The sequence below is a fragment of the Strigops habroptila genome, chromosome 3 (assembly GCF_004027225.2).
Source record: "Strigops habroptila isolate Jane chromosome 3, bStrHab1.2.pri, whole genome shotgun sequence".
Taxonomy (NCBI): Eukaryota; Metazoa; Chordata; class Aves; order Psittaciformes; family Psittacidae; genus Strigops; species Strigops habroptila.
This window is the reverse complement of record NC_044279.2, coordinates 54821389-54884658: the sequence shown is the minus strand read 5'-3', so window position 1 is coordinate 54884658 and position 63270 is coordinate 54821389. Positions and strand designations below refer to the sequence as shown.

The window sequence follows — 63270 nt, the reverse complement described above, 5'->3', positions numbered from 1 at the left end:
ATTCGAGGCTCTGGTCCCATAAGCACTCACCTGCCCTTTCTATGGGCCTCAAAAGCGGTCAGGCCTTCTTTTAACTCTAAGCCATCTTTGAGTCCAAGGGTTAAATGTCTGGCTGCAGGGGCTAGTTACTGATCAGTCCTTTGAGGGCTCTCTTTGCGATGAAGTTCATGCTCTTTGTCACTGCTTTTGTTGTTGTTTTTTGATTCATTAGGTAATGCAAAGTAAACAGAAGTCTTGAAGATCTGAGAGACTCATAGGTTCCTGGAAACAGACTGGTTGGCAACTCTTGTCCAAGTGCCGGCATAGTCACCTTTCTCTGGGATGTCGCTGCCGTACTTGTGAAGACAGTGGCTTTTGCTGATCAGAGAGTTATTTAGGAAGCTGTGAGGATGGAAACATTTTTTCTCAGTCCCTTTAGCCCGCACTTGCCTCATCCGGGGCAATCCGATGATTCTGGACCAGCTCTCGGGAAGAAAGGTTGGCTGAATGTCATTGTGGACCAAAAGCAAGAACACGTCTTTCACCCACACATAGATATCTTCTAGCTTATCTGCACTGGAAAGTTGTGGAGAGAATTGGTGATGGATGAAGCGGTTGTAGTAGAAACTGTTGGCTTTCTCAGCGGAATAGGCAAAATTTAATAGCAGTGTTAAAAAAACAAGGTGAGTGATGAAACCTGTGGTGAAAATAAATGCCTTGACTTTAATTTTTGCTCTTTTCTGCATTTTTGCAATATCATCGGCTTCTAAAGGCCTATAGTGCTTGGTGCCTCTGACTTCAGCGAGTTTCAAGTGCGCCTCTCTCATCTCATCAGCACTCATTGTGCCTCTAGCCAACATAAACTCACAACCCTTGCCCTGAGTTAACCATGGGATGTTTTCGCAGTGTTTTGGGCGAATTGTACTCACAGCTGAGAAAAAACTGATTTTTAGAATTGAAAGGAGAAACACGTTCTCGATAAAGGAGGCCGCAGATGCTATAAGCCACTCTAGTGAAGTCTGATAGCTGTAAGACAAACCATATAGCACAATGCAAAATGACGATAGCCCAGTTACAGCTATAACAAGTGCCCACGAGACATAGACACACCACCAAGAAAAAACGATGGGCATTCTCTTGCGAAGGAGCGTGGAGGCAGTGCCTGGTGGTTTCCTTTCTTCCTGAGAGTTGCCCCCTGCTTCTGCGTAGTTCTTACTAAAATTGGAATGTGATGGTGCCCTTCTCTGGCAGGCTTCAGCCGCTGGAGGGGAACACACAGTTTTCGCCTGCTCTTCTGTTCCAATTACCTTTGCATCTCTTTCAGGAACCATGCAATTCCTCCAGTTTTGGGCAGCTCCCTTGCTTCCCATTCTCTTGGAACGTGGTGGGCTCTGTGAGTTGCTGGGACCAGGAAGGGTCTCTGGGGGACTAATACTCCTCGATTGTGCTGAGAGGTACAATTTTTGCAAGCGGTCCTTTGAGTTCTTACGATTTCCAGACAGGAGGTGTGAGCTTCCCTTTGGGACCCTCTGAACCACACCATGAGGTTCCTTCTGGGTTCCCAGGTTCCTTCTGGGAATACTTAAAAAAGGCAATTATCATCATTTCCACAGGTATGGTAAGCAAAGCACATTCAATTCCTAGTGTTATTGATCTCAGATACCTCAGGTGTACTGGAGATTCTTCGTTCTTCGTAGCGTTAAAGAACATGATGTTAACAAGCAGGTTTAATAACAATATTGCTAAACACGAAGACAACCTTTGGAGCCTGCTGAAAGTGCCAGTGAGATCGTTAACAAAAATGGAGAGCCACAGATGGCCCTCTGTCAGGCTGTTGGCAAGTTTAATCAGAAAATAGTCCATTCTGGGGAGCAGTGTGTTGGGGCTTGTGACGGAAAATGTCCTTTCTATTAAGCGATTGCCCTTGTCGAGTGAAAGCCATTTCCTGCACATAAAGAACCAGGTCTTCCTAGTGGACATGTTCTCAACTTTGGCTCTGCTTAAGAACCAGCCTGGAGATGGGCCCTTGTTATTGTGCCAGACTCTGAGGGAACAAACATCTCCCAAGTCTTCCTTAGCAGTTAACAGAAAGCAGTCCATGCTTCCTTTTTGGAACGGTGGAAAACATGGCTGCCGTAAACAATGGACGTCGCTCATGCCGCTCTGGCCAATGAGCTGAAGAAAGACATCGGCTGTGGTTCCAGCTCCCCAGCGACTGCCTGTGTATAAAGTGACCAAAAAGCTCACTTTGTCAAAGGGGTCATTGTCCGGCAGAACTACAATCTTGTTTTTGCTGGCCCTGTCAGCTTTGTCCTTTCTCATGGCCCAGAGGGACAAAAGAAAGTAGGCGGCAAAAATAAAGAGCACTGTTAAGAGAGTCACTGGGTTTTTATGGATGTCTGCTATCAGGATTTTCCCCAGATCTACTGTGTTGGGGGTAACTATTACTTTGGCTGCCAGGAACCTGATGTCGAATGTGGATGCGTTTGATGCAGCGCGGACTGACAGGCTTCTGCGACTCCGCTTCATATTGCAGACACAGTGTATCTTCTGCCAGTCGGTCATGGAGCCAAGCCTGCACGTGTCTTCTCTCCACAGACTTAGGACCCCCTCCAGAAACAAGCACTGGTCACTAAAAACGTATATGCTCACCAGTCTCTGGCTTTGATACCTTACAAAATAGGGTGTCATCAAGACAATGGAGATGTTCTGAGTGTCAGTTCCGCTTCCTTGAGCTGTGGCTGTCAGCAGTGACTCTGGGAGACAGATAATATAGGGAGCCTTGATGTTACAGTCAGCGCTGGCTGTCTCGGTTTTGCTTTCAACCGTTGGCATGTTGTGAGAAGCAGCAAACGAAGCTATGGGATGAGCATCAGTGGCATTGGAGCCTGTAAATACCAGCACTTTGAAAATAACTTCTAATTTTGTCAGGATCTGGATGTATATGCTCTTGGTGTTTCCGTTGACTTCTAAAGTAAATCCTCCAGTTGTGTAAGCTTCTGTTTTATCAGGTCCCATTGTTAACTGAAAAGTTGAAGATTCCTTATCCTTTTTATTGCTGTCAGAATATGCACTGGCCGGATGACATCTCTTTCCCTGGCCGACTTTCACCTTTTTAAAGGTGAAAGACTTGACACCTCTTTAGTGCAAGACCAAGTAAATGTGATTCCCTTTGGTCCTTCCTGTGAATCCATATCATAGTATGCAGACCTATTGAGAGTCCAGTTATTAAGAGGGAGGTGGGAAGAGGAGACCCCTAAGCCTTGAGCCCTGCAGCAGAGCAGGAGCAGGAGAAGGTGGAGCGCTGCCATCGCAGTGCGCGTGCAGGACACTGAGCTGAGGGATCATAGGGGCTGTGATTACAATGGCTCCTGCATCATCTCCCCTAGAGTGCATTGTGACGTTGACAGTCGGGTAGTTCCCATTTGGAACCAGAACCTGCTCCCCACCCTCCTCCCTGGCACAGCTGATAAGAAAGGTGTTTCATGGTAGAAACAGCAGATCGCCTGTGGGTATATCCAGTGCCACAAGAAACAAGTGTTTGGGGGCCAATAATCTCCATGAAGCACATCTGTCGACAGCACCAAGGCCCACCTCGGTGACATGGGGCTCAGGACCTGTGTGGTAAGAGACCCTTGCCCACAGAGACCCCTACTCACGGAACACGCATAGTGAAATAAATCTACAGTGTGTCTTGAAACAGAGACGAGAGAACGTAGGAGCCACTGAGTGTAGATTGCTGACCAATCACTGCAAAAGCGGGAGTCTACTGCCTCATAACTTTTGTGTATAAATGTGAGGAAGAAGCCAGCAACAGGTGTACTTGCTTTGTGGAAATGCACCACTGAGCACCCTGCACAGAATAAAGAGTGTCTCCTCTCTAAACAGCCTTGGAGCGTGCCTCGAGAGTTCTCTTCCAAACAGGCAACATTCCCGGTTGACTTGGGCAGTCTGCCCTTAGTTACAGGGGGTCCAGGGTGACCTGCGTGCAGGTACAGTTTTAAAGGACAGAAGTCTACTTCCCCCCCACCCTGGAACAGGATTTTATGGTCCACTGTTGGTGTCTTCCAAAGGGACACCGTAACAAAGTCATCTGCATATAAATGCAATGCAGTTTTGTGAAGCTCTATTTTTAATTGCCGGGTGGCACCTTGCGAACTCGTGCTGTCTTTTTCTATTCCTTGTGCGCTGAGTGGGAGGGATTTATCCGCATTTCAGATGTCAGGCCACTTCTGCTCTTACGTTAGCCTGTGCTCAGCCAGAGGCGAGGTCTATTTCCGCGCCAATAAGCTGCAGGAAACACATCCGTCAGCAGCACCGCGGCCCCCCACAGACACGGGGGCTCGGGATGAGCCGCTGCCAAGGGGCCGGGCGGCGTCCAGCCCTCCCCGCTGCCGCGCCGGGCCCCGCCCCGCCTCCGCCTCCTCCTCCTCGTTCCAGAGTGCGAGGCGCGGAGCTGCCGGGCTCTGGCTGCGGGGGTCATGGCGCCGCTGAGGGACTGCAAGGTGACGGCAGGTCTGAGAGGAGCGGGACGGGAGCCGCCCGCTCGGCCGGGCCCTGCCGCAGCGGCCGCTCTGCCCGTGGCCCGTGCTTCTGCCGGGGTAGCGCCCTTGGGGCGAGCGGTGTCCTCCCGTGTGGGCCTTGGGAAAGCCCCGGGCCCGGCCGAGAGCCGGGCGGGGAGGCGACGGCAGGGCAGGGCAGCGCAGGGCAGCGCAGGGCGGGAGAGCCGCTGGGTCTGGGGCGCTGGGTCTGGGGCGGGAGAGCCGCGGAGCCGGCTGGGGCTGACGGGAGGGCGCGGAGAGGCAGTCCCGGGCTGGAGAGGGCGCTGCTGGAGAGAGCCCGTCTGCCTCAACCCGCGGAGCCTGACACTCGGGGTGGATTCAGGTGGGGTGAGGCTGCTGTTGGGATCGAAAATGGGGACGAGTCACTGCAGCCTCGCCTGCCGCCGGGGAAGCAACCCTGTGTGTGAACATGTCTGGGTCTCGTTCATAGCGCAGACCAGTGGCACCCGCCCTTTCTGTGGGCCTCAAAAGCAGGTCAGGCCACTCTAAGCCATCTTTGAGTCCAAGGGTTCAAAATCTGCCTGCAGGGGCTAGTTACTGATTAGTTATTTGAGTGCTTTCTTCCCGATGAAGTTCATGCTCTGTCAGTCCTTTTGTTGATGTTTTTGCTTAATTAGGCAAGGGGAAGTAAAGAGAAGTCTTGAAGATCTTCTGACAGAGTCATAGGTTCGTGAGCAGCAGAGCCCTGGAGAACTGCCACTCGAGTAATAGACGATGTGCTAACAGCAGCCTGCAGAGAGCATATTTCTCAGATCCATCTGGGATTCTAGCAGGGAAAAAAGTGCAAATAAACAGTCACCAGGTCTCATGACTAAACTCTTATACTAAAGCAGGAGAAAGGGCAGGGCTTTGGTCTCACCAAGGAGCAGTAAGGAGAGCCAAGGCTATGGCACTCTCCTCCAACAGGCATCACAGAGTCTTTTCTGGAATCAGAGAGAAAGACTGTGGGCAATTTGTGTGACACAACTCGAAGGCAGCATCTGTGGGAAGGGGAGCTGATAATTGTTTTCCAAAGTCTTCTGGCTGATTATTACCTACTTCCTTTCCCTCTCTCGTGGATTTCTTCAGTCACAGTCTGATATATGAGTACAGACAAGCCCCAAGGCATGATTGTCCCAGGTGGTCTGGGCAGGACCATTTGTGTATGATGCAGAGGACAAGGGCTGCCAGCTCTTCTGTGCTCTTTGGTTCTTGGTGACAACAGCTGATTAGGTTTGGAGTAGATCTTTTCTTTTTCTTAGGAGTCAGCAGCTGTTACAGGATGGTTCTTCCCTGCAGCTAATTGTCCTGGCGTGCCAACAGGAAGAGCCTTGCTGCCATCCTCCTGTTGCCGAGTGGGAGTCTTCCAGTGAGGAATGAGTTATGTGGGCTGTAGCCTTGGCAGAGCAGAGGCTTGCTAGAGTGGGTAGAAATAGGACGTGTGAGAGAAACAGTGTTGTTTTCACATATTGGGGATGGGGCTTTGCAGTGTTAAGGCTTTGCAGTATTAAGACTTTGCAATGTTGGGGCTGGGGTAAGTTACTAAGGGAACGAACAAAGGGTTTGAAATACCATGACTTAAACCAGACACGCTCTGTAGTTAAAGACAGTGTCATCTTTGGGTGACAGACACACAGTGGTTAAAAGGAATGCTATCTTTGTACAACCTATGAAACTAAGCTGGCGCATACTGGTTCTGTAGTTAAACAGTAAATTGGGTTACCCCATGTATGCCAGAGAGTTACGAAATTGAACCATAAAAGGAGATAAATAAGAGAAAGTGGCATACGAAATCGAGTAAGGGGAGATGTAAACAGCGGCACGACAGTTAGCATGTAGATTATATGCGTTGGGGAGGCTGTAAACCTCGGAGTACCCAAGCAATGGGGAAACAAGGGAGGGAACTTGCGGACGGGATAGGATATATAAAAGTTCTGGCTTTGCTGTGTGTGCCTACTTGCTAGGACACCCGTTTTTGCAAAAATGTTAATAAATAGCTGCTTCACTGCTGTGTCTACCCTGAGCTTTTACAAGTTCTTATCTAGAGACCATTTCTCGCAGCGTGTACCTCAACTAGATCAGCAGTGTCCTTAATGATGGATGCAGGCCTTGTTTTACTAACCCTTGTTCCGCTGTTTTTTCTGATGATACACAGACGTTTTCATACCTAATAATTGTAGCATTAACAAATCTCAAAAACGGATGACATTTTCTACCTGGCAAGTACCTTGAGCTGTTGTGCAAAACGGGCAGTGGCAGAGAGCTGCTTCAAGGGGACCATCTTCAAATGGAGCATGAGTGGTGATGAAAGTGGTGAAAGGTAGCCTGTGATGAAAGGCACTGTGAAAGGTAGCCTTTAAGTAGCAGGCCTAACCTTGCTACCCTCTTGACTTTTCTCTCTACACTGTTTCTGGATATAGTATGAATTGTAAAGAAAATCAGTAATTTTATATTCAGGTCTAGTCTTTCAGGCTTGTAATTTGAACACTCAAGTGCTTGAGCTGCTGGAATGTGAGCCTTTAATCCAGTCAGAGTGGGAAAGCTTTAGAATATATTAACAAAGATGTCATTGCCTGGGTACTTAACATTTGTGAAGGTTGGGTCGTTAGAACCAGGAATTACGTTAAAGTGTAAAATGAGATGAGCTGAATTTTCGTAGCATCTGCAAGGACTAATCTCCGTTAGGAGGACTCTAAATTGGTTTGCCCCAGGTCTTTCTTTTTTTAAATGTCTATCCTGTATGTTCTGTGTACTGGAGTAGAAGTGATGCTGAAGTGATTGGGGCAGCTTCTCAAATGTGCTTTTGCTTTAACACGAATGTATATGGTGTGCTGAATATAAATCTGTGCTTGAGAAACAGTTGTAGAGGTAATGATGGGTGCAGTATCAGGATGCTGAATGGCGAGTGATTAGCAGAAATAAACCCAAATATTATTACAAATATCTGAATAGATTGCTAAGAGAGGCACCTCAGCTCGTGAGATGACAGGCTTTGTGGTTGTATGGCCATCCTGTGTAGGGGAAAAGGCCTGCAAACAACTGGAGTTTACATGCCTGTTTGCTGAAACAGGCATTGGATTTTTCATTTTGTTGCCTGAGTTACTTAATAGAGCAGTCACAGAGACAATCATGAAACAGGGTGCTGCAGCTCAGTTCCACCATTCTGCCTAATGAGCCGTTTTCATTTTTCAGCAGCTAACCAGGAGATGTAGCACCTCAGTCAGTGTTGCATAGCTTCTTAAGAAACTGTGGCTGCCTGATTTCTGTTGTTGGTGAGACACTGGCACAGGTTGCCCAGAGAAGCTGTGGCTGCCCCATTCCTGGCAGTGTTCAAGGCCAGGCTGGACGGGGCTTGGAGCGACCTGGTCTAGTGGAAGGTGTCCCTGCCCATGGCAGGGGCTTGGAACTAGATGAGCTTTAAGGTCCCTTCCAACCCAAAGCATTCTGTATGACGCCTTTTTGTAAGGCTTGTGTACAAATCTGTGGCCCAAATTCTTTGTTGGGTTAACTCCATCGACTTGGTGGATTTGCTCTGCCAAGCTGTTTGGCCTGCGAGATACCTAAAGTATTGATTTCAGTTCTGAAAGAACGGGGCTTTGTTTTCCCATGTCTCTACTCCAGATGAGGTGTGTCTGCAGCAGAGGGACCAGCCAAAAGTTGAGTTGTAATGAATGAAGAATGAGCCTCTCATAATGAGATGCGTAATCCATCAAGAGCTATTACATGTTAACTTTTTGTTGCTTTATTTCCACTGCTAGCCCCAACTAATTGAGTCCTTAAATGTAACTACAACAAAATAAATGTGTCTGCTCACACTGTCCTTCCAGCTTTTATTTGTTTTTTTTAAAAGCGGAGTTGACAAAAATATTGGTACATTATAAATTTGAAAATCTGTTGGAGTTGTCTGGAAAACAATACGTAAAATGAGCGTGTTTGTATCCGTTTGTTGTGCAGGCCTGGCAAGATGCTGGACTTGTCCTGTCCACGGCTAGCAATGAAGCCTGTAAGCTGTTTGATGCTGTGCTGACACAGGTATGACCAAACCGTGTAAGAAAACGTGTTTTGAAGGAATTTGTGCATGAAATAGTCTTTGCTGTAGTTCGCCTTCAGATTTCTTACCAACTGTGAGAGCCTCAAAATCAGGCTGCCAGAGGAGTTCAGCCATTAGCGGGCAGCAGAAAACTCTCGTAGCATAGGGCTATGCCAGATGCTGCAGCTGTGGGGAAGGCCTCAGCCAGCATGCTTGTGCTGCTGGAGAATCAACCCATTAAGATAAACCCCATCGAAATCCAGGGTATTAGTTCTGCTGGTGGCCAGACTATCTTAAAGAAAATAGTTTTTCTGGTTTGCTACTATGCTAACCCTATCTGAATGCAATGTTTGTGTTTTAGTCATTTGCCTTGCTTGCATTTGAATTTTAAATGCCCAGGAGAACGAAATGAAGAGCAATATCATTGGGCATTCCTTGACTGCCTCTCTCTCTGTCTCTCTTCCAGTATGCAACCTGGGCCAATGATGAGAGCCTTGGCGGTATTGAGGCATGTCTCTCCAAGTTAAAAGCAGCAGATCCAAATTTTAGTGAGTATAGCCTTTAATTCATAGCATGGAAAGTGTTGGATAATACCTGGTGTCTTGGTGTGATGGCATACGTGATGGCTTAGAGAATTCTGTAAAGTTTGTTCAGAATCTAGAGCAGGCTGGGATGGTTTTGTGTGTTTGGGTTTGGTTTTTTTTTTTCTTTTAATTTCAAGCCTTTTAAATGGCTTTCATGAAAAGCCTCTAAGAACTTTAGGCTTATAAGACTTTCTGGCCCCCTATGACTACAAGTCAGTCTTGTTCAAAATAAACAACTCCTGTGTTTATGTAGGGATAAATGTAGTGCTGTACAGCTCAATTTGTAGTGTGTTGTTTTCCGTAGCAATGGGACATGTCATTGCTAATGGTTTGGAGCTGATTGGCACTGGAAATTCGGTGCGGCTCAACAAAGAGCTGGACAGTGCAATGAGAACGATGATGATGCTTTCAAAATCACAGCCACTGACTGAGCGAGAGAAGCTTCATGTATCAGCGTTGGACATGTTTGCAAGTGGGTAAGTCCACTGCCGACCCATTTAAAGGGCTGTGAAGAGTTTTAGCTGCCCCATGTGGACGCGATAGTTGGTAGTAGTGTTGCCGCACGTGCACTGACATCTAGCAAAGTGTGAGATGTCAGTGGTTGTCCTTCAGTTTCTCTCTCCAAACTGTAAGCACCGTGACTAGTTAGTGAGCAGCGCTGTAGGAGGGGGCGTGCTCTTTTGCCACCGCTTCGTATCATTAAGCACTCCATGTTTTAAATGTCATAGATCCACCAGTGGAATATATGGTTTAGAACTAGGAAGCTAAATTTTTGACTACAGTAAGGTCCAATATAATATAACACAGACTTGTATGCACAAAAGCAAAGCTACAAACAAACTTTTTGCCTCTCTGTTGTCTCCTTGTGTCAAAAACTATTTCCCCTGTAAAACAGGAAGATGGCAGAGGGTCAGAAGTGCTGTAAAGGCTCATTGTTCTGTTCAATATAAGGAATTTATGTGCACTGCAGAAAGTATGGGCTAATGCTTCACTTTCATTATTTGTCAAACAAGCAGGTGAGCATGGATGTACCTCACATTCTCCTTAGCAAAGGTAAAGAGGAAGCTACTAAAACCCTGTTACTGTGGGTTTGATTCTCAGTAGGAGGGAAGGTGTCTGTGCGTGTGAAGTTAGGCAAATTATGGTAGGTCTCTGTAGAAGCTGTTCAACCCTGTAGGAAAATCATTAGATTTATGGTTTAAGGTTTTTTAATTTTCCTTGTGTGTTACAGTGACTTGTAACCCACGGACATTTCTTTCAGAAGGTTTCCCAGAAGGTGCTCAGTGAAGATAATGCCATTATTACTTTAAAAAGACTAAGAAATTCCATCAAAATAAAAAACCCCAACATAATTTGATGTTGAATTTTCTATTTTTCAGAATAGCATGAGTTTAGAACTAAGAGTAGAGGCATGTATATGTGCCTTCTCACAGCAATTAAAAGACTTTTTTATTTCTAGCCGGCTTCCAAAAGCTTGTGATTTATGGGAGCAGATTCTGCAGAGCCACCCAACCGACCTGCTAGCCCTCAAATTTTCCCAGGACACTTACTTCTACCTGGGATATCATATACAGATGCGAGATTCTGTTGCCCGGGTTTATCCTTTCTGGACACCTGATATTCCACTAAGTAGGTGGGTCATGCTTCCTTTTGAACACTGCTCTTTCCGTGGTCTGCACATACTTAGTGCTTTCTGAGTTCAGACACATCTAAATAACAGGATCCATTGGGAAATGGACAAGTAGACAAAAACAAGGGCTTATAAGCGAATCAGACCTGACCACAGCTAGAACATCTTTCCTGTATCCCTGTTGACACAGGTTTTTTTCTTAAGCGAGCTCTGGCTCAATTAGTAAATTTTGCTGTCAAATGCAGCACATGACGTGTATCACACAGGATAAAATCACGTCCTCATTGAGGGCAGTGGCAAAACTCTTTTGAGCTTTTATGGGTCCAGTTTTTTGCTTGGGGCTCACATTGTGAGTGATAGAGGACAACAGTGGAAAGAAGAAAGGGGCTGTAACTTGGAATGCCCAAGTGTAGTTCTGAAATAAAACTTTGGGATATACTTTAACAGCTGGTGCAGCAAAGACTGACAGGAAGGCAGAACTTTTTTAAATTTCTTTAGTTCAGACCTGAACGTTTCAGTTTCCCAGAGTTAATTCAGGATAATCTGAATCTATCAACAATTGAATTGTGAATAAAAACTAATTTGGGATGATTTTTTTTAAATTATGTTTAAGACCTGTTAAATTATTTGAAAGCTTTTACCTTTATATAAAAGTTAACATTAAATTGTAAGTCAAGACATGCATTTAATATTATGAGATAAATGAATCCACAATCCACAGGCAACCATAACTTTTTGAATATTTAATGAATGTGGCTGTGCACCAATGAGCTGTACCTCTATATCAGACACAACCTTGTCTCTTTTTTTTCTTCCACAAACAGTGCAGAGAATACATGCAGACTGAATGCTAACATAATAGTTGTTGTGGTTTAAGCCCAGCCAGTAACTTAGAACCACGCAGCTGCTCACTCACTCCCCCGTTCTTCCTCCCCGCTCCCGGAGGGATGGGGAGGAGAATCAGAAGAATGTAAATCCCACAGGTTGAGATAAGAACAGTCCAGTAACTAAGGTATAATACAAAACCACTACTGCTACCATCAATAATAATAACGATGAGGGAAATAACAAGGGGAGAGAATATAAAACTAAAAGGAGAAAAGGAAAAGAAAACAATAAACACAAGTGATGCACAATACAACTGCTCACCACCTGCCAACCGATACCCAGCCCGACGCGAGCAGCGATCTGGGCCTTCCGGGTAACTCCCCCCAGTTTATATACTGAGCATGACGTGCTGTGGTGTGGAATACCCCTTTGGCCAGTTTGGGTCAGGTGTCCTGTCTCTGCTCCGTCCCGGCTTCCCGTGCCCCTCCTCGCTGGCAGAGCATGAGAGACTGAAAAGTCCTTGATTGGAGTAAACATTACTTAGCAACAGCTAAAGGCATTGGTGTGTTATCAGCGTTGTTCTCAGACTGAAGTTGAAAACACCGCACTGCACCAGCTACTAAGAAGGAGAAAAGTAACTGTTACAGCTGAACCCAGGACAATAATGAAGCTCCCTGAGGTACCCCACAATCTCATGGCACAGAGGGTATTATCAGGAGTTTCATTTTTCCAACTGTATTACCTCAACTCTGAAAAATTTAAACCCCTTAGTTCTTTTTTAACTACAATATGGTGGTTTCATTTGCTGGGGAAGACAGACAACTTAGAAGTTTTGGCTGCATTTTTGTAAACTTTTCTAGACACAATGCTAAAGTACAGGTTGTTGTCCACTTAGTGGGCACAATTGTCAATCAATAGGAAACACCATACGCCAAGCTTTTCTTGAAGTACCCCTTGTACTTGGCAAGTACCCTTATCCTCAAGCTTACAGGCATGTAGAGTTACACATGAATTGATATGTGAGCAAAAAAATGAATAAATAAATCAACTTTTATTCATCTCAATCCATGAAATAAATCTTTTGCAACATACCCCACGTTTTAATAGTTCCTTTGCCTTAGGAGTTTGAAACCAAAACCCCAAAAGATCTTTTGAAAAGCAGAAACATAACCTGTGGGATTTTGCAATCTACGAATCTGCAGAAAAAGCATTTCAATATTTCTTGAAATGATTGCATCAGGTATGTGCATAACAGCCTTTGAGATGCTCAGATAGCTTTGGTGATAGCACTGTCTCGCTTCCAGCCTTCTAATTCTGCATCTTGCAAGTGTTCTGTGCAACTCTTAATTCCAGTTTATCCAAAGATGTAAATGTCAGCTGTCAGAACACTGGTGATGTGCATCATTTTACTCTTTCCTGCGCTGGTGTCTCTGGGCCTTTCATTTCCTCTGAGAAATACCTGGTTGTTCTGTATTCTGCAAACTTGAACTCTCATTGTAACTTGTATTGAAATGTTTTGAGTTAAATGCTGTTTGAATATGGTTTTCAGTCCTAGATGATATCTAGTTCTAAATGGATGATGTGCTGTTTTTCCCCCTTTTGCTTAGCTACGTGAAGGGCTACTACTCTTTTGGACTAGTGGAAACAAACCTTTTTGATCGTGCTGAGGAGGTTGCCCGTGAGGTAAACTGCCTGCTATTGGTGCTGAAAGGTTTTAGAATTCTTAAACATGGTCCCTGTCTCTGGGTGGTGGTTTGCACAAATGCCGTGACCTGACTCTCTCCGTCACCCCAGTTGTTAGTAGAAGTAGCAAAGAGATAAAGCTCAACATGGAAATGCTTACAGAGTTTCATGAGAGACTATTAATAACTCTTCCTTAGAAAGATTCGCACACCACTGCCATACCATGGCAGTTTCATCTTGACTGTATTTCCTTCTCTTGCTTATGAGCATACCTTGTCAGATGGTGTGAGAACACCACTTTAAAATCCATATATCATCCTGTTTGCTGTTTCCCCCACGTATAATTGGCTGTATGCTCCCACTAAAGAATGTTGGATTGGTTTGATGTAATCTGCTCTTGACAATCCATCCTGTTTGGGTTCCCCCTCCCTTTTCTCCCAGATGCTTGTTCCTGGATTGTAGAACAATTAACTTTACAGTGTTCCTGGGGATCAATATTAGCTGGTCTGTTTTCTTTTTATGAAGATAGTAATTATGCTTGACTTTCTCCAGTCCCCAGGATTATCCGTGTCCTCCAGGAGTCTCAGATATAATTAATCTCTAATGGGCGTTTTTGCAAAACTTGTGTTACAGCAAATTGCTGAAAGTGACAACAAAGACTAAATATTAACATTTAACATTTACCAGGTTAATGGTTAACCTTGCAAAATGCCTAAAGCCTAGTGGGAGTTGCTGGAGCCAGAAAGAGGAATTTTCGGAATGTTCAGAGCTGGCCCTGTTCTTGAAGAAGACATGGTTACCTGCAAGGCACTATGTCATGGAATGTATTGTACCTGTACATGCAGTTCTTTCACGGCTGATACTGATGCATGTCTGTGAAATAAAATATCATTTGATAGTCTTCATCGAAGCCTGCATTTTGAAGTGTTTTGCAGGTGTTCATCTCTAGGCAGTAGAAGCTGGGAAGTGAAGTCAGCCAATAAACATTGTCTTCCTTTTCTGTCCAAACCAAACTTCCTGGCTGTGGTTAGTTGGAATGGTACAGGAATGCACCTAACATGCAGCAAGTAAAAAGTAGTCTCTTGTTTCTATATCAGCAATGTTAAATACTGTTAAATAAAGTTTGTAAGCTTTCCCTTTTTTCACTTGCAGGCTTTGGCTGTAAGTAAGACAGATGCATGGTCTGCTCATACTATAGCTCATGTACATGAGATGAAAGCAGAGCTGAAGAAAGGGTTAGAATTCATGAAGGAAACAGAAACCAACTGGAAGGTAAATATTCTTGTAGCATCTCTGAAAAACCTCCTTTTAGATCTCCTTTATCTCCTCCAGCCAAGTTCTCGATTCCTCTGCGTGCAGTTCCTTCCGTTTCTGCAGACACGTTACAAGCAATGCAAATGCAAAGTTTGCATATCAGAAGAAACCATCGCTTGAAAAGCTGTTCTTTACCCGTGTTACTTTTGAAGCAAGAGGCAAGAAAAAGTGTCATATTGTGAGGGACACATACCTTGCACCACTTTAAGTCATCATTCCTACAACTACCCAGATTACAAAAATGGCAAACATGTCAGTAGGCCACAAAGACTCACAAAGACACGGCTGTGGCAGTCAGGTGAAACATCAGATGTGAAAATAGAGATTTATTTGTGTGTGATTTATATATATGTAATTTATTGTGTGGTTATAAAATTAAAGTGACCACTGATATTTTCACAAGCTTTTTGCTTAGACTGAGATGAGCGCTGGGAGTCAGTTGAAGAACTGGGCTAAATTTCTTCGCAGGAGCCTAAGATGAGGTGTGAAATGACACAGCCAAATGTTCTAGAAGACTCACAAAGTATTTGTTTGCTTCTGAATGGGGATTTTTAAAGGTTAACTGTAAAGTAAAGAGAAATTATGCTTTTGTCTGTTTTCTAGTGTACCGAAGTTACTTTGTGTATCAAACATATTTTGCCTATCTCTCGGGGTATTGAACAGGTTATTTAGTCTGTCAAACAGTCAGTCCTTTGCTGTAAGTGAAGCTTAATTTTTATTTGTGTTGTTGGATATTATGTGTTTTCCCTGTGATGAAGCATGTTAGAGCAGAAAGCTGTGAGGTTTGAATTTGTTAGAACCTGCAGGAGTCTATTTTAGAGTCATCTGAGCTGGCTGTTCCACCTTACCCAAAGAGCAGGGCTGGATGATGGGACTAGAAGGAGTGTTTATTTTGCACTTGTGTTTTTTAAGTTAAGCAATCTGATAGCAGGCTTGGAAGCATAGGCAGAAAACCCTTGCTTGAGGTACATACCTGTGATTTCCCAGAAAGCATTTTATCCTCCTATATATTGGTTTTAAGGAAACAGTGATACATGGGACTGACAGTTTGAGGGATGCCTTAAAAACCCCCAGTTGATGACTTCTGCATTGATTTTGAACTTGTTTCTTAAACTAGTTGCATGCCTCTGAGATTTATACCCTTTATCCAAATAAAGTAAAGTGCAAGATCAGTAAATAGATTTGTCTAATGTATCTTCATGTCCGACCCAATATAGTTAAGATTTATAGCATTGTCATAATGATAATGTGCATAATCACCTCTTTTGTGCAATATTTTTCATCTTAAACATCATGAACACAGAGCATTAAACCGTAAGCACAGTTTTTGTTGTGAAAACAAGCAGGTCCCTTTAAAGGCTTTAATAAAGCTGCTGGTATTTGGCCTGATGACTTGAAATATTTATTTACGTTCTTTTAGTAAGCAAGATCATCTGTCTGTACTGCCACAGTATTTGGGCTCCTTCTGTTGCTTTTAATTCATCCTTCCCACTAAGAGGGGCAACGATTTTGTACAGGTTTTCTTTACAAAGTGCTTTATTTTGTTTGCTCCTCCATGCCCCCCCCCTCCCCCCAAAAATCAGATACCATTTATTTTAATGTATATTTCAGCCCAAATCAAAAGGGGCAAATTATCTTTCCAGAGAGGACTTCCCTGCCAGTGAGGCTTACTATTAAATGGCAGTGGGTCTTCTCCTGAGCTGTTGTGGTGAGTTCTCATAGCCCACTTTTATTTCTTTATTTTAGTTACCTAGGAGCCTAATTCTCCTTTAGCAGTTTAATCTCTTTCAGAACTCAGAATCAGCAGCAGTAAAAAGGGTTTTTTTTTTGTTTATGAGGTAATCACATGTTCTTGTTTGTATGACATTTGGAACGGTAGTATGATATTAAACTTGATATTTTCAGGTTTCTGCCAAACACTTCACTACTTCAGTTGCTCAGGTTTGGTTTGTGATTTAATATTAAACAAGTAAAGATTGCCAGAATGTTTATTTTAGCACCATAAAGCTCTGACATTTGCTGGGAATGTTTCAGATGTCACTATGAAAATGATGCTTTTTCCGCTTGTAAGAACGTTAAGTTTTACTGCAGCACTGGGAGAGAGAATGGGAGGAGGGGGATGAACATTTCTGGTATTTTAATTTTCACCAAAGGATTATGGAATTATATGCCTGTTTGTCTGTTCTCAATGCACTCACAAAAATGAACCGCAATGACATTGCCTTGAAGTGCAGGCTAGGGAAGAGTATTTGAAGTTGTGGTGCCAGCTGAAAAGGGCAGTGCAAAGTTGGTACAGTCCTGCAAATATTCATTTCATCTGGTGAACTGCCAATGTGTTTGTTACCTAGTGCAGCTTCTGTATCCTCTAGTTACGAAGTATTCTCTCACTTCGAACATGGTTACAAAGTGATTCTCTATGTCTGAGATAGGTGTCTAGACGGGTGGGATGAATGGCCCTCATAAGGTGGGTTTCTCTCTCCACTATCTATCTAGGTCACTTTAGACACCTAAATTTTAGATGGGATGTGTTTTTCCCATAAGGGGAAAAAGAAAAATGTGGCAGAAGAGTGAATTCTGAGGCATCCAAGTGAACTTGTTCTCCGGAAAATGATGTGGGCAGCACCTTGTTTTTGAGGTGTCTGCCTGAATAGCTGCAAGAACAAACGTATCCTGGCCAGCTGATTTAAAGTTCTTGTTTCTTCTGTCTCTTCCGTCTAATGAAATACTCATTTTTATTGAGGAAGGAAACAGAAATCTGACTAGATGTGTTTAAATGGAAAGTTATTTTGTAAATAATATTTTCCTTTTTTTTTTCTTTTTCCCCAGAACAGCGATGTGCTTGCTTGCCATAATTACTGGCACTGGGCTTTATACTTCATTGAAAAGGTATGAGATGAAAAATCCCTGAAAGGAACATTAGAATGAGAGGTAATACCCTGTCTTTCTCCTTCATGTGTAATTTACACCAGTGTTGGTACCTAGTATTAAATGAAACCTAATCATACTAATTATTTTGCCTAGTAAATCCCAGTTTATCTCAGACTCCAGTCTTTCTTTTAATACCTCAAGGTTTCTTTGACTTGGTTTGCTTTGATCAAGTCATGAGGAGGTTGTGAAGTAGTATTATGACATTATTAATTGCATGTATGTCTTTTGGTTATGACCAGTCACTTTTGGTTACTGTATCTGGCTGTTAATCATGCAGTGCTTGTTTGCTTTCACAGGGTGAATATGAGGCTGCTTTGACAATTTATGACAATCATGTGAGTAGGGCCTTTATTTCCTTTACTGAGAACTTGCTTAAGACCATGATACGTGTTTTTTTCCTTCTCTCTGAGATTGAAACCTATCACAGTGTGCCATACATGTGTGTATATTGTTTACATCTATTGTTACAGATTTTAATGGAAAGCATTTCTCGGTGGTTTTGGGTAAAGTGCCCAAAAGACTCTCATGTAGTTCCAATGTTTCTTTCACTTGTGCTTGAAAGAGCTACAGTGGCAATGTTGATACTATTTCCTATTCTGTCTGTTTCTTATTCATGCTTTTTAAAAGGATGTAGAATGATTTCCCCATAAAGTCTCAAAGTACCTTTACAAAGAACTGATTTTTGCCTGTACGGCACTAAGTCAGCAGAAGCGTATCTTTTCTTTCCTGGTTAATTTATTCCAGTCCTTCACTGTCTGGATTTCAAGGCAATCTTTGTAAATAAGCAATATCAAACTAGCTAGGATAACATATCTTTGTAAGGATTGTAAAATAGTGAAGCATTAAGAAAGCTGCTGGGCTATCCTATCTACTAACCTTGGTAAAGTGAAGTAATATTTACGGCATTATTCTGGAAAAAATGGAATGCCTTGGTGACTCTCCATACTTACTGAGTTTGACTTCGTAATAGGAAAACCAACACAAACGAAGCAACGTGTTTGTCACTGCGAATTGGTGTATTCAGGAAAGATTGCATAGGGCTACTGCAAAACGGGTATTTTTGAATGAGTAAAAAGATAAAATTAATACTGTACTGTGAAAATTAGTTTGATTATCTGGCTGAGTTCCCACTAGCGCATCAGTTGGGCAGCTTATGAATACCTGTGATTGCAGATTGCTCCTCGGTGTCTGTCAAGTGGAAGTATGCTGGATATAATAGATAACTCTTCAATGCTGTACAGGCTTCATCTGGAAGGTAGGATATCCACCTGCCATTCCTTTTTAGAGCTGTAAGGGGAACTCCCCCCTTTCCCTGCCTTGCATGTTGAAGAAGTATTGAAGTACACTTACAGAGTGAGCTTGGTCAATGTTACAAGGGAAATCTGATACAGAAGAAAATTCTGCTCTTGAGAAAAGCCTCAATGTGAAATTCATAATGTCCATAACCTTTGTTCTTCCCAAGAGCTTCTTTTTTTTTTTCCCAAGCCAGTATGGTATTTGATTCAGCTCAAGCTAGCATAGGTCACGTACTTCTTTGAAAAATTCACTTCAGTTGCCCCTAGAGATTGGAGGCTGAATGATCAAGTACATAATCCTCTAAAAATCTCTAGAGCTTCCTTGAAGTAAATGTCATGCTAGATACTTAACCTCCTGTTTTGATACTGATTGAAATTGCTAGTATGTATATATTAGCCCTCTGGCTTTTGGGTACTCGGCTAACTCAGTGGCATGTCTCCTTTACTTTTTTAAGCTAGTGTTTATACACCAGAGTTCATGAAGGGGGGGGATGACAGACAGATGGACATTCACAGTATTCTGGTAAAACACTAATGATGCATTGGCTTTGCTTATGAAATCCATGTTGTCACTCTGTTCTTTTGATCGCTACAGATGCTTCACTGGAACATCATCTCCAAGAAGACAGGAGCAGTGTCATAATAAAGCCAGAACCTCACATAATGCAGTCTAGAATATTTGTGATAAATTACCGATAGTCAGTAAACTCTGCCCAAATATGGCATGCTGCAGTGAGCATTACTGTATGCATTTTGCCATTTCAGCGAATGTGTTATATTTAGTAGCAATGCTGTTTATGCTGAGTGCCTAAAAGTGTGTTGCAAAGTCATGCTTTCGTATGTGGTATTTTTACTGAGAAAACTACTTTTTACTCTTAGGTGTAAAGCTTGGAGACAGGTGGAAAAATATTCTCCAGCTTACAAAGAAGCACAGCAGAGATCACATTCTTCTGTTCAATGACGTACATATATTGATGTCCTCACTTGGAGCCAAAGACCACAAAACTACTGATGAGCTTTTAACAACTCTTCAGGAACTTGCCAAGTAAGCAAGTGAATGGAAGTATTGTACTTAATAAATGTTATCTCTGATAATGTCTCTGGCTTGCCAGAGCATTACAGCCCGCTCTGCTCTGCTCTGGTGTGTCACTGGAACATGTCTGGTTCAAGTAGGTCAGTCTCCAGTTAGAAGATCCCTATAGTTATTTATTTTTTGAGTTAATGTCTAGAGGGGTTTCTTATCTTGTTAAGCAGAGATCTCTTATGTTTAAAGTCATGGACACTAATTGAACAGTTGCTGTCTATTTCCTTTCAATGGGTTCACGCTAAACTATGTTACATACAGTGAACAAAGTATTTCACCTCTGTATTAGTAAGGGCATTCTACAATGTACGTCAGCTATCTATGGTGGTTCTTTTTTATGGCTCTGGTTTCAAAGGTTCTTTAATAATGGAACATTGGTAGTGATATTCTGATAGCTAGTGTTTGATGTGTGGGAAGTACCTCTGCAGGAAACTGAATTTCAAGTACTGCTAAAGTAAAAATAGAGAATATTTTGCTTGCAGATTAAATTATTTGAAACATTTGAATATTTAAGTATTTCATCTAAATGATGTTTTTTTCATGTTCCCTTATGTATTAAGTAACTGTAAATTGCCTCAAGTTTCTGAAGGGGTTGATATATAGATGCTTTAAATGCAATTTCCCCCCGCCCCCATTTTACCTCTGTTTCAGCATCTATTGCTTCCCTTGCCTTAAAAAAGAAGGAAGGAGAACCTGAAATTGTCCCTATTTGTTCCTGACTATAATACCCGTGAATCAAAAGTAATAAAAAATAAACATAATTGTAAAGAATAGTTACAAAACCAAGTAACTGTAAAATCAATCTTAAGCGTACCTGATCTGACTAACGTAGGAAATGGTAAATATCTTTTATATAAGTATTTAAATAGATGTAAGTATATATAAAGTATTAAAACTGCACATGCACACCACTTCAGGGAAGCTTTAATGAACATGTTACTTATCCTTTCACCCAGTGCTTCCTTTTGCTTATGTGTTGAGCCTTTCTTAGTAATTCAGCTGTACATTTTTAGCTGTAGTTGGAAGTATTATGAAGTTTAGTTTTATTATTTGAGGAAACAGACTGTGAGATCATAGTAAAGATTGGATTAATGGATTAATTTAAGTGTATCACAAGAATGTAATAACTACATTATACCTAAGATGGGTTTTTTCGTATGTGTTAAAAAAGCAGTCATAAAACTTCGGCACAAACAACAGTCATGCTTGGCTTTTCATTACTATTTTTCCCTAGCCTTTGCAATTTGAAGTTGACAAGAATTTTTTTGTAAGGTATTCCCCAGCGCTCTCTGGTGGTTGCTATCACATGCTTACTTTTGGGGATGGAAATGTTATAGTTGATGCAGGGGGTATGTTGTTCTTCATGAATCGACACTTCAGATCAGTTGAAAGAGAAAAGAAAAAAAAAAAAGTCTTCCATCTCTGTGCATTTGATCAGAGAGCTGGAACAAATGTTTAAATGAAGAATTATTTCATCATTTTCTTCATTAACTATCTCAAACTACTTACTTGAAAGGCACATCCATTGTGCACTTCTAACTTTCCAGCATGCCATGTTTTGCTGAAGAAATGACAAACACATAGGGCAACACTGCATACCGAAAAGTCAACACTGACCTAGTGGAAGAAATGGGAAGTTTGTAATACTGACTCAAGAAGGAGGGCACAGAGCATCTCTGTGTTTGGTGAATTTAAGGTACTAGCATGGGAGTGTGACTCTTGGCTGTCATTGCAAGCACTCAAAACAGATGCCAGTGACTAAGGTTCCTCAATGTTAAAGATTTAATTGGAAAACTTACAGAAAAATCTGTACTAAACAACAGGTGGAATTTAGAGCATTGAACTGACTGAGCACTGTATTCTCAGGAATCACTTATACTGCTTGGGACGGAAAGCCCTCCTGTCCTCGTGTTGCCAGCTAACCTTTTGCCACTGAAATGGCACTACCTCCAAGGCCTGATCACTGTCAGCTGCTTCCGTAGCAGTGGAAAAACACAGTTCCACATTGTCCCAAGGCCAGCTCTTCAGCTACTGTGGTTACTTCAATTTTTACTCCTTTTTTTTTTTTTAATATTGGCAAAGATGCCTGCTGGAATGTCTGTGTCATTCTGCAGGCATATTGTCATGCTCTATGCCTCTTCCACTCTTAGGTGGGTTAGGATATAAGCAGTAAAAAAGGAAAGAAAACCCAATAACTTCAGAGCTAGCTAAAATCCATTGTTGTTCATGGGCCTAGAAGCAGTCTGTCATGGTTAGAATGAAAGAGCAGACTTTGAGAGCTGCCTTGAGGAATACAGTTTATATTAGAAAGACGGGGAGATGCTGCGTTGTGTGGCGAGCTCTTTGCAAGGACTGATGGCCACTTTTGGCAAGAGGAGAGCACAGTCGAAGAACTAGCAACAGGATGTTCTGGTCAGATCAATAGAAGAGAAACTGTGCAGTCTCCTCACTTTTCTAGCCAAAACTGTTCTTTGCAAAGGCAGGAGGGGTTGGGCCAGTGCCTTTTGCGGGTCTGTTCAGAAGAACGAAAACTGATTTACTGATGAGTAACAAAAGAGTGAAAGTAACATAGGCACACCAAAAGATATTATAGAATCATAGAATGGTTCGGCTTTGAAGGAACCTTAAAGCTCATCTAGTTCCAACCCCCCTGCCATGGGCAGGGACACCCTCCACTAGAACAAGTTGTTTAAATGAAGTACCTGAAACATTAGGGCTTTGTACAGTAAAAAAAGTTGTGATGGAGTGACACTGAAATGTGAGTATTCATAATTTGACTTACAGGAGTTAACCACTTTCTCATTCTGCAGAGCGCCTTGTGAAGACCATGAGCTTTCCCTCGCTCCTAGTTTGGGGTTGCCACTGTGCCAGGCATTTGTGGAGTTTGAAAATGGAAATTGTGACAAAGCTGTAGACCTACTGTACCCAATCCGTTATCAGCTGATCCAAATAGGAGGCAGTAATGCTCAGGTAAAGAAGGTCAATAAGTCTTTCTGATGTGACTTAATCCTCTTTCAGTAGCCTCCATTAGGCACTTGCATTATTAACAATCCTTTATTCTTAGAAAGTGAAAAGCTAAACTGTGCTTGTGACTGAATCCTGTTTGCAAATACCATCAGCAGTGTTGGCTATTTACATTTTCTTGTTGATACCTTTCCTTCCTCAGCGGTTGTAATAATTTGGTAAACAAGACACTGTAACCAGCAATACTTAAAATCATAGAATAGTTAGGGTTGGAAAGGACCTTAAGATCATCTAGTTCCAACCCCCCTGCCATGGGCAGGGACACCTCGCACTAAACCATGTGGGCCAAGGCTCTGTCCAACCTGGCCTTGAACGCTGCCAGGGATGGAGCATCCACAACTTCCTTTGGCAATCCATTCCAGTGCCTCGCCACCCTCACAGTAAAGAACTTCATCCTTATATCTAATCTAAACTTCCCCTGTTTCAGTTTGAAGACATTACCCCTTGTCCTACCATTACAGTCCCTAAGGAAGAGTTCCTCCCCAGCATCATTATTGGCCTCCTTCAGATACTGGAAGGCTGCTCTGAGGTCTCCACGCAGCCTTCTCTTCTCCAGGCTGAACAGCCCCAACTTTCTCAGCCTGTCTTCATACAGGAGGTGCTCCAGCACCCTTATCATCCTCGTGGCCCTCCTCTGGACTTGCTCCAACAGCTCCATGTCCTTTTTATGTTGAGGACACCAGAACTGTACACAGTACTCCAAGTGAGGTCTTACGAGAGCAGAGTAGAGGGGCAGGATCACCTCCTTTGACCTGCTGGTCACACTTCTTTCGATGCAGCCCAGGATACGGTTGGCTTTCTGGGCTGCAAGCGCACGCTGCCGGCTCATGTTAAGCTTCTCATCAACCAACACCCCCAAGTCTTTCTCTGCAGGGCTGCGCTGAATCTCTCCTCTGCCCAACCTGTAGCAGTGCCTGGGATTGCCCTGACCCAGGTGCAGGACCTTGCACTTTGCTTGGTTAAACTTCATAAGGTTGGCATCGGCCCACCTCACAAGCATGTCAAGGTCCCTCTGGATGGTATCCCTTCCCTCCAGCGTATCAACCGAACCACACAGCTTGGTGTCGTCGGCAAACTTGCCGAGGGTGCACTCAATCCCACTGTCCATGTCGCCGACAAAGATGTTGAACAGGACCGGTCCCAACACTGATCCCTGAGGGACATCACTCATTACAGGTTTCCAACTGGACATTGAGCCGTTTACCACAACTCTGCGTGTGGCCATCGAGCCAGTTCTTTATCCACTGAATGGTCCATCTATCAAATTGATGTCTCTCCAATTTAGAGACAAGGATGTCATGTGAGACAGCGTCAAACGGTTTGCACGAGTCCACATAGACAACGTCAACTGCTCTGCCCCTGTCCATCAGTTCCGTGGCTCCATCATAGAAGGCCACCAAATTGGTCAGGCAGGATTTCCCCTTAGTAAAACCATGTTGGCTGTCACCAACCACCTCGTTGTTTTTCATGTGCCTTAGCATGTTTTCCAGGAGAAACTGCTCCAAGATTTTGCCAGGCACAGAGGTGAGGCTGACTGGTCTCTAGTTCCCCGGGTCTTCCACCTTCCCCTTCTTGAAAATGGGGGTTATATTACCCTTCTTCTAGTCATCGGGAACTTCACCTGACTGCCAGGATTTTTCAAATATGATGGACAGTGTCTTAGCAACTTCATCCACCAGCTCCTTCAGGACCCGCAGATGGATTTCATCATGTCCCATGGACTTGTGCACGTTCAGGTTCTTAAGATGGTCTTGAACCTGATCCTCTCCTCCAGTGGGCCTAAGGTCTTCATTCTCACAGTCCCTGCATCTGCCTTCCAAGACCTGGGTGGTGTGGTCAGAGCATTTGCTGGTGAAGACTGAGGCAAAGAAGTCATTAAGAACTTCAGCCTTCTCCAAATCCATGGTAGCCAGTTCTCCCGATAGCTTCCGGAGAGGGCCCACGTTGTCCCTAGTCTGTCTTTTGTTTGCTACGTACCTATAGAATCCTTTCCTGTTATCTTTCACATTCCTTGCCAGATTTAATTCTAACTGGGCCTTAGCTTTCCTAACCTGGTCCCTAGCTTCCCGGACAACGTTCCTGTATTCTTCCCAGGCCTCCTGTCCTCGCTTCCACCTTCTGTAAGCTTCTTTTTTCCCCTCTAAGTTTCCTCAGCAGCTCCTTATCCATCCATGGAGGTCTCTTGGCCCTCCTGCCACACTTCCTTCTAGTTGGGACACAACACTCCTGAGCTTGGAGCAGGTGGTCCTTCAATATCAACCAGCAGTCTTGGGCTCCCCTGCCCTCTAGGACTATATCCCATGGAACCTTACTAAGCAGGTTCCTGAAGAGGCCAAAGTCTGCTCTCTTGAAGTCCAGGGCAGTGAGCTTGCTGCATGCTCTTCTCACTGTCCTGAGGATCTCGAGCTCGACCATCTCATGATCGCTACAGCCAAGGCTGCCCTGGAGCATCACATTTCCAACCAGTCCCTCCCTGTTGGTGAGCACAAGGTCCAGCATGGCACCTCTCCTTGTCGGCTCCTCTATTACTTGAAAGAGGACGTTGTCTTCCACACAATTGAGGAACCTCCTGGATTGCTTGTGCCGGGCCGTACCATCCCTCCAACAGATATCAGGATGGTTCAAGTCCCCCATGAGGACAAGGGCCTGCGGGCGTGAGGCTGTTCCTATCTGTCTGTAGAGTGCTTCATCCACAGAATCCTCTTGATCAGGCAGTCTGTAACAGATCCCCACAGTGATGTCCCCCATTGCTGTTCTCCCTTTGACCCTGACCCACAAGCTCTCTGTTGACTGATCACCTGTCCCCACACAAAGTTCCATGGTCTCCAGCTTATCACTGACATAAACAGCAACACCCCCTCCCTGTCTGCCTGGCCTGTCTTTTCTAAAGAGCCTGTAACCTTCCATTCCGACACTCCAGTCATAGGAGCCATCCCACCATGTTTCTATGATACCAATGACATCATATCCCTGTAGCCTTGCACACATCTCTAATTCCTCTTGTTTGTGCCCCATACTACGGGCGTTTGTATAGAGGCACCTTAGCCGAGCTCCAAATGCAGCCGACTCAATGGCTGGAGCACCTGAAATATCTCTACATCGCTCCAAGCACTTATTATAGGTGCTGGCAACTGACCGGGAGTGTTGGGATGGATCAAGGCCCCCCTCCCCCAACACATCTAGTTTAAAGCTTTCTTGACCAGCCTGGCAAGTCTCCTACCAAAGCAGCTCTTCCCCTTCGACAGACAACTCCACCAAGCTCCAGTAGACCTGGCCTCCCAAATCAAGTCCCATGTTCTAAATAGCCAAACCCCTGACTATGGCACCACCGTTCTAACCATTTATTAACCTGCCAAATGCGCCTAGCTTTCTTAAGGTCCTCCCCTTTGTCCTGGAGAATTGATGAAAAAACTATCTGAGCTCCAGAGCCCCTAACCACTTCTTCCAGGGCTCTGTAGTCCTTCTTAATGTTCTCCAGGCTACTGCTGTCTATATTGCTAGCACCCACATGGACCACTAGAAAGGGGTAATAGCAGGACTTACTTATTAGACCAGGCAGCCTCTCAGCAACATCCCTGATCCCTTGGCAGGCAACACACCTCCCTTGAGACTGGGTGAGGCCGGCACATGGGTGCCTCTGTGCCTTTCAAACTAGAGTAACCTACTGCTATGACCTGCTGCTTTTTCCTGGAGGCACCAGTAGTGATCCTCTTTACTAGTGCATCAGCAGCATGTTCATTAGGTGTGGTGGGTGCTTTCTTGTTAGTCCCCTGCAGAACTGCGGTTCTGGGTGGGGACATCGGATTTAGGAGGAAGCCCCTTGCTGTTAATTGTCCTCTTCCTCCTTTTTTTGTTTTTCTTTTTTGTTTTTTGTTTTTTTTTTTTTTTTTGTTGTTGTTGTTGTTACTAGTTCCCAGCTTCCTGGGTTAATGCCCTCCTTCTCTCCTGTATAAGCAATGATGGTCGCTTGCGGCCCCTGCACGGTTTCGGCCTTGGAGCAAGCAGCCCAGCTTCCTCTCAGCTTCCCTGGCAGCTTTTAGCTACTGACAGTGTCCCGCAGCTCAGCCCCTGCTGCAGGAGGACCTCCACCAGGGCGCAGCGAGTGCATTTTGTACCCTCGCCTCAAGAGACCAGTCGGGGCACTTCCTACACTCCGACCTACGCGCTGCAGCCTCCCCTCCCCTCGGCTCTGTCTGGTGCCGCCGCTGCCACCGCCAGGACGGTCAGAGCAGAGCTCCCAGAGCGGGCCCTGCCCTGAGGCGAGCGCTCCCCACCCCGCCCGCTGCCCGCTCGCCCTTGGCCGCGCCACCTGCCGCGCCACGCCCTGACTGACGTGCCACGCCCTGTTTGCCCGCCCTGGTCGCTCGCGCTCCCTGGGGTGGGTTTTTCCCCACTGAGGGCTGGTGCCTCCCTCCCGGCGCCGCCCCCGGTGAGTCCCTGCTCGCGTCAGCGGAGCTGCGGCTCCTGGGCAAGGCGTGTCGAGGGCTTGAGGCTCCCTCGGTGGCTCCCGCCGCTCCGAACGGAGGCTCCGGGGCGCTGTGCTTCCCCCCGCTCCGGTGGTGAAGGCGCCTCTCTGGAGATGCCTCGGCGATTGATACTTTGCAATATACAATTAATACTTTGTAAGTTAGTTACTACTTTGTATTTTTGCTGACTTCTTTTTTCAGAGAGATGTTTTCAGCCAGTTATTGATTCATGCTGCTCTAAATTCTAAATCACAAGCCAAACAAAACCTTGCAAGGTGAGTATTTTTCCTGCTACATATTTGGGGAAGTAGTAGTATTACAAAAGTATGAAGCAGCGAGTATTCTCAAACCAATAAATGAAGGCTAAAATTGTGTCATAGAATGGTTTGGGTTGGAAAGGACCTTAAGATTATCTAGTTCCAACCTTCCTGCCATGGGCAGGGACACCTCCCACTACACCAGGTTGCTCCAAGCCCTGTCCAGCCTGGCCTTGAACACTGCCAGGGATGGGGGAGCCACAGCTTCTCTGGGCACAGGAGCATGTATGTTAACTGTAGCAACGTTTAACTAGGATAAACAGTAACATAGCTTCCAATTCCAAAAGTACACTTCTGCAGTCTGGAGGAATGGTCTGTGTTTGTTCAAGGGCAGTTGATTTTCAAATGCCTCTGTCTTAAAATGTGGCCTCCTGCCTGTTTGTCAGTGTACTTAATGGGCTGCTAAACTTCTCTGTGAAATGCTGAAAATCAAATCTGTCCTAATGATGACAGCTGCTGTATTGGGAAATAAGATTTGCAGAGTCTGATGTGTGAGCTTGCCTTAGTATAAATCACAAGAGTCTCATTTGGTAGAAATCGTAGATGTTGCTTCTTCATCCACATGGAGGTCTCTTGTAAGGTATTGATTGGGTCTGCCTGTGCACTTAAAAGAATGGATCCTTGGGACAATATGGAGCCTTGCCTGTTCCCTTCCTGAGGTCTCTTTGAAACAAAAAAATTAGATACAACACTGAAGTGATTCCTCTCTGCACACTGGTCTCTGGGCGCTCATTTTCAATCTCTCCCAGTGCTGAAAACAATGCTGAGAATTCTGCTTAAACTTACTGCCAAGGCCAAATGTTTCCAATAGGGGAAACCTGCACCTCAAGAGCGTGTCTTTACATACTGTTTTCCTCCTCTTACAAGGATACTGCTGATGATCTTACAGGAAAACTGATGTACTCATGATCTTCCTGTTTCTCTCTTACCTCTTCTTTCTCAGGTGCCTCCTGAGAGAACGTGATGTGATGAGACCAAATTCACCGATGACAGAGCGACTTATTAGGAAGGCAATAGCTGTTCACTCGATGGCATAAGTCTTTCCTCTGTGCTTCAGCTAAAGAGCAATAAGCTTTTCAAAATAAGCTTTTTCAAATAGCATATAAGCCAGTCAAAGTATGGGTGCAGGGAGCGGAGGAGTGCTCTGCTGTAAACCGTGCTAGCCATTGACGGTAGGTAAGAGTACCTTAGAGTCAGAGATATGATGATGATTTCCTTCCAAAAAAAATAGAGCGCTGTTTCAGGAGGTTGTATCTTACCTGATTCCATAAGGAAGGAAAAAGCTAACCTGCTGATAATGCATAGCTTTCCAGAGCATCCCAGGACACTGCTTTTCTGGTATATTTTCCTAAAAGTTCCCTCTGATTATATACAGTCCAGTAACAGGGCCTGGATTTCAATCCTTCATTTGCCCAATTTGTTACTTCATTAATACGTTAAATAATCAGTAAACTGATCAGGTAATTCAAATGGGCCTTTTAAACGTAGCTAATAGGAAAGTGTGGGGTCAGGGCCAGTACAGGGATAAACCCAGTTCCATATCAGGCCTCCTATCCATTCAGGCGCGAGTCACAGGCTCTGGCCTGACAGATCTGTCTGCATTCAGGCTCTTTCCAGGTGTGTATTGTTGAACTCCCTTTCATAAAATGTGTAACTTTCTCCTTTCAATATAACACCTCAGAGGTTTCTGATATTACTGTGTGAGTGAAACCAGACAAGAGGGACAGTAGCTGCCTGCAACTATTCTAACACAGGTACTCTCTTGGCGCTTTTAAATGTTTTAGGGAAAAAAGAAAAAAGCTTGGATTTCAGCTCAACTACCACCATCTCTGGATGTTAGGTTGGACTTTTGGGAAGTCGGGCTTTACTACCATCTCAATAGCACAAGTCCTTACATGTTAGCAAAGCAGAGTTTAAAAACAATGTTTATAGAGGTGTATCAGAGCAGGTGAAGACTGGAAGGGAGCTTCTGCCACAGAAAGAGAGCTAAGGGGAACTGACACAAAGCTTTATCTGGTACAAGCAATGTGATAAGCTTTGGTGCTGCAAACGATGCACAAGGGGAGCCATGTACCTCTGTGAAGTTCTTGCGCCTCTGGATTCCTGCAGCATAGCAGAGCTAAGAGGTTGTCTTGCAACAGTAATTCTGTAGTCCCTCATGAAGGGAAAGCTGATGTTTCAAACCAAAACTGAGCTAATGCCTCCTCTTCTTCTTCCTGAATAGAAATGCCTCTCAACTCTTCTACTGCCCAAGCTCTGGCTTTGATATCACATCTACACACTCTCCTGCACACAGACATGCTTGTCTACTCAGGCTCTTCCCCATGTCCCACATGCAGTCCCCTTTTGACCTAAAAAAGCACTTCCATAGTTGGCCCTGCACTGCCCCTGGAGGTCCTCCGTAGAGGAATAAGATATGTATAGTCAGGTAACTTTTCCCTCGGGGAATATAACAAGTTGTCTTAGGGAAGAAAAGCTTGAGAACTCTGCTGGCTCCTTGTGAAGTGTGTAATTAATGTTATGATCCATTGCTACATAAATAGAAGAATGACATTTGTAGTACTTTTAACATAATGTGATTGAGAATTTTGTCTGCTTTACATCTATAAATTCAAAGATGTGCTGAGCTGAGCAGCAAGTATATGACTTCTCTGCATGTATGGATGAAGCTTTTAAATGGGTTCATTTCATAAATCTGTAACAGTCTGCTGCATCCAGCAGCCACAACTTCTCTAGGCAACCTGTGCCAGTGTCTCACTGCCCTGACAGTGAAGAATTTCTTCCTAATGTCTAATTTAAATCTCCCCTCTGTCACTTTAAAGCCATTCCCCCTTGTCCTGTCACTACACGTCCTTGTAAAAAGCCCCTCTCCAGATTTCTTGTAGCCTCTTTAGGCACTGGAAGCTGCTCTAAGGTCTCCCTGGAGCCTTCTCCAGGCTGAACAAGCCCAGCTGTCTCAGCCTGTCTTCATAGCAGAGGTGCTCCAGTTCTCAGATCATCTCTGTGGCTTCCTCTGGACCTGACTCCTATAGTTCCACATCCCTCTTGTGTTAGGGGCCTCAGAGCTGGATGCAGGATTATAGGGGGAGTCTTAAGCTGTCAGGATCTCACCAGTATTCTCCATATACTTGCCGGTCTCAGCTCACAGGGGTGGGGAAATGCAGCACTGTGTGTCTTATAGGTGCTCAGTTCTGATTCTTTAAAAGTTACTCATCTAGATATTCAAAAAAGTAGTAGTCTGATGACTACAACATATTTAAAACAGTAGTTCTGCTACTACCTCACCACCTTCTTTCCCTTTTCTTAGGACTTCTGGCAACTGCTCAGAGCAGCTATTTATTTACATGGAATCCAACTAAACTATCACAGCACTTAGAATTTATTAAAAGTATCTTAGGAAGTTCCTTTACAGAAATATTCTCCATGAATCAGACTGTACTCTGCTCTATCCTTCCTGTTTAGCTAAGCATCTACACTAAAATGCAAAAACTACATCCAGGCAGTTCCCTGGTTTAGAAACACAGATGAAAGGAAGACATAAGTTTACATATGGAGAGAAATTGCACACTAACAAGCAAAAAGTGAGTGAAAACACATTTTATTTGCAAATATGTCAAAACTAAATGATTCGGGAACTCTACAGAAAAACGTGAAAGTGGTAAAATCTTCCCTTTTTAATGCATTACTGATGCATATTTTCATTTAGTTTCAAGACAGTAATCTTAGTAAGATTTCCTAGTTTTATATATTTCCCTGTCCTCCAGGTAATTTGCAAACTTTGAGTAGTACGTGTGGTTGACAGATTTGTATTGAAGACGCAAGTAAGTGGGAGGCTATTTGTGTTACTGTAAAGCTTACCTGAAAGCAAAAGTTACTGCTCCTCTATCCTTCACAGTGCTTTCCCTCTTAACAACTAGACTGCCGGAAGAAGACATCTTTGTACAGAGGCTCTTCAGTTCCATTAACTTACAGACTCCTTATTAAGATTCAGTAGAAACTCTATGAGTTTCTGTATTTTCTTTTGGGGACAATAAAAAGCATGTAACTTTGTAAAAGGCATAACCACTGTTGGTGGGGTTGTACATCACTGATGGAGGCAAAGCACATTTATCACATCAGACTCAGAGAAGCAGTATCCAGGATCACCACAGCTACAAAGAGGAGCTGTGCTCGTCAGCAAGTTGCCCCACGCAACGTGGGTAACAAAACATGTATGTCTTAGAACAGCAGCTCTACCACTGGCCTCCAGAGGACGTAACAGGGTTCTTCCAGTCATGTCATATTTATGCAAAAATGAAAACTAACGTCTACAAGTAGGGCAGGAAATATCTCTGCTTCTTGAGATGTTTCTCCTGTCCTATAGCATTTGCTAAGCAAATGTTCACATTGAGAAAATAGGTGGTCACATTACTTGAGAGCCTGCCTTATTTCGGCACAGCCTTTATGTACTTAAGGCCATTAGTTGCAGCCAAACCACCACATTTTAGTACCTACTTACTCATAGACTGGGATTTGCAGTTTCACTTGAGCTCTATTTTTATACAGGTCACACAGCAAGTTACTGCAGATCTGCAAAGAGAATCTGAGCAAACCATTTTCTGATCCAAACAGTAGCTGCCATTGTACAGATGAAACTTCTCCACTTGAGAACTTTAAACTTGAAACTTATATCAGCATTAACAAGTGGCATTTTGAAAACTGACTTGTTTAGAATTGCGATAGATGAGAAGATCAACTGTATTCTGCAATGGAAAGAATCTTTGATTACTAGAAACCTCACAGCATGCTTAAAAACTACTGTACTGTTAATTCTTCTCTTAACTGAGCTGTTGGCAAAGAGAAATACTCTCTAAGAAAATGCATTTACAATTATTTGCCCACAGAAGTTGAAACACTCAATTTCCCATCCCACAATTCTGATTTTTCTGCTATGGTTATTTAAATGTCTAAACTTGATTTAAGAGAGGAAAAGGAGAAGACAAGGCAATGTCTCAACAAATGTAACATCTGCTTTGCCAGCCCTCCTCAATACAGAAATTCCTTGGATTAACATTCCAAAGGATTCTAGCAAAAAGAAGTTGCCAAGTATGAGAACACCTGCAATACAGAAAATAAGACAAGGGTTATAAACAGCTCTGATCCCTTTAAGATACAATACATTTTTTTTCTTCCTCTGTATACTCTATTGTATACTCTGGGTAAATCTGGTATTTTTCAAAGACAACAAAAATGGAGGGATTTGTCTCATTGTCCACACAGCTGTCATAAAACTGGAGCCCATCGACAGACTTTGGCGGGGGGCGCACGTAGGCTGTGTTGCCATTAACATAGTCTCCAACCAGCACACGAGCCACGAACATGACGTTGTTTTTCACCATAGGCTGACAGTATGAGTGGGAATAGGAAGCATCTCTAGCAAAGTAGCTTCCTAGAAAATAATATGAAAACGTGGTTATAAGGAATATGTACAAAGGGACAGCGAAAACAGCATCCCCTTGTTTTTCAGGAGGTATTCAACCCAACTTTCAGGTCTCCTCTTACTCAGTTTACATAATCCCACAGAAATTTTTACAAGAGAAAGGATTTCCACACATGATTTCCACTTTGAATTTGCTACTACAGGAATCAGTTTTTAAAAAAATAAAACATAAAACCACTATAGGTGTGTGTGTTACAATGGGGATAGACAGGAAAACATAAGGACCTTCCACAATCCTGCTGAGGGAATGCACGCCCTTCTTGCTCCCTGCCATGAGGCCTAGCAGCCATTTCTCTGGCAAGTTCAAATTATGACCTTCAGCCTTCAGGAGATCCCACCTACAGCAACAGAGGCTTTTCCAAATCCCTACAGTAATTCTCTTAACACCTTATGAAAAGACTTAACCCTGCTCGAAGCAAATCCTTGTCCTCCCCAGAGGGAAAGAAGATCATAATACTATCACCTACCCCTTTTTTTCCACCCTCTATAGTTCAAAACTTTGATTGCTGTAGTATCAGGGGAGTCTAAGTAGACAACTAACAGAGTCATTTCCTACGTACCCTTCCCATAGACAGTTCCGTTGCTTCCACAAATTCTCCAGTCAAAATTGTGAATACAGATGGATTCCACAAAGGAGGTCTTGGTTCCATGGAAAAGGAGCTTTTCATTTACTTCCTTCCCTCCATTTTCCCTTTTCATCTGTTCCTTCTGCCTAACAGAAAAATGCAGAGGAGGAGTGAGTGAGCCGTGGAAGAAAAGGGAGAAAGGCATTTTTGAAAATGAGTATATAATGTACATGTATGTATCAGCTAAATGAGATATCCTGGGCTGCACCAAAAGAAGTGTGACCAGCAGGTCAAAGGAGGTGATCCTGCCCCTCTACTCTGCTCTCGTGAGACCCCACTTGGAGTACTGTGTGCAGTTCTGGTGTCCTCAACATAAGAAGGACATGGAGCTGTTGGAGCAAGTCCAGAGGAGGGCCATGAGGATGATAAAGGGTCTGGAGCACTTCCCATATGAAGACAGGCTGAGAAAGTTGGGGCTGTTCAGCCTCAAGAAGAGAAGCTGTGTGGAGACCTCATAGCAGCCTTTGAGTATCTGAAGGGTGCCTACAAGGATGCTGGGGAGGGACTCTTCATCAGGGGCTGTAGTGACAGGACAAGGGGTAATGGGTTTAAACTTAAACAGGGGAAGTTCAGGTTAGATAGAAGGAAGAAGTTCTTTACTGTGAGGCACTGGCACAGGTTGCCCAAAGAAGTGGTAAATGCTTCATCCCTGGCAGTGTTCAAGGCCAGATTGGACAGAGCTTTGGGCGACATGGTCTAGTGTGAGGTGTCTCTGCCCATGGCAAGGGGGTTGGAACTAGGTGATCTTAAGGTCCTTTCCAACCCAAACCATTCTATGATTCCCAGTCTGTTTTCTCCTCTCTCAGTTTGGAAGATGAGACACACTAGCAGTATGATGAACAATTACAAGATGAGCAATATACTGATACCACTGCCCAGCAATTCTAGATAATCCTGGCCTTCTTTAGTGCATTTACATAAGCACTGACACTACTACAGTCTCCACTGTACCAACCTTTTGCTCCTCTGTAGGGTCCTACTAGTTCTGCTTTATTGTCTCATCCCTTCCCACCCAAAACTCTGCAGAGTGGAGGTGGTATCCACAGAGCCTCCATGCCCCAGCAGTAACTAGGAGCTGGAGGCAGCTTATTCTTCACACCATACACCCTGAGCTCCTGCCCCTCTGTGAGATCAGTGTGGCTGAGGAGACAGAGCCAGAAGGAGACAAACTGAGCCTCTTTTCACCACTTAAGATTTTACTGATTTAGGCCAGAGTCACACTGAGCTATGACCAGTATCAAAAGAGGAATCTCAATGGAAGGCAAAAATATTTCACAGCATCCAGACATCCTACAGGTCTTCAGAAGCTGTTGAAGGACAAGACAGCAATAATCTTCAGGAGCTGATCAGCTACACAATAAACAGACCGAGGGAGAGGGGAGAATCCTTCCAACTTGTAAACTGCATAAATGAAAAGGTAAGAGCAATGAACTGGAATTTGTTCATTGAGAAATTGCTGAACTCTGTCTGGTTAGCTTAAATATCTCATTAGAGGAGGATAAACAGTACGCACTGCTACATGTTTTAAAGTGTCTTCATTTTTCTACATGAAAAGGTTTTATGAAATTATTAGCTGGTGACTTCCTGGGTTCAGTCACGTTGCAGGTGAAAGTACTTATCTGAGCAGTATTTTCCTTCTCTGTTACCATTCCATACAGTCCTTGAATACTTCTACTAAGTATCTGTGCCTTTGTTTTAAACTAGACATCAGTTCTATGCAACAGCTTAATCTGCTACCAAATTAACCTGAACATGGTCATCTATTGTCACCAGCACCAGCTGAAATCTGTTGTCATCTAGCTTGGCATTCAGTAGTACTGATGGCAGATGCTGCAAACCAGAAAGGAGCTCTGATCTCAGGGATCATTAAGTTAAAGCACAAGGATTCTTTCTCAGCAAATACTGACTTCATTCAGAAAAGGTACTCTTGAGAAAGCCTTTACTACATCTGACTGGAACAAAAGCCCCAAGCACCCTTTAGCCTTGCCTACTTTCTCTAATGCATGAACATTTGTAACAGACAAAACACATGTGCAGCAGGCAGTCACTATTGAATCCCTGAGACAATGCACTATGCCGCATCACTGTGTGCATCCTCATCCCAAATTCTGCATAATTCGTATCTTTCTGTACATATCTGTCCCCCCATCTTCCAAAGGGCCATGCAAAGGGAATCTTCCCCCAGAAGCATGGCATTCTCTGGAAGGCCATTGACACTTAATTTCACTCCTGAACTGCTCCGAAGAAGGAAATACCAGTCATGTTAAAGCACAGGTGGTAACGTCTTTTCTTTCCCAGGAAGCAGATACAGGACACCAGGACACTCCCCCAACCCCAATAAGGATGAGGAAACAAATACTCACCACTGAAACACTTTCCAGAGGGATGGATTCTGAATCCTGTTTATTTTGAGGATGCTGTATTTCTTCATAGTCTGATGAAACAGCTGCTTTATTTGGTTGTATTCAGCAGTTGTATCAGTGATCTCCACTGCCTATAAAATACAAACCAAAGCAAAAAAAGACATGAGGCTTCAGTTAGCTCATAACATGCCAAAGCCTCATTACAGCAGGTACACTTTCAGAAAAGAGTCCCCAACTATACTTATGAAGGTTAACTTAATGTTTTAGATTGTGACTATGTGACTAAATTAGGACAGACACTTAATATGTAAACCAATGTGTCACTCCTGCGCTGCAAGGACACCTCGCCTCTCTTCAGGAAGGATGCTGAAAGGGTCAGTTAAATGTTCATCACCTTCAAGTAAGGGTTGACACAACTTTAGATCTCAGTGAAACAGAAATTTCAGAAACAAAACTTCACTGATTATGCCAGATGTTAGTTTTATATATAAAGCTGTTTAAGAACAAAAGGTGCTAGAAAACAGTATCATTTGTAACCAGACATTTAATGAAGCATCAGCTATTAAAGGTGAAACAAACACATACAACCTCCCAGGATCACAGCTCCTTAACTTATCGAAGTTAAAACTTGGAAAGTTGCACTTAAATACAGACTTAAGAAAAAAAGCTCAATTTCTAAACATAAGAGAACAATTAGGATTCTAATAAGAAGGTTACACTAAATACCCGTTTCAGCAAGTAGATCTCCTTTCCTAAAGGAAACAAAGTCTATTTATTCATACTTTTTGTGTTTAAAAACCCATCAGGAAATGTGCATTTTTCCCATAGAAGAGCTAATGTAAACCAGAATTAAAATAAGATTGGAGCTCTTCTGCTTGCTTGTGTCATGCATAAAGTTTCCATTTTTTCTCTGAAGTAATCTATGCTTCGATCTTCTACAATAAACACTTCTCTTCCATAAGCTTGACTGAAAATGCATAATGCTGGTAGACTGATGTCACTTGGCAGTACTTTCCGCTTCACTGCTGCCTAAGCCAAGCGGGGACGTGAGGTGACATCTCGCATATCAAAGTTGTGTTTAAAGCAGGAAAACTGCTTTAATGGAATCAACATCTTACCAACATCAGGCAAAAACTCCATGTTTTACAAGGCTGAGTTTGAAGAGGAGATAAAAATAGGACTTATATTTCACAGCTGCATATAAATAAAGAGGTGTTTTTCTGGACACCATGTCCAGATTGTGCACTAAGGACTTACTGATGAAAAGGCCTTATCATAGGAAAGTCTTCTAAGGATTGAAAATAAAGTCAGCTACACAAGAAAGAATAATTTCTTTGAATTTATTAAAAAGCTTTTACAAGGTTGAATTAAATTTCGCATGTCTTAATACAAGAGTATTTTCCAAAGCTTTTTTAAAACATAATACAATACATAAAACAATTTGGATGGACACGTATTTATTATCTGCAAGCTCTATAACACCACAGCTCAGGTTGCTCACCATCACCTAACAAGATGAAAATTATGCCACTGTATTTCAGTACTACATCTTTTATTCCTACATAAACAATTCTTCTTTAAACTACAATTACACTTTTGCTATGCTGCATCTTTTACTAAGGAACTGTAACCTTTCTGGGTAAAACAGAGAGTCGGCCACATGGTACAAAGCATAATCCTGTAAGTAATTCAATTATTTTATCATATGGTGGACTTCAGGCAACAAAGCCAGTTATATTCTGCATGAAAACTTTGTGCGATTGTCCATATTTCCCCAAGGATGTTTCTCCTGCTAATAAAGGGTAACATCACGTTGCTCTTGCAGGTTGATAACTATCATAGAATCATAGAATGGTTTGGATTGGGAAGGACCTTAAGATCATCTAGTTCCAACCCCCTGCCATGGGCAGGGACACCTCACACTAGACCATGTTGCCCAAGTCTGTTTCCAGCCTGGCCTTGGACACTGCCAGGGATGGAGCATTTACCACTTCTCTGGGCAACCCATTCCAGTGCCTCACCACCCTCACAGTAAAGAACTTCTTCCTTATATCTAACCTGAACTTCCCCTGTTTTAGTTTGAACCCATTACGCTTGTCCTAGCGCTCCAGTCCCTGATGAAGAGTCCCTCTCCAGCATCCTTGTAGGACCCCTTCAGATATCGGGTACTTCTTAACAACATTAACTTTTTTAGCTCTTTTCATCTTCAGAGCTAAAATGAAAAAACCTATAGAGCATAAGCATTTGCTAACCCACTATCAAGGAGTGGAGTTTCTGAGGCAGAAGAGGAATCACTGCAGACAGTAATTTCTGTTAGCATGTGACTACAGGAACAGTACTCTGTGATATCAAACCTTGATCTCCGGTTAACTTGGTTTTGGAAGCAGCACAGGTTGGACTAGTAACAGTAACCCAAGGAGAACTGCTATCTGTAAAGTACACGGACAGACTTTTCACGTTGCATCAGCTCTCGTTCCTGTTTACAGAACAGCAATCTTTGGCACACATGTCAGGATTCAGCAACATAGCAGCCAAAGACTGATCCTCTGACATAAACCCACACATTTATTGCACATATTTCTCAGTTGTACATTAAAGATACATTTTAAAACCCAGCATGAAATTCCAAGACAATATAAACTCTTTTTTTTAATTTGTCTCTAAAAGGTTTACCAACTACTAATTCCACTTTGTTACATGGAGACAGAAGAAATTCACACCAACTTGCCACTTGGTGTTCCCAAGTTCCATTGGGCATTTCATACACTCTGCGTTCTACAGAGCTATGATTCTAAATGACTTACAGATTAAGATACTGCAACACTCAAAAAATAAGCAATATTACCAAAACACAACTACTCTTTTTAAGCAAAGATGACTTTCTCCCTGTCTCATAGGTGTTCCTTTTTAAAATGGACCGCTTCCAGTGCAACAAATTTTGGCAGGATTATTTGTCAGTGTCTGAAGAATTCATCAATTAGTAATTGCCAGGTTGTATGATGGTCACCACATGCACGTAGAATCCCAGCCAGTCCCAATATTACCTACTGCAAAAAAACCAAGCATAGAGTCCCATATAAATATTTAATCTAGCCCAGGCTTTCACCTGAAGTGCCAACAGGTACTGTGGGCTTTGTCCCTTTTTAAGTACAGAATTAACTTTTCCTTTCCAGTGAAAGGCACTCAGTTTACACATTAAGAGACAGTTTCTTAGGCACCAACTCAGCAAGCAAACGGAGCTCTGGGGAGCAAGATGAACTTTCCACCACACGCATCCCTACAAGTACCTCTATGATACCATGGATCTGTACATCGCGTTCCAAAGTGTCTCACACTCACCTCAGTGACTCCAGAAACACCCCAACAAATGGACTTGACTAAAATTCAGACTGAAATTTGCAGAGTAAATAAGGGAAGCAGCCAAGCACATACAACTCAGAGACCTATAAAGAACTGAGCTACCTGTCTTCCTGGCATTCTTTGGAAAAATTTAAGCTTATGTCCATCAGTTAAGCTGCTGCTAAGCCAAAGGGAGAGCTGATTAGCTATATCCTTTGTTACTTTGACAGAGCTCAAAATATCACAGGCCCAAATCTTCAAAACGTCTGGCTGCCATATTTCCACACAAACTCCTTCTCAGTTCATTCAGTGGGTGCTGGACACTGACACTTTTATAATTGTGAAATTTTTTGTGAAATTTGACAGTTTTGCTGATTGTGAAAACCAGCTATTTGAAGTGAGCTAATGTACACAGCAGCTGACTTCAATTTTACCTGCTCATTTTTCATTAGGACTGGGTTTAGATGAATTTGCTACACGCACATGGCCAGATACAGGAGTTACACTAAGGCATAATCCAACACAAGAGGGTAGTCAGGGTAAAATGAAACATTCAGCACAAAGCAGAGTAACAGAAACCAGCCCAGAGAAGCTACGAGACAAGATTTTCTGGTTCTCGTGCCACTGCCAATGTAACTACACTAGGGAAAATAAAATGCAAAGAGTAAGAATGGCAGTGGAGCTCTCCATCAACTGAACCTAGACAGAAAGAATTCCCAGTTGGGAAATATGATATTACTTCTGTCCTGTCCCTAGCCATCAAGATATCTGTGCCAATATAACTTGGTCAGCATCATACAAGACTCTGACGCAGTCAACAAGGAAAACCTTATGCTCTACCTTATGTGCTGTCCTTCAATCAGGGGCAAAAACACTATAAAAAGGCCAAGTGTAATACTGAAAAGCCTTTTTTCCTAGCATTCTAGCATTTCCACAGTCTGTGTTGCTCTTCCAGGACTGCTTCTTAATACCATTAGACATAGCAATTTAAAAAAAACCTAAAACTAAACCTAAGAATTACTAATATTTAAAAACATCTGAACATTTTTATTCTTGGTAGACCAAATAGGAACCCAGACCTTGGGCTGACAGGGGTTTGGTTTGTTGAAGAGATTACTGCAAACAGTTTTTTGATACCACTGACTGTAACTCTACTTCTGTCCTTCCTTGAGGCCATGGTCTGCACTCAGATCTGTGATGCTCACGACAGTACTGGGTGACTTGAAAGAGCATACAGGGATTACCCTTCCTACATCTCCAACCCAAACTTTATCTATCAACAGCCATGATGGTATTATTATTGGATGGTTTTTTAATGGCCTGCACAGGAAGAGTTTGGTCTCAGCCCAGTTTCTAGTGAAGAAACAGACACTTCATAAAAGCCCCTTGTTTAACTGGTCCACCAAAGTAAGCCATTTTTTCCTTTTTAATAGTGAATCTTTTTGTACTGAATTTGATGAGGTTTGGTTTTGCATGTAGATAGATGCCTAAAATGCCGCTGAAGTTCATGGGAATTTGGCATGAGCTTTTGGGAGATCACCTTTAGCACACCCACCCAAGAAATCACTCCTGTCCCTTTTTAGCACCTACTCAGTTACAATTGCTTCAGTTAAGCAGCATCCTCCTTTGAATCATGCCTTTAGATCACAATTACAAGGGGAAAAAATAAGAAGGGAAGTGAGGGGAAGAAGATACATACCTTGTATCCGAAGTCAGGCAGTGCAGACTGATCCCAGTGGACAGGACAGGACTGATTTGGAATAGAAGAATCCCTCTGGCTGCTGGCGAACAGACAGAAAACGAGGTGTTAGTAAATCTAGTACGGCTCCGAACATTTGAACTGGCAGCATCCCCTTTGGCCAATACCTACATTTAAAAATACACAAAATAACCCACAAAACCCCTGGGAAACGGCCTCAGTCTGTGAGCTGAGCTTTGCATGCTGCCATTCAATTGTCACAGTCCTCTTGCTTTTTTAATGAACAACCGTCCATCACCAGCCCTGTGGACGTGGTACCTGGAGTAACATGTACCCCAAAAACCAGGTGATGCACCAAGCTGGCAGTTGTGATACAGCTTCTGCTCAGTCAAATGGATATGTTTCTTTCTAGCAACAGCTCTGTTCTTCACACAATTACTGCCAACACTGGAAGCCATTTTGCCTTATAATTACTTCTGAAATATGAAAACCCAACAACTTAAAGTGCATCACTCACCCTTTCTTTATCTTCTGCACATCTTCAGAAGACACAAACTTTGGTCGCCTGCAGACCCGTCTTTGAGTTTTGTAAGAGGTGTTTGTCTGGGTCATTTCTTGAGGAGAAAAGGGAAGGAAAAAGTAACAAATATGTGACTACAAGATGGGGTCATTAATTAATAACAATTATTCATTAATGGAAAGTGTATATTCATTGTCAATTCTATCTGCTGAAGAATGGTGGCATAAAGCCTATAAAGTCATAAAGTCATGCTCTTTAAGTGTTGCTCCAGTTGCAGAGAAAGATGCTTATTTTTCATTTTTACCATCTACAGGGTGTCCTGGGTTCAGCTATAGCAGTCATAGGGTTAACTAACTTTACTTAAGGTTTACTATGACTTTATTTGAAGACTAAGAATCTTTTTTATTTCTGGTCCAGTGTGAGTCTGGATAGTGTCAAGGAATAAGGGGAAAGGTTACTTTTATAAGGAATTTCCTCTGGGCCATCACTACCTCACTTCCCATTCCAGTGAGTAAATCTGGTAGTGTTAGTAAAACAAATTATGGCTTCTAAAAGCTGGGATAGCTTGCAAGTTAGCCTTTGCAAAGCACTTCATAGTTGTAAATAAGAACCTTTACAATGAGTACCTTTAAAGTTGAGCTTGTAATTATATAAGCCAGCCTGGAAAGATATGGTGCCATCTGGATCCGCTAGATACAAGTTCTCAATAATAGCAGAAGATGGTGAGCTCACACTATCCCCTTCTCCCTTTGTGGGCAAAAAGAGGGAAAAAAGAGAGAGAGAAGAGTAATGAGTGAACACAGTCAGGACTAAGGCCTGGATAACTAGTCTGGGAAGAGGGAAAGAAGACACAAAGAGTAGGATGAAGAGGAATCTACATTAAGCATGATTACCAAACACTCTTAACATGCACATGAATACATTATTAGTAATGATGGACACACATATATCCCATTTAAACTCCTGTAACAAGTTGTGCTGGTTTTGGCTGCAATAGAGTTCAATTTCTTCATAGTAGCTAGTATGAGGCTATGTTTTGGATTTGTGCTGGGAACAGTGTTGATAACACAGGAATGTTTTAGCTATTGCTGAACAGTGATGGGAAGTGGTGAATGAACTCCTTGCTGTGCTTTTGTGTGTAGCTTTTACTTTACCTATTAAACTGGCTTTATTTCAATCCATGGGTTTTCTCACTTTTACCCTTCCCCAATCCCACTGGGGATGGGGGTTGAGCAGCTCTGTGGTGCTTATTTGCCAGCTGGGTGTGATGGATGCACTCGACTCCTTGACCAAACTGGTGGTATTTTGGTTCAGGCTCCAAAGGAAGTAAAGGTCCAGGCTGTGACTGGTCCATGACTTTTTCTAGTTCCAACCTGTTCCCAGAAAACCCTCACAGGAACAAGGTGACATGGTGAGTGAGCATTGATGTATGAGCCTGGAAACCAGAACGTTGATCATGTGATTAACACATGAATAGCAGGTGGTTCTTCCAAGGCTAATTTGTCAAGGAACAAAGAAAATTGCAGGTACGAGGAGTCTCATATTTACCTTTTTCATCACATGTAATTTGACTATGAGCCAACCACTTTATTCCACAAATATGTCAGCCCGAGTGAGCTTTGTTTGAGCTCTCTCTGCTAAGGAGCAGGCTCAAGGATCTCCCTTTGAGCTGGGACACCTCTCCAGGTTACTCCTCAAGGCTGAAAGACCCCTTACCAACTGCAGACCTTTGGTAAGTGACTTAAATAGTGCATAACCTTGTATTACAGTGTACAAAGATTTGTATTAGTAACTTTGAGTTATCTTATGTTCTCTGTGAAATAAGTAATAGAGTGAACCTTGCCACTGGGGCTTTGCTGTCTTACTTCTACAACATCCTACTACAAAAAAAACTTTGCTGCTTCCTTTGGCAGTGGTTCTTCAAATGGTCTAAAATCTCCCCCACAACAAACTGGCATAGTCAGCAGATCCTAAATCTGCTCCATGACACCAGGGTTAAACCACAATGCAAGTCTAATTCTCTAATGTGCAAAACAATGTACAATATGTAAAAAGTTCATACTGAACCTCACTGCAAGGAGATAAGGTATGTTTCCTCCCCCATAGCCTGTCACCATTTCATCACATCTGTTATGAATATCTGTAGCTTCACTGCCTTACTTGACACTGTAACATTCAAGCATAAGTATTTACTTAATTAACCCTGCTGAGTAAAAAGGGAAGAGGGGAAAGAGGCTCCACACGTTTCTTCAGAAGTGATTCCTGGCACAGGATGTAGTCACCTGTTCTCCATATTCAATCCATTGGCCTTTGTCATTCTTCCAATACCAAAGCCACTGTGTGGTCAATAAAAATGTGGGTTTTGTGACTGATGATGGTGTAGAGAGGCGTCGAAGCAAAGAAGAGCAGCAGGTCATTGTCTGGAAATCAATGTTCTTACCCACTATTCTGTAAGGACAAAATCAGGTTTGTTGTAATTAACAGTATATACATTAGCCTTTAATCCCCAGTTTAAAATGGTGGAATTTTCTTTAATATAATGTGACTGCCTGAACGTAATAGGCCTGAAATATGAATATTTCCCACAGCATGCATGGCAGCTCTGAAAACTGTTTCCAAACTTCAGAAGTGAACTATGGCCTATGAGACACCAAATGCCATCTCAATCACTAGCCACATGCTGCACTGCCAGCTTTACAGACAGTCTGGGGCTACATGTACAATGTGGCAAAGAGTACTTCTGAAATAAGTATCATGTTTAGTTTTTCTCAGTACAAAAATGGAAGTTGGTAAGTACCTGCCTGAGTTGCCAGCAAACACCTGCAGTGTACCAGCTTTCTTTTTAATGCGGCTACAGAGGATGCAGTCCCAGCTGCAAGTTCTGTAAATAGCATTCATCACTGGAGCCACCTGGGCTCTTACTCCTGGAAGCCTTGAAAAATTAACTCTCAGGCAAAAAGACTTTGAAAGCAGCCTCCTGTTGGGAACCTTGCTTGTGATTTGTACCATCCAGCAGCCTTATCGAGATGCAAATCAAAGTCATCTGCTGTCAGAAGACGCACAGGCCAAAACGCCTACGGAGGTCAAACCTGGGGTCCCTTATGAATCCACGGGGCTTAAAGGGGGGCTTTCAGAAAGGAGTTAAAGGGAAAATGTGCTCTCTTAAAAAAAAGATGGGCTGCTTACACAAAGGAGCATTTAATAAAATTTCTCTAGGCATATTATAGATACTAGCTGTATTGGGAAAGGAATAGCCATAGAGAAGGACCAGCTCTGAACTGGTGTTAAAAGGCACAACTTAAATTACTATAAAGTATGATTCATTATTTGAAATACTAATATTTTAAGCACTAAATTCCATCCACTTCTTTTTACCCTTGAGTTTTAAACGCAAGATAGTTTTGTTACTTTTAGAAGACAAAAATGGGGTGATATTTCCATGCAATCACTTTTACTTTTCTTTTTAAGAAGAACAATTCTTATTTGTACATCCTCCTAGATCCTGAGCAGCTCAGTAATCAAAAGTTATGGAAGTCAGACACCTTTAGGAAGAATACAAAGAAGCTTTCCTCCAGGTCTCAACCACAGTACTCTAACCAAGCAGTACAGCATCACTATACCTGCTGGTCTGTGGGTCACAATAGGCCTTTTCAATTTCCTCCATCATGGAGAGGTCATTCCAGGTCACCCCATTATATACCTGCCATCGATACGGCAAGTGGTAATGAACAAATCTGCATTTATCTGTAATGAGATCAGACACAGTCAAGAGCTCTGCAATCATAACAGAGCGAGACAAGGTGGGGTGGGGAGGGAAGGAACAAGCATTTTTTACACTCTTGGCTTTATCTCCTGGACTTTGGTACAAGCAATAAAGACAGAGTGCTGAAAATAGAAATATATTTGAACTATAGGAGTGTCTCCAGTCTTACCTGGAAAAGCAACATAAGCTCTCATACTGCTAAATATATTCCAAAGAAGCCACAACCTTCCCTTTGCTGAAACTCAACATTGGCAGCTGGGAGAGCAGTGCCACAGACAGGAAGTGCGTGTCTATGGGTCACACCACCATGTTTCTCAGCCATAAAAACTCTAGTCTCCACGTCACATGAGCACACAATATATCTGATTTTCTCTTTCCTTTAGAACATATGGGGTGGTTATCAAAATCTGCATGGTTTTCCAGGACAAGCCCAATGAATGAGGCAGCATAAAGGACTGCAATACTCCAAAGAACATCTCCCGGAAGGGACCCTACACTCACCTCTGAACAGGTAGCACGCTCCCCCACTAACAAGGCTGCCAGGCACTGTTGGAATTGTTGCTTTGCTTCTCAGAAAATAGGAAGCAGCAATTCTTAACTGCCTTGCATGAAAGACTTGCAGCTGTGCTATATACCATTCACACAGGAAGAGGAAGACTTCTGGGATTTTTTAAATCATCTGTTTTCAATGCATATATGTCTGCATGTTTGAGTTCAGATCTGCTTAACACCCCTGCACATGTGCACGTTGCTGGATACAGGCAGAGGCTGATCTCCAAGCCTCTGATACTCCACATCAGGTATGGACCAAACCTCTTCATTTACCACTTTTGAGCCAAACATGGCACGGCAAAGTACACTAACTCTCCAACTACTACTTGAGTTTAGCTATTTAGTGGTCACAATATAGCTGCTTTGAGCCTGACCTCCACAGCCAGCACACGGGTACACCATTGACATTATGCAGGTCCAAAGGCTGATAAACTTAAGCCTCAAGCCTGGTCTTAAACAAGCAGAGAGTCTGAGAAATCTGACACAAGGCTGGAGTAGCTGCTGTACAGATAGAGCCAAAAGGATTTTCACCATTCATGACCCCTGATGTATCTGACCAGAGAACATAAGGAAATGAACCCCAGTTATGAAGACGACAGTGTCATTCACTCCTTTCTTCCTTCTTTTTAGTTAACAGAGCTGGAGTTCACCCTGTCTTGAAAGCACTGTGCTTAAATTAACTTGGCATGCTGCAGACAAAACCACACTTGGTCTCTCTTGGCCAGATTTTATTTCTATTATCCAGAAATTACCCATAAAAGAGAAATTATTTTTTAAAGTGCTGTCTCTCTTCAAAGTAATGATTAAGAAAAGGTATTGTCAAGCCCTAAAGTAACTTACTCATCTGCATCTCAGAAAAGGAACTTCTGACAGGAGAACGGCATCTTTACCAGAACACACACACAACAGAAATGCTAAATGCATACAAACATCTCAGACCAAACAGTTATCACGCAACTTATTGTCCATATCCTAAGTGAAAGCAAACACAGTCTGATCTATTTAAGTGGATCTTTTACCAAGACCAGGCAGTCAAAAGAGGAGTAGTCCTTTAGAAAGTGACTGGGCAAGCTCAGTGAAAGAAAATCTCATGGTACCTCCTTGTAACCAAGGAAGAGCCTAACCTGAGGCTCTGGAAGCAACTGTTCAGGGACAGCCCCCAAATACAATTGTTATACTTGCAGTTTCCCTCAGACCTCTGCTATTGGCCACTGCCAGGTAGACAACGGACTAGATTTACTTTTAGCTTAGCTGGTACAACTACTATGCTTTCTTAAGACATTTTAACACCTCAGATCACTTTAAAAAGGACTTAATAGGGAAGAGTATCACTATTATCTGATGTACATAATATATAGCAGGAATAAAGGATGACCTATAGTTACCAGTTGTCAATGATGACAACATAAGAAAAGCTCTTAAATTGATTTAATATTTACAGAAAGTGTAACATTTAACATTTGAAGGGTTTTTGCCACAGAAATACACACAAAGCCTGCCCCCATCAACAGGGCTGAAACAGGCCATAGACGAATCATCCAGAGGAGAAAGGGTTTACTGTACCCACCTGACTCCCCTCTGATTATGTCTGTAATTCTAACAGTGTTTATTAGTGACTTGGAAACAAAGCAAATGAGAAGGCAAAATTGCTACTCCATATGGCACCGCTATTGCCATATGAGTGGGGAGTGCCTCTGTAGACTCCAAAGATAACATTACTTTTTACAAAGCTTACCTTTATGTTTGCAGTACTTCCAGACATAGAACACACATATCTGATCACACTTCTCTTCTTTGTTGTCCTTTGAAGCTTTAGAAGAGGAATCACCTTTTTTATCTATAGGAAAGAACACATTGATCCTTATTTGCCCTATCAAAATAGACCAAGATGTCTAAGACGAAGACACTGCATTTGGTATTTCACCCCAGAAATAACAAGGAGTTGACTGCAGTAGCCAAGTCAAGCACTTCCAGGATTCGACTATCGCACATACATGAAGCCCCACCACAAGAGCTAGGGCTTTGTGACTGACCAGTGAACCCCTACAGTGGAAAAAGTCTCAGCAGAAATGGGCAAGGGCAATGTCATGAAGCTCAGAGAGTAACACAGGGTGTCACTGACCATGGCTGCTGCAAAGAAGCTGACTTTTTCTCAACACAAAGGGGACCAAAGGGTGGCCTTTGCTGTACATAAAGGGATATGTCAGCTGAGTGAATCAACTGGTGATATAAATGTTTCTCCCTGAATTAGCCAGACCAGCATGAAGTGAGTGAACACAGGGCTCAGCCCAACACAGGGGTATAAAAATTAAGCAACTAACAAAAGAATTCCAAGGAGAGCAACGGCCTTGAGCTGGCTTCAGCCCACATATTCCTTCCCAGGGACTGGGAACACCCAGCATCATGACAGTGAGCATATTATACAGACCAGTATGGGAATCACATTGGTATTGACTGAACTGTGTATTCCAATTGCTATGTTTTGGTAAGTGTAACTTCACATTTGTATTTTGTTTTCAGTGTATTTTGCATTACTCTGCTACATCAGAAATTTCATTGTATTGGGCAAGGCTACGATAATTCTTTTCATAGCAGCTCATATGATGCTGTGTTTTAGATTTTTGACCAAAACAATGCTGATAACACACTGATGCTCTAGCTTCAGCTGAATAATGTTTGCACAGCATCAAGGCGTTCTGTTTCTCACCCTGCCCCCCTGTGAATTGACTGGGGGGTGCACAGTAAGTTGGAAGGGGACACACCTGGCAAGACCCAAACTAACCAAAGAAATATTCCATATAACACTATGCTCAGCAATAAAGGGGAAAAGAGGTGTTTTAGAAGGGTTAGTTATCATTTGCTTGGGAACTGGCTGGGCATCAGCCTATATGTGGGAGGTGGCGATTGCCTTTGCAACACTTCTTTTGCTTCTTTTTCTTATTTGTTTCACTTACCCTTCGCTTTCTCCTGTTCTTGACACTCAAGTTTTCTTGAGGTCGCTTTCTCTTTTTCCTCTTCCCCTGATCCACAAGTGGTGAGGGGGAAGTGAGCGTGTGGCTGTGCGTTGCCTAGCTGCCCGCTGGAATAGCCCACAACACCTGTGTAACGGCACCTATCTTCAAATAAGTAAGTTTGATATTAATCATCACATCCTCCATGCGTGGAACATCTGAAAAAAAACTGTTGAGAGTATTGGACTCTGACAGGTTTTAAAGACAAGACCCTTCTGCTCAGGAGGACAAGAGATTTAGGTGTTCCTGTTCCCTCACTGGAAGGTATATCAAGACAACTGCTCAACTGGCAAAGCTATATCCATTCCCCAGGAACAGAAGGCAAGGAAAGATCTCACACAGACACAATTCTGTCTCCTTCCCAGGAAGCAAATGATGTCCAGAACAGTACAGAGACCAATCCCAGACTACTCCCCATTGTGCTGCACAATGGTTGGGCAGATATCTCAACACTCCTCCACAGGCCATCCAGGACCATGGCTTTCAGCATCTGGCAGGGTAAGCACATAAGCTGCACTCCAACTACCACAGGGAGCTGTAGGAACTGTATGAAAACAGATCCCAATGAGAACCACCGATCCCAGGACTGAAGGTTAGAAACAATCCATACCTCCATCTTTACCTTCAGCTCCTGTTGGAAACTGGTGTTGTTGCTGACCAGGTGCATGGCTTCTGGGACCTGCATGAGAAGACTGAATGAACAGCACTGCTGAGCCAGAAACTGAGCTAGCTGGTAACATCCCAATTTGTGTATCGAGGATGATGTTTCTTACAACTTACTTTTCCCCTTCTTCAGTTCCTTGATGAATTCCATATGCTTGTGATTACATATAGTCTGCATGTTTGAAGCTATCTTCACATCAATGCCTCCGGTTTCCAACACTCTCAATGAATTGGTATCCAAGAGGTTATGGGACCTCTTGCAGCAAAAAAATCTACATTCCCCATGGAGAAAGTGTCGACAAACATGAAGCTTGTTACAGTTATTCTGCTGGCTGCAGTTACTATCCTTTCTGTTGTAAAGTTGGCAAATCTAGAAGTGGGAGAACAGATGCAATCTGAAATGGAATCAGTAATTCCACTAGAATCACATTAGAATCGGTATTGTTTTTCTTTCTTCTATAGACATGCAGTTTTAACAGCAGAAATACAGAGACAAAAAGGCATGTTTTTATTGTGACTTCTTCAATCTAGGCAGATTTCTTGTATGGAAGAGCAGGCATTTTCAGCTGACTCATGCATTTCTAGTTTTGAAGTTGTGCATAAGTGGGGTTTTGTTTTTGGTTTAGGTTTTTTTCCCCCCCAAGAAAAGCCAATCCAACAAGCATTCATTCTTGGCACTCCTAAACAAGACAGTCACATAACAACTGACTGGTTTACAGTTATTCTATTAAAAACAAACAAACCCCTGCAGACACCAAGGTGAGAAGAAGGAACAAAGGGAGGTACTCAAGGTGCCTGAGCAGAGATGCCCCTGCAAGGCCAGCTACAGCCCAGGACTGTGACCAGATGGGTTTTAAGTATCTCCAAGGGGGGAGACTCCACAACCTCTCTGGGAAACCTGTGTCAGTGTTCAGTCACCCTCATAGTAAAAAAGCATTTTCCGATGTTCAGAGAGAACCTCCTGTGTTTCAGTTTGTGCCCATCACCTCCGGTTCTGGGCACTACTGAGGAAAAATCACTTCTGTGCTTTCTACACACTCCCCTTCAGGTGTTTGTAAACATTGATGAGATGAGATTAGATCCCCCTGAGCCTTCACTTCTCCAAGCTAAATAGACCCCGGTCCCACAAACACAGCACACACACGGTGCCAGTCAGCATTTCTAAACAACCAAGTGGGCTTTCATGTCCCTTTCCCCAGCTCTCAGGTTTATGAATAGCCTACATGACCACTGTCTTCTGCTATTTTACTTCATAATAGGAGTTTAGGTGCTCAATTAGAGGTAATCAATGATGCCTGACTGCAGTGAAGGCTGACAAGAGCTATAGAAAAGAGCTTAAAAGTAATATCAATCAGTGATGGTTGCCACTCTCTGGTCATTACTGGGAGTAATTAAACAAGTAACAGGAGTTTTAGATGCATCTGAGTGGACAAAGGTTTTGTTAATCCTCCTTGCTCATCACCACCATGCTCCTTCAACCTGCCAGCACAACATATTTTAAAACACTACCAAAAAACAAGAAAAGATCTATTTTGTCAAAGCCCAGTACTGTCATAGCAGGGAATAAGAAAGCAATAGAAGTGTTAGGCCAACAGATCTGTGGAGATTATAACCTCCAAAAGACAAAGGTAACAGGCAGTACTCTGGTAATTTCTTAATCAGGAAGAGTTGTAGCCAGAAGAGGATATTCTTGGCTTTGAAACAGACATACCTTGAAGATAGCATTGCCCTTACACACACATGCAGTACCACAACGGATTGTTAGGCAAATTTATCAAAACCAGTGACTTGCATACAAACCAAACAAAGGTGCCTTGTAAAAAATTAGTATACAAAACCTCAGTGGACTTTAGAAGGGGCAGATTTCAGACAAAACTGACTGCAGTCATTTGGTCATTTTTTCACAGATTTTTCTCACTCCCCTATACCCTCAAGCACCAAAAAGTGCAGGCCTACATAGGCTGGAAAAGGAAAGGGGCCCTTGCCTTCTGGTCTCCATCACATCTCAGAGAAAAGCCAACAAACTGGGTTTTGGTTAGGCCTTTTCTCCTGTAAGCACAAACAGTTATTGTGATCTTTCACCTCCGTCTTGCTTACCTCACCGTCTGTAAATCTCTGGTGAAGTTGCTGATGTTTTTTGCTTGCTTGTTTGGAGTAATTTTATAGCTATCCTGTTGGGATAAATGGAGTGGCACACAAAACAGGCCATAGCCTTGTTGTCCACTTCCTGTTGTCAGACAGCAGGTCTTCTGCTGACAAGTTACAGATAAAATAGCTTTATCCAGGTGCCAGCTTTCTGGTATTTAGATAAGCAACACATTCCTCAGCATTTAGCATTTTTATTGATTTTTTTTTTTTTTTTCCCTTACAAGTACTTGGCACTTTCACAACCCCGGCTCTATATTGCTTCTTCTGGTGCTTTCACACCCAGCCATTCCCATTCCTACGTCATTCAGACTAACCTTGGCATTACTGTTACATACCTTAACAGCCTGAAATCAAGATCAGAATTCCACATTCTCTCTGCCCCTCTCCCATTCCAAATGAACAAAAACTTCTCTTAAGAAATCAGTACAACTCACATCAGGGAGGAAGACAGGGTCATTTTGGAGAAGCAGGACTCGCAGCTCATTCTCGTCAAGGCTAGACAACTCATGGGTCTTTAGAACTTTTTTGTTCTCAGCATTGATGATGTTGTGCGGGTACTTACAAGATCTGCAGGAAAATACACAAAAATATGAATGGTTGCTTCTTCAGCCAAGTTGATGTAAAGAACCACTTCAGATAACAACAGGCAACCTGGGAAAACACTGATGCGGCCAGACCACTTTTAAGGAAGCTAGCAGCACAGATTTGAAGTCCAGTCTGTCTACCCCACACTTTTTTTCCCTCCAGTAAGAGGCAAGTCAAGTCACACGACCTGAACAGCTGGAAAGAAAGCTGGTTTTAGAGAAATACATCAACAACAGTGGAAGTTGAAACACCCTTAATAAAGGCTGTTGTCCCAGGGATGGCAGGTGAAGAAAGACACAAGAGTCAGAGTGCAAAACAAAGAGATAAAGAAGCTGAAAACAACACAATTTGTTCTGTCTGCTGGGCAGGAAGTTAAACAAACAAAAACCCCAAAACACAAACAAACCCCAAGGAAGTTCATTAACTTCAAAGTTTTGGATAAAGAAGCAATTAAGCAACAGTAACAAAGATGCTGGTAGCACTTACTAACCCAAGAGAAATGTCTGAAGTGAGTATGCATTAGAGATTGCACGGCTTTTTGCATCTATTTGAAAAGATAATGCAATCAATAAGAGGAGAAGAGTCAACCTATGCATTAATTCAATGCAGTAAAATACAGCTTCCTAATGTCTTGCTCTTCAAAAGCATGGTTTGATATAGCTTTTAGACTAGACACACTAAACCACTAAAAGTACCTGTGAATGTATCTGACCCAAGCCTCTGTCCCCTTTACCATTTTAGCCTCTTTCTAGTTAACTCTTGAAACTCTCCTCATGAAAGCTTTTTTACCTCACGCTGTGTCTGATCCAACCCTTCTGTACAGACTTTTGTGTAGCCATTTCACCCCTGACCACCACTACCTGTTGGACTCATTGCTCTGTAAGTTAATAATAGAATGCAAAGTCTGAAGGGCAGAAGTGTGCCATCTTTGGTCCTGAGAAACAATGTCCTAAGGATATTAGATTCTGTAGGCACTTGATTAATGGCTATGAGGGTAGGTGAGCTACAGAGTATTCGAGGTGGGAGCCATCACCAGCATTCCTCCACAGATAACTTCAGATTCCACTGACAGTAATCAAACGGTGATCTACATCACTTGAGCACACAGTTGTAAGTCGAAGGTTGAAACAGGCCACGAAGACAGTGATAACTAACCAGCTGAGTTTAATAACACATTTATTAAAAACAGGGAAAAGTTACTTGCCAGGCACGAGTTAAAAACAGGTTTAATGGGACTAAAATCCTAATTCCACTAAATAGGAGGACCCCAGTATTTGCACAGACATCTTTCTTTCCAGAGATTCTGGATGCAAGATCTGGAAGCAAGGGTAGATTTTACCTTATCAATTAAAAAATACTCTCTGTCTTCATCCATGTTGTCCTCCTAGCAGTACTTCTGACCCTCATTTTAACCAACCTCCCTCCCATGAAAGACATACTCTTCGTTTTAATAATTATTAATGCACACAAAAGTGATTTTAAATACTTGGTGCTATTGAGAGGACAGAACCGTTTATCATTATGAATGGCATCACCTCGCTGCACATTTTAGTTCACACCAAGTCATCCAGTACAAGCGCCTACTTGCACTTGGATTTCTAATTTCTAATAGTGGGTCACGTGAAAAGTTATTGTACTGCCAGTAAAGAGAGAAATGGTAAGAAAATTTTAGCATCCCAACACTTTGCTAGTACCACTCTGAGACAGATACGGCCTTTCCCCTCCATGCTCTTCAGATCCAAGTGCACTTCGAGATGGTTTGCTGGGCCAGGAAGAGGAAGAATCTGGTGCATATCAATACACTTACTGCAACAGTGCAACGGCTGGGGCTTGGGGGCTTAAACTGCACATTCTTCTATCGGAGCTCACTGTTGCCATTGACTGTGACTGAAAAGCCTCTGGGTTGCACTTCTGCCCCGATTTGTTCCATTCATCTCTTTTTTTTTTTAAATCTTTGGCCCACCAGGCCTACCCTTCCTGTGGATCCTCGGTACATACAGGATTGATGTATGTGGGAACTCAAATGCTGACTCTCAAGAAAGGGATGTAAGCGGGGCAGCAACTTACAGTCATAACTTCATAGTTTAAAACCAGATGATATACTAGCACTGTTCTTTTTCCCTTGGAGATAAATATTTGTAAAGTATTTAAAAGGTTTGAGGAATGAGTGTGGCGGGTAAGAGGCTTCAACAAACAAAAAGTCGTAATACTGACAAAGAAAACCAGGCTTTAGAAAAACACAACCTACCGCGGTCACTTCGAGGTTTAACAGCGAGACACAACAAGCAGCAGCGAGAATGGCAAACGAGTCCTTCGAGAGCAGGAAACGCGCGGTACGAGGCTGTACCCGAGGGGGGGACCTGGCCCGGAGGGGGCCGGGAGCCGCCCCGGGCCAGTCCCGACGGCGGCCCGTTCCGTGAGAAGCCCACGGGGGTCGGGTGCGTATGAGGGGGGTCCCCCGTGCCCTGCCCTCAGCGAGGGCTGCCCGCCCCGGCGGCGCTCACCTGGGCCCCAGGTTGCACTTGCCCATGAGGTGCAGCTTGCAGAGGTGCAGCCGGTCGCAGCCCCCGCAGTCCCTGCGGAGGCAGACCCGCACGGCCGACACGGCCAGCACACACACGCCGCCGCCGTCCCGCTGCACCAGGAACCGCTGGGGGCCCGCCGCCGACAGCGTCTCCTCCAGCTGTTGCGCCGACAGACCGACGAGCTGCCGCAGCTCCGACAGCTCCAGCCGCCCGCCGTGCGCGCACAGGGTCTTGGTGAAGAAGCTACACACCGACGGATCGCTCATCGCTCCCCCTTTGCCCTAACTCGACGGGACGGGATGAGACTAGGAGCGGGGCACGGCGGGGCTGGACTGCGCGGCCGCCGCCCAGCCGGTAGCAGTAGGAATCGAAACCGAAGGTTTGGGGTGGGGCCTGCGGCTGGGGCGGTGCCGAGGGGAAAGGCGAGTAGCACGGGCTGAACATCATCCAGAAGAGACATGAGGCGAGAACTCATTGGAAAGGATGTAGCGCTTCCTGCTTTCTTTGAGCAATCTGGGTTGTGTGAGGTGTTCCTGCCTGTGGCACGGGCTTGGAACTGGATGAGCCTTAAGGTCGCTTCCAGCTCAAACCTTTTTGTGATATCAAGCGTGGATCCCGGCTAGTCTCTCCCAGGGCATGTACCTAGAGGAGAGCACCAGGGTCCACTGAAGGATTTCCTTGCATCCCTCCTGACTTCTCTCTCTACCTATACATGACAGTAACACAAATGTAGTACAGAGCATTAAGCCTATAATGTAGGAGAAAAACTTGGGACCCCCAAATAATTCTAGTATTTATGTAGCAACGCCATTACTTCTCCCAGATGGGCAGTCAGCTGCTGATCAATGCTGGTTGCAGCAGTGGGTGTCCTGGCAGGGGGTGTGAAGCAGAGAAGTGACTGGCTGAAGTAGGTCTTGGGAGGATCTGGGGGAAGTTTTGCAAATATTGAATCAGAAAGATGGGGAGAAGGCTGAGTACTCAATAGATTTGAGATGAGGTTCAGTACACAAAACTCTTCAGCAGTGCAAGCTTAAGGAGCAATAAGTATCAACTGCTCCCTCTGAATCAGGAAGTTAACCTTGAAAATAAAATCAATGCTAGCCTGTGTTGCCTGGTGCAAATGCCTGATTAGAAAGGCATGTGAAACTACATAGACACAGCCATGATCAGTGTTTAGGTCATAGAAGGAGAACAACCTCAAGGAATGGGACCAAGGTGATACAGTCTGCGATTTTGCTCTCTCTTTGTTGAAGATTATGGAAGGATCTTTTCATTGCTCATACTTCCCCATATTTGCCCTTTTGCTATGAAACCTGAACAGATGAAATAATTTTTAAAAAGCAATAGAAAAGGAGAGGTAGAAGGAGAATTTTGCCTCATCAGTTCTAGCTTTAGAAAAGTAAATTGATAGTTCTGGGCTGGTTTATGTTCTAGGCTTTCATACGTGCATTCTCAGGTTGCCAACAGGTTGTTGAGGATGACAAAACTCAGATCCGTGCTTGATGTGGTTTCAGGATTGACTGACAAGGTAGAAAATGATTCAAACAGTGAATCAGCAAAGTATTGCCAACTCCAGACAGCAGAAAAAAAATCATGAATCAGGCAAACCTTTCAGTCATTTGCTTATATTTGTCTTCTGTTTTTCAGCCATTTCCAGTGAGAACACACAATTGTGCATTAACCCACTCCAAAAACTGAATTATAATGGTCGGAGGAGCTTTACTGGGTACTTTGTTGGAACAGCGTTAACAGCATGGAGCAGGAAAGTAAAGTGAAGCACTACAAGCAGAAAGAAGCTGCAAATACAGCCTTGGCAAGCATGTTCCATTCACTTAAATGCACTTAAGAAGGGTTTTGGATCAGTCCTGAGTGAATGTAAACTAAGGAACATTACTGGATTTATTCTGGGTTTTGGTGTAATGTTTTGCAAATACAAATGCCCCAAATACTTGACTTCCTTACCAGCTTCAAACAGAACCTGTTTATGTAAAATAACACAACTGAGTGAGACAGAAGGGACCACTCTATCAAGGAATCACAAATTGGTATTATTTTCACAGTGCAGCGAGTGATTCTGGACTTAAATATAAAGCAATTTGCTTAAAGTTAGAAAATTAGAAAACATGGAAAAAGTGGCTGGGTTGGTGCAACCTCTTGCTGCTGCTAAAAATGTCCCTGTACATCTTTCTCTCTGGTGTCCTCTACTTCCAGCTGTAATGTTTCCTTGTTTGCCCTAGCTCTGGTATTCACCTGACTTCTTAGTAAGCCAAATCAGCTTTCAGAGAATTGAAACGGAAATATTGATTGGTGTGAGCAAAGTTTGGATGAAAATGGGTGTGCGTAAGCACCAGAGGAAATAGCAGAACAAAGGTTAAAAGAATGGCCTGTATTGATAACCAAAGACACAGTTTAAGGCAGTAAAATTGAGAAAGACGTTTTTTCTCTCAAACCAGGAAGACCTGCACTCTGTAGCATAGACAATTTGTCTGCAAAGACCGTACCATGTGATGGCTGGACATGGCAGGAAGATACAGCACATCACAAATTATATTTCTTTTCCTGTTGGTCCAACTGGAAGCAGACCACAGCCTCAGAAACTCAAAATAAAGAAACACAGATAACAGGTAAATGAGTTGCCTGAAATGTATGGAAGCAGAAGTAGCCAGACTGTGAAGCACAAGGATGCCACCATAGTAAGTGCTGGATCCCAGTAGCTTTCATACCCTATTAGGCATAAAAGACCTGTCCAAGGCAGTTTGCCACTGCCGGTGAAAAATAACCCAAGAGATGCCATTAGGGTGGGATAGTTGGTGCCCATCTTCCTTTATGTTGCATGTCACATAGATCCTGGCCAGACCTGTTGGGCACATGCACCTCGGTGCTTGTGAGTATGGGGTTTGGCGGTGTGAATGAAGTTCAGTAAATTGAATGAATATGCATGAAGTGGGGGAACTGAGTAAAATGAATGCACACCTAAACACAACTGCTGCAGCTTAACTGCATGCAGCTGGGGTTTGAAAATAATTTTGCCTTGCCTGATGTATCTGTGGTCAAATGTGCAGTATGTTGTTATGCTCAATCCGGTGGAAATGCTCTGCTGCACAAAAGAAGAGGCTATTCCTGCACTAAATAACCTGCACAGCCTAGCTTGCCTGATAGCTCTGACCACATTAGCAGTTCTGTCCCTCTGGGAGTGGCTAAATTGTGCAGAAGCACCCTGGGAATGATGCTGCCAAACCAACTTCCCCTCTTTTCCAGCAATTAGCTAGTTCAGTTTCTGTCATCATCAGCCCCATTCTACTTCTTGAGACCCCTCTTTCAGGTCTCAGCTTTGGCTCACCTTATGGTTATTCTCTCCCACACAACCAAATATTATTCTTGTTCTGTTTTCTCCAGACTGCTTCAAATAGCATTTTGCGGAGCATGCTGGAATTGTTGCTTTCTTGTCCCTTGTTCTTTAATGTCTCCTTAATTTGCTAACAGTTGGGTATACATTTGCCTGAGGATTTTAAAATCATTTTGAGTTTTTTGTTCTGTGGAAATGGTTAGGTTATATGAGAAAAGCTCATCCGGTGGAAGGTGGGAGCTCTTTTCTCACCTGACATGCCTGCCCCACACACACCCAAATAATTGCAATCTGTTCAGACTGGTCTGGTCCCCAGTGCAGGCACTGGACTGGGGCTAACATTGTCTTCAATGTAAATCATAACTGTGACTCTGCGCAGGTTCCTTGGTGAAGTGAGCTGGGGTGTAGGGCTGGCTGGCAGGGACATGCCTCCTGGGCACCTCTCCAGAGGGGAGAAAAAGGAGCAGGGTGCAAAAAGGGAGGAATGCGGGGCAAAAGCAGTTTGGGATTACATAAGACATTATGAAATTATTATGAGGAATTTTGGGGAGGAACAAGAGTGGGAAAATAAAGGGGTAGCCAGCGACTGGAGTGAGCGCAGATGTGTGAGTGAGCGTGTGATGGACCAGCCGGTGCACAGGTGAAGTGGCCTGGGAACTGGGGTGAGTGGATCTCTAGGGACCAGCTCTGGATGTGAGAGACCTGTTTATCTCTAGGGGCAAGAGCACAGTGGGGTCAGCTATGAGACCTGAATGACCTCGCCAACTCTTTGTGTTTGTGACAGTCTGTACTGGCAACTGGAGTAGGGCACTTGCATGCCTAGGTTCCAGCAACTGCTGAGGCTGGGATTCAGGGGCAGCTACTGGGCAGATTGAGTGTCTGAGCCCAGTTGCCGGAGGGATCCACCTTGTACATATGTGTGTGCACGTATATATATGTACACTAACTACTGGACATCCATCCTCCCCAGACAGAGAGGGAAGCAGGATAAGGCTATGTTCATGTGAATGCTCTGAGTGTCTGTGGTTTGTGTGGCTGGCCACATACACATGTATGCATGTGGTGTACACGTGTCCGCTCTGTGTGTGTGCCTGCTGGGAATACATTTTCAGCCTTGCTGCTAGTTGGACCTGGGGACAGGGAGCTGCAGTAGCCTCACCTCTCCCAGTCTGTTGCCTCTGGCATGAGATGTTTTCTTCTACCAGAAACAATCCACTGGTTTTAGCTTCCAGAGTTTACCATAGAGGCTTTTGTTTCTGTGGGTTTTAAATCTGTTCTGGGGAAATGACTTAAAACCAGAATGGCACTCTGATGTTTTACCTCATAACACAAGTGTATTCCTAGCAGATTTTTTTTTTGTTGTTGAGAAGTTACTTCTCTACAGAGGGAAAAATAGACTCTTTGCATAAGGCTGTCTGTAACTCTGTGTTAAAGCTGTACCAGCATAGGGATTTTAAACAGAAATACACAGCTTGATAGGAGTGCAGCATGAATGGAAGTATGTGTATGTGAAAGCACCAGACAAAACAGAAGAATGGCCTCTATTGCCAATGAAGACCAGTGTCCCCAGGACACAGCTCCGTGACTGTCCTGGGATGGACAATCCTGTCCAGTTTAACTCTGCAGACTATGGGCTCCCATAGCAAGCCTTTGTTCTTCATTTTCTTCATTAGCAAAAGTGTCTTTCCTGAAGCCCAAACCTTCTTTCCCCCTCTGTTCTGCAGCTCCCCAGCTGTCTTCCCTTATCACTCTTTCTCTACAACTAAGGAGGTTGTAGTGAGGTGGGTGTTGGGCTCTTCTCCCAAGCAACAAGGGATAAGACAAGAGGAAATGGCCTCAAGCTGCTCCAGGGGAGGTTTAGATTGGATATTAGGAAAAATTTCTTCACCAAAAGGGCTGCCAAGCATTGGAACACGCTGTCCAATGAAGTGGTGGAGTCACCATCCCGGGAGGTAGTTAAAAGACATGTAGATGTGGCACTTACGGACATGGTTCACTGGTGGAATTGGCAGTGTTAGGTTTGTGGATGGACTCGATGATCTTAAAGGTCTTCTCTCCAACCTAAACAATTCTATGACCCCAGTACTGATCTCTGTCAAAATGATGTTTAAACTCTTCATTGAAAACCTTGATGACAGAACAGAGCGTACTCTCAGCACAACTGCAGATGGCACCAAGTTGGAAGTAGTTTCAGTAAGCTGAAGGGCATGGGTGCTATTCAGAGGGGACCTAGACAAGCTGGAGAAGCGGGCTGACAGGAACCTCAGCAAGTTCAATAAAAGCAAATGCAAGTCCTGCACCTGGAATGGAATAACACCATGCAATAATATAGGCTGTGGCAGTGTCTAGGAAGAAGGTCTGCAGAAAAAGATCTGGGAGTCCTGGTGGACAATCGGTTGACCAAAAGCTAGCAATGTGCTCTTGTGGCAAAGAAGCCCACTGGTGTCCTGGCACGGGAATAACGTGAGACTACCAAGCTGGCTGAGGCTCTGGCACATGATGGATGAGGAGAGGCTGAGAGGGCCAGGTCTCTCCAGCTTGGAGAAGAGAAGGCAAAGGGAAGACCTTACTGCTCTTTACAACTACCTGATTGCGGGACGAAGAGAACGCAGAGCCAGACTTTCCTCTAAGGTGCACAGGGAAAGGATGAGCAGCAAAAAGCACAAGTTGCAATATGACAAATTCCACTTAGATATGAGGCTTCTTATTTCTATGAGTTGTTTTTTTAACCAGAGAGTCAAATTTAGCAAAAGTAAGTGATAGAATGTATGTTGGATCTTTCTCCTAAGGAAAGGAGAGTCTCTCTTTAAGCATGTTTTATGCATGTGTCTTTGTAAACAAAATCCAGATGCTAGTTCCTTCACAGTAGACTTGTAAATATTTTTTCTGTGGGAATAGAGTAACATAGGAGCATTGCACTTCAGTTGTTATATCACTATGAGGCATGGTGTTCTCAAAGAGCAAACCTTTAGATATCTTGGAAAACGCACCTCATTGTGCTATTGCCTTTGAAGAGCACCTGATGTTAAAACATCTCCAGAATCTATTGTACAAGCTCTACAAGGTTGACTGCTATTGCTGCTTCATTAGAAGGGACCATATAACCTTTGTTACCTTAAACCGTTATATGCTTAATTTGCTCTCAGTTCAGCACCCAACTGTACAACTTAACAATGGTAACTTGTCAACTGTTGACCTCTGCAGATCCTTCAGCTCAACCTCTCTCAAACAAAACTGGTTTCTGTGTGTGTAGCCATCAGTAAGTGCTATAAACAAGAGTATCTTAACATGTTTCTTTGACTAGGTGACCTCTCCATGCCCTCTGTTACGCAGTACTCTTTCTGCAGCCGTGACTGCAGGGTTAAAAGTGCCTGTCAGGGCGCTGGCAGCATTCACTCCCCACCCCGGGAGGCTGGGATGCCAGCACTCTTGACCCACACTGGCAAGCAGCTGTATGGCCTTGAGCAGAGCTCTGGCAGGTGTTTCTGTGGGAGCTGCCCCTGCTTCTCATGGGAACTGTGCTTAAGCCAAGACTCCTGTCCCACATCTCCACCTGTGCTGGGCTGCAGCTGCATTGCAGCCATGCCTGTGCCTGGCCACTGGCAAGCGGCAGGAATGGTGGCTACTCATGGGGCTACTGCTTCTCTTGCTCTCCTGCTGCTGCGCTGCGCTGCACTGCAGGCATCGGGGAGCAGCGGGAAGGTAGCTGGCAGCATGGCACAGTAGTGAGGTGAGCCAGTCATGAGTGACGCTATCAATAGGGACCCAGAGTTGCAAGCCCAGGTTGGGATCAGGGCTGGAGACAGCAGCCAAGTTCAGACACAGCCCAGGGCAGGTGACGGGGCAGGTTCAAGTTCACACTGGGAAGCGGAGTCATTCAGTCCAGGTCAGGGCTAGTCTGGCAAAGGTCTGAGACTGAGCACGAATGTAGCTGCTGTCCACCTGCAGCGTAGCGCTGGTGGGGACTGGCAGTAAAGCTTCAGCTTAAGAGCAGTTCCCAAGGGAAAGGAGGGGCAGACCTTCATGTCCTGCTTTCTTCACAACACCTCTGGTCAACAAAGAAGCTGGGCTTGGACTCTGCCAGCTAAACTCTTTCCTGTGACCAACTAAATGCTGTGGATAGTAACTTTGTGCATAGCGGTTCTGTGCCAGGAGTCTGTGCCATTGTCGTGAGGGGTTTGTTTGTGCTCTTCCTTACTTGGAGGAGAAGGAAAGTTTTCAACAATGAGGCAAAGCAAGGGTGCCCCCCTACTCAGGTGTATTCATATAGCATGGCCTCACACTATCCCATAGCATGGGAATCTCTGTTGCTGTCACTTGTTGCTTACTCCAAAGCTGCTTTCACTCCTTTGGCATTGCTCATGGCTTCTGTTTGCCTGGAGGCCTTGCATAACATTGCTTGTATTTTCTTGAAAAGCTTTCTAGAAAGCCCAGATCCACCTTCCTTCTGCAGCCAGTGACATGACCAGGCTTCAAGCCTGAAGCAACCCAGCTGTCCCCCTTCTTGCATGTATTGGAGCAAGAACATGACCCATCTGGCTAACGCTGATGCCTCAGAACAACACAGGAGGGTGGTGGTCTTAGTCATTGCAGCTTTTATGGGTCTGTCCCAACAGTCAGCAATGAAAATGAACTGGAGTTTGGACGGGTGGATCACCACTGAGCCATTCAGGGACATTCTTTCATTGTGAAGACTGAACCTATTCTGCTGGCAGCTCCCAGGCTGGATTTGGTCCATGGGTACTTCCATCAAATCCACTCCTTTTTGCTTTTGCAAAGGCTTCCTACTCCCACTCTCCCATGCTTTGGGACATCTCTTGTGCCTGATGGTGCCCTGTCACCATGCCTGTGCTGGGCTTTGAGAGCTAGGAGCCATGATGTCCACCATGGCTATTCAGTGCATCCCCAGCAGCAAAAAAAAGAAGGTGTACCACATGCAAAATAAAGT

At 43.7% G+C, this 63270-nt stretch overlaps 2 protein-coding genes and 1 long non-coding RNA gene across 4 annotated transcripts; 2 read left to right on the top strand and 1 right to left on the bottom strand.

The window, feature by feature from the left end:
• Positions 1–4396: 4396 nt before the first annotated feature.
• On the top strand, positions 4397–30334 carry TTC38 (tetratricopeptide repeat domain 38). The gene is made up of 14 exons (XM_030480510.1): positions 4397–4484; positions 8475–8552; positions 9017–9098; positions 9439–9610; positions 10594–10767; positions 13200–13275; positions 14428–14547; positions 17416–17475; positions 17814–17852; positions 18691–18772; positions 19692–19857; positions 22707–22866; positions 27588–27661; positions 28647–30334. The coding sequence occupies exons 1-14, from the start codon at positions 4461–4463 to the stop codon at positions 28738–28740; spliced, it is 1401 nt and encodes a 466-aa protein (XP_030336370.1). The 5' UTR covers positions 4397–4460; the 3' UTR covers positions 28741–30334.
• On the bottom strand, positions 29021–55305 carry LOC115605702 (zinc finger CCCH-type antiviral protein 1-like). 2 transcript variants are annotated; one of them, XM_030480508.1, is made up of 14 exons: positions 54956–55305; positions 52301–52433; positions 49836–50088; positions 49666–49761; positions 48999–49160; positions 47780–47881; positions 45350–45473; positions 44012–44177; positions 42356–42476; positions 41727–41823; positions 41210–41291; positions 36172–36302; positions 33743–33894; positions 29021–33131 (listed from the first exon to the last, which is right to left on the bottom strand). In XM_030480508.1, the coding sequence occupies exons 1-14, from the start codon at positions 55240–55242 to the stop codon at positions 32848–32850; spliced, it is 2190 nt and encodes a 729-aa protein (XP_030336368.1). In that variant the 5' UTR covers positions 55243–55305; the 3' UTR covers positions 29021–32847. The 2 variants fall into 2 exon arrangements, with proteins under 2 accessions (XP_030336368.1, XP_030336369.1); XM_030480509.1 differs by having other exon boundaries at positions 49666–49734.
• Positions 34540–37611, top strand: LOC115605704. Its single transcript, XR_003990690.1, has 2 exons — positions 34540–35225; positions 36107–37611. It is a non-coding gene; the product is annotated as an uncharacterized LOC115605704 (long non-coding RNA).
• Positions 55306–63270: the final 7965 nt, after the last annotated feature.

Bases quoted from the DNA above. Each gene is read 5' to 3' on its own strand.
- TTC38 (XM_030480510.1), top strand. From the start codon at position 4,461: ATGGCGCCGCTGAGGGACTGCAAG. The intron at 8,553-9,016 runs GTATGACCAAAC...TCTCTCTTCCAG, and splicing joins TTGATGCTGTGCTGACACAG to TATGCAACCTGGGCCAATGA. The intron at 13,276-14,427 runs GTAAACTGCCTG...TTTCACTTGCAG, and splicing joins CTGAGGAGGTTGCCCGTGAG to GCTTTGGCTGTAAGTAAGAC.
- LOC115605702 (XM_030480508.1), bottom strand. From the start codon at position 55,242: ATGAGCGATCCGTCGGTGTGTAGCTTCTTCACCAAGACCCTGTGCGCG. The intron at 49,762-49,835 runs GTAAGTTGTAAG...CTGGCTCAGCAG, and splicing joins GGAACTGAAGAAGGGGAAAA to TGCTGTTCATTCAGTCTTCT. The intron at 47,882-48,998 runs GTAAGTGAAACA...TCTTTCCTATAG, and splicing joins AGAACAGGAGAAAGCGAAGG to ATAAAAAAGGTGATTCCTCT.